The sequence below is a fragment of the Lygodium microphyllum genome, chromosome 19, assembly GCF_053477565.2.
Source record: "Lygodium microphyllum isolate KBCC chromosome 19, Lygodium_microphyllum_v1.1.10, whole genome shotgun sequence".
Taxonomy (NCBI): Eukaryota; Viridiplantae; Streptophyta; class Polypodiopsida; order Schizaeales; family Lygodiaceae; genus Lygodium; species Lygodium microphyllum.
Genome location: NC_141153.1, coordinates 4749902 through 4815000, shown reverse-complemented (window position 1 = coordinate 4815000; position 65099 = coordinate 4749902). Strand labels below are relative to the sequence as shown.

The 65099-nt window shown below is 39.9% G+C and overlaps 1 protein-coding gene across 2 annotated transcripts; it reads left to right on the top strand.

The window, feature by feature from the left end:
- Positions 1-4662: 4662 nt before the first annotated feature.
- On the top strand, positions 4663-36910 carry LOC148019511 (lysine-ketoglutarate reductase/saccharopine dehydrogenase bifunctional enzyme). 2 transcript variants are annotated; one of them, XM_087701000.1, is made up of 25 exons: positions 4666-5167; positions 5376-5462; positions 5554-5683; positions 6531-6704; positions 6954-7027; positions 7827-7946; positions 8472-8547; positions 8760-8943; positions 20264-20360; positions 24280-24446; positions 24565-24622; positions 27352-27492; positions 27572-27880; positions 28723-28803; positions 29076-29141; positions 29259-29376; positions 29464-29593; positions 31660-31739; positions 32067-32225; positions 32389-32662; positions 32740-32848; positions 35699-35881; positions 35985-36054; positions 36142-36277; positions 36463-36910. In XM_087701000.1, the coding sequence occupies exons 1-24, from the start codon at positions 4904-4906 to the stop codon at positions 36201-36203; spliced, it is 3213 nt and encodes a 1070-aa protein (XP_087557126.1). In that variant the 5' UTR covers positions 4666-4903; the 3' UTR covers positions 36204-36277; positions 36463-36910. The 2 variants fall into 2 exon arrangements, with proteins under 2 accessions (XP_087557127.1, XP_087557126.1); XM_087701001.1 differs by lacking the exons at positions 35985-36054; positions 36142-36277; positions 36463-36910 and having other exon boundaries at positions 4663-5167; positions 35667-35798.
- The last annotated feature ends 28189 nt before the right edge of the window (positions 36911-65099 follow it).

The following is a 65099-nucleotide window of genomic DNA, read 5'->3' as shown; positions in this document are numbered from 1 at the left end:
CCTTACATTGCATTGGACTCAACTTGATATAGTCACATCTTGGTGACTGTGATACTTTGTGAAATTGTTTGTGCACGTGCACATTGATTTGGGAAGAAAGAAAGCCTAATTTTGCACACCATACACTTGCCTTTCTAGAATTCACAAGTCATTAAAATACCTATTTCACATCATACTCTTGCTCTTTTGTCATGAGAAAACTTGTATAGGATCAAGAGGCGTAGGAAACACTCTATCACATAACTAAGAGCCAAGCATAGAACTTCAAGGCCTAGGTTGAAGGTCAAATATTGATTTTGGTGAGAAGTGACAATCGGATACTCACTCCCACCGAAGAGTGGAGCCCCTAACCTTGAACCAACCACTATGGCATTAAATTCTAAGTCCACTCCAATTGTGAACTCATTCCTTGAGACCACACCACTCACGGTTCTCATCGACTAAGTGATTGCCTTAGTTTAACTAGAGACATCAAACCCCAAGCCAAGTATAGAGGCATATTAAATGAAATCCAAGGATGATTGCACCTACTTCATGAATAAGGTGAATGACACTAAATCAAGAATTTGAGGAGACAAAGTTGAACAAAAAAAACTTGAAGAGATAGGGTTATGAGATCAAGGACGAATTGGCAAGTCTTGAGGTTTAAAAAGAGAAGTACACACAAGACCTCACAAGAAGAGTCAAAAGATTTCGTCTTGCTATTGAGAGCTTGACACTTTGTTGATGTGCTCAATAGCAAACTAGATTGAGAAGTCTACAAGTCCTAAAAATTGATGAGTGAAAAAAGACATAATGTTCCCATCAAAGTATCCATTGACAAGATGAATGAGCTAATGACACAAGAGCCATGAGCACAATTAGAAAACTAGATGGAGACTAACACATATCATGAGGTTGACTTAAGATGCATTGAGTGCAGCATCGCTCACTAACACATATGAGCAATGTTTGTACATGTGCATATACATGCATGCCATGTTTTCTTTATTAAAAGGGACAAGTATATTTTTAACTAGTTATCTATGATAGGCATTGTTTTGAAGTTTAGAAATCTTTTGTGCCATGTTAAGTCTCACATATTTTACATTCTAAGTGGTGCGTAGATCGGGTGCTGTACGCTCGCGTAGTGAATGCCAGAAGGTCCCCAAGAACAATAGAACTCTACTTTTTGCACAAATTACAAGGTAAAAAGCATGAACGACAAGAGCAAGAGACCAATTGGGTGCAATCTCCCCCCATGCCTTGTGTGAGTGCTCCACAAAACATGTATTTTATGTATTATTCATCTTCAAGCTCAAATAATAGCCCAAATTACAAAATAGCAAGCTTTTAGCTTTTGAGTTTGCTTTAACACAAAAATAGGAATAAAGCTAATGGACGGTGCCCAAAGAGTCTGGCACGCCCAATACAATGTCCAAGTATAAATAACATAATCGTGCGCCCATGCGCATACAAAATAATAATAAATATCCAATGCCTCAATAAATAGGCGTGACCAAATATAGGCGTGGCGCCTATCAAAATATAATCCATAAATCGAATACTCGCTATCCTCCAATGCTTTCCTCCGCCACTGCTGCTATCTCTACACATCAACTGAAGCATTCACAATCGTTAGTAAAATAATACAATTAAACCGACAAAAGTGAATACCTAGCAGTCTTCAGCTACATAAATAAATCAACTGGTTAGAAATAAATCCTAACCTTAATTTATTGCGAGTGCGCACTCTAAACTCATAAACGTTTATAGCTACATAAATAAATCAACTGGTTAGAAATAAATCCTAACCTTAATTTATTGCGAGTGCGCACTCTAAACTCATAAACGTTTATTAATATTTATTTATGTAGCTGAAGACTGCTAGGTATTCACTTTTGTCGGTTTAATTGTATTATTTTACTAACGATTGTGAATGCTTCAGTTGATGTGTAGAGATAGCAGCAGTGGCGGAGGAAAGCATTGGAGGATAGCGAGTATTCGATTTATGGATTATATTTTGATAGGCGCCACGCCTATTTATTGAGGCGTTGGATATTTATTATTATTTTGTATGCGCATGGGCGCACGATTATGTTATTTATACTTGGACATTGTATTGGGCGTGCCAGACTCTTTGGGCACCGTCCATTAGCTTTATTCCTATTTTTGTGTTAAAGCAAACTCAAAAGCTAAAAGCTTGCTATTTTGTAATTTGGGCTATTATTTGAGCTTGAAGATGAATAATACATAAAATACATGCTTTGTGGAGCGCTCACACAAGGCATGGGGGGAGATTGCACCCAATTGGTCTCTTGCTCTTGTCGTTCATGCTTTTTACCTTATAATTTGTGCAAAAAGTAGAGTTCCATTGTTCTTGGGGACCTTCCAGCATTCACTACGCGAGCGTACAGCATCCGATCTGCGCACCACTAAGATATAAAAAAAAAAGTCCAAAAAGTTGGTTTGAGTGAGATGTTAAGGTATGAGCTCAATAAACAAGAGGAGCAATACAAATTTTAAGGATGGGTGGTAAGGCAACCAACTTTATGTCATCTACCTTATGGTAGTGCATTAGCTTAGTTTATATCATAAAGGGATTTATCACAAGTTTTTCTGATGTGATGGCTTAGGAAAGCACCCAAGTATTGTGACATGGACACATGAGGAGTGTGACAAAAAAATATGACATATTTCACTAAGTTCTCACTTGGTACCCTTTATGCACTACCCCCTCTCCAGAAATTCATAGCATATAGAATGATAGAAATGTATAACACATATAAGGGAAGGTGAAAAGAGTTACTATGTCTAACATTAGGGGAGGATTTTCTATTTCTTGGATATGTTTGTGAATGGAATCTTTCTTTTTACAATATATTTGAGGACGAGGGTCTTTTTTCAAGTTGGGTCCATGGAATCTTAAAGAGATAGCTCACAATGCCATTCCTAAAAACATGTATGTTTTTTTGAAAAGGTACTTTATTCTCCTCAACTTTGAGAATAATTGTGTATAACATTAAACATTCCAAGTGTTGAGAGGGGAGTGATAAGGGAGGAGAGCACTATGGATAGGTGTGGTCATATTATAAGGATTGTTTTTGTGGGCATGACATAACAAATAACTTGAGAACATTTAAGAGGTTGCTAAGTTAGACAATTTTACAAAATAGCTTCACAAAAAGAGATGGTTGTGTTGGACATGCTCAATTGTTGGTGTGTAAGATTGTAGCTAAGGGAGGTTCCATACTTGTGCAAGATAATGAGCAAAAGTGGAAAATGGGCAAGTCTTTTCACATGAATTTGGATGAGATTGCAAATTTTTGGTGCATCGATTAGTTGGATGCATCAAGATAGGCTATTAGTTGGATGAGATAGGCTTTTTGGAAAAGAGTGGTTGCCCTCTAGTGATATGGGTGTGAATTGAAGTTTGGGCGAGGGAGCCCCCCTGGCTAGAAGTGTCAGTTGGGCAGGAATTACAAAAGCAAATAGAAAGTTTAAATGTCATGTTGCGTACACATTTGTTTTTCATGAAAGGTGTTAGTCCATGCATGTGTGTAACCAATGTAAGTATAAACACAAAGCCTAAGTATGAACGGCCAAAGTGACACTACACTAGTGTTGATTACACACCAAGAGCAATTTTCTAGGAGTTGGAAAACTAGTCACAATGTCATCAAGGCTATTTTACCTAAAGTTCGATGGTTTGGGCTTGTTATAGTAATGACATGGTTTTTGGTTTCTTATTTTACCTAATGTTCAAAGATGTGGGCCCATCATAGTTATTATGTTGTTTCCTTCATTCGAAGGACTATTGGCACTACCTCATAGTGTTGCCAATTGTGACTCTCACAAACAAGTGAAAACAATCATAGTTGGTCCCAAAATTGCATGTGTAACTGGTGAGAGGGTATAAATTGTAGTGCACAGAGAGAGAGAGAGAGAGAGAGAGAGAGAGAGAGAGAGAGAGAGAGAGAGAGAGAGAGAGAGAGAGAGAGAGAGAGAGAGAGAGAGAGAGAGAGAGAGAGAGAGAGAAGCGATGTGTGTCCTAACATGGAGTAATTTAATCGCTAAAACCAAGAGTGCATCTCAAACATTGTACTAGCATACTCTTACAGACCTAGGTCAATAGGTGAGTAGATGAAGGAGCATGATTTGATTTCAGGAAGCTTTTAGGCCCACCAACGGCCGCCTTTCTCATGACTCTTGCGAGTCAATGTAGTCCCTCTAAAAATGGAGGGACTACATCAACCACTTCAAGTAGAGCTTATGTGGTGATTATCAATTGGAGCAACAGAAGTTCCTCTCTCCTCTTGGAGTCGACCATTATGTTCTCTCCTTGTTGTAGTGCATTCCAATTTCCATGTCAATAGGAAGGCTTTGGTGTGACCTTGGTGCTTAATTGGACCTGCCACACACGCTCACCAGGGCGCATTGGAATCTCAACATGCTCTTGCAAGATTGTACGAGGAAATTTTGTGCAGCTCCAAAATTTTGTGAGCAACAGCTCCAAAGTTTTAAAATCTGAAAGTGGTTGTTTTCTTTTCGGGGATCTGGGGGATGACGTGGCACACCAATCGGTTGCTCGGAGAAAAGCGTTTCTCTAAACTTTTATACGGAGGAGGAAAAAGAGAAGCATGCCAAGTAAGCAAAAACAACTCAGCTTCGTAGCAATCAGGAGAAATAATAACTTAGAAAAAGAAACAAAGAGGAAAGCAAAGCACCACCATCGCCAACGTCCGTCCGTCTGTCTCTCTCTCTCTCTCTGCGTTTCACACATGCTGCAGCTAACTTGCCGATTTCGTTCATTAAACCGCTCGCTCTAACTACTATTGGCATAATCAGTAGATCGGTACTACTGGTAGACGTCCAGAGAAACGAAAGAAGGGGAGAACATCCAGCAGCAGCTGCAAGAAGAAGTATGTTGTTGGGCAACGGAGTTGTAGGCATCCAGAGGGAGAGCAGCAGCAAATGGGAGCGCAGAGCCCCCTTGACGCCGGCCCACTGCGCGCAGTTGCTGCATGCGGCCAGCCGCCCCCGCAGCCAAGGTGGTGGCGTGAAGCGCATCATCGTCCAGCCTTGCACCAAGCGCGTCTACCACGACGTCCAATACGAAAACGTGGGCTGCCACATCTCCGACGACTTGTCCGAGTGTGGCCTCATCCTTGGAGTCAAACAGCCCCAGGTGCCTATACATGATTGAACTTGCTTATGATCAATATCCTGTGATTCTCTCTCTCTCTCTCTCTCTCTCTCGTTACTCATGATCGTATTGTACTGGAGTAACAGGGGACATCGCAGCACAGAGCTTGAATTCGCTTTTTCTCAATTTGTCTGTATCATCTATCCACATTACCCTCATCTTGATTTTTTGTAAAATTTATTTTACACAGTCTCAAGCACTCCTTCCTGAACGAGCTTATGCTTTCTTTTCGCACACTCACAAAGCCCAGCCTGAAAACATGCCGCTACTGGACGAGGTACACCAGGACTCCGTTAACTTCTTCTTACATTCCTTAATAAAAATTGGATTCCAAAAAGCTCAATTTGTTCCCTTTTGGATCGTTGCAGGTCCTTGCCAAGAAGATTTCATTGTACGATTACGAACGGATCGTGGGGGAGAAAGGAGAGAGACTCGTAGCATTTGGAGAGTATGCAGGAAGGGCTGGAATGATCGACTTTCTTCGTGGCCTTGGAGAACGTGAGTACTGGTTTATGACGTCTGGCACATTCCTTTAAATTAGGCTTTTTGATAATATAGCTGCCCCTAATTTATAAGAGCCAATTGCTTATTCTCGAGAAGGTCGCATTAATCTCATGGCCGAGGAGTAAGAAAAATCTCGAGGACCAGTGGGAATATTCTGAGCATCATTGCATCATCATCATCATCATCATATCGCTGCCAGTCAGATCAGAAGCTCTCACGAATTAGTTGCCAGTTCCAAGTCCATTTAAATCTGAACAAAACTATTTCAAAGCTTGCATTGTCATAGGGGAGTCACAAAATTGTCAAGGACCAGCAGGAAACATCCAGCATCGCTTCGTCATGTCATCGCCAACCAGAGCAGTAGCTCCAGTTTAATTAGCCGGTTCCGCTTGCAAGTCCAAGTTTTTCGAATGTCAATGTGTGTTAGGGATCAAGCCCTGATCATAAGAAGTCTTCAAGCTATTCTGATTGAGGGATTTAGGAGCTGCAACTGTATGGCCAAGAGGACTGACACTCAAGCAGATGACCCCATAATCTCACAGATGCATGCAACATAACCGAGGCTTTGAAAATAGAATTGTATTGCCTTCAATTCCACTTGGTAGTACGGTAGATAAGCACTCATTGATGGCGGATCCAGCTTCCTGTGGTCACCTAACTGGAAAGCCTTTATTTGAGATGTATAAGCTTTGGGAATACAGCTATCAGTTAAGCGTGCATTCCTTTACATAGACTCTGGGCTGTCGAGACAGAGCTACAACTTCTTCTAATTGAACCCTTGGAACTATGTTTATGCTCCTCACATGCGAGCTTCTCATGTGGTTCAGGCTTTCCTTTTCAGGATATCTGAGTCTTGGGTATTCCACACCTTTCCTTTCAATTGGATCGTCATATATGTACTCTTCACTGAGTGCCGCCAAAGCAGCCGTTCTTGCAGCGGGGGATGAAATAAGGTCAAGTGGTTTGCCATCTCAATTAAGCCCCTTGGTCTTTGTCTTCACCGGCACTGGAAATGGTAAGAACTGCCTTGAACCTCTTTTCTCTGTTTGCTGTTGTTGCAGTTCTGTATAAATTTAAAATCTAGGAAATAAACAGAAGTGGGCCTTGCACTTTCTGTTGGCCTTGCAAGTTAAGTTCTTCCATTAGTTTACATAAACAAGTGTTATATATATCATGTTGTCTAATCTAATAAAGTGGGCCCATTAGTGCTGGGGCCCAGGAGTGTAAATTGGCTGATTGCTTAATGTGTGTGCTTTGTTTGCAGTTTCTCGTGGAGCCCAAGAAATATTTCGTCTGCTACCACATACGTTTGTTGATGCTTCTGAACTGCCAAAATTGGTAACCTCACAGTCTGAGGTGGTAGTGAAGGAATTGTTTTCATTCCATTGATCTTTTTTGACATCGAAGCTATGTGCCACTCCTGATCCCCATGTGTCACCACCCATCTAAGTTGTGCAAAGCATTCTCAAAAGTAAAAACATTAATTCCTCTCACCTAGATCAAGCAAGGGCTTGTGGCTTTCCAAAATGTAAAGATATTGTTTAGGATGCACCTGTCCTAAGCAAAGCTATTCTGAGTAGGGTAAATAGTGTGTGTCTAGTATCTTTTGTTGAGTCTCCTACTGATCATTGTTCTTATAAGCAGTTCCTAGCAAGGTGATTGGTCTCCATTGCATGATCTCCATCATTTCTCTGCTGCCTTTGGGGAAGCATCCCTAATGTGTCCGTGATCTCTTCAAAAATCACCAGCAGACTTCTCTGAAGAAAGATCTTCTGGGAATGTTCTCCTAATAAGGCTGAAGAAATGCTTGTCCAGCCCATCCTCCCCCAGGCATTGTGAATATGAGCTTGTGAATGTTGACTTGTGTTTCCCAACCGCTAGCCCAGCTATTTGCCCCTGTTGTTACTGTCCACTTCGGCAGCCAAGTGTTTACTTTCATACTGGATAATCTGTTTCATTTTGATTTGTGCAATTCCTTTCCTTTGGCAAGTTTCCTTACTAGTTGAGATATAATTGATGTCATAAGTCTCTTGGGTCTTTCTGATAAGGCAAGCATCTCAAATTCTCCAGCTAAGTCTCATTTCAAAAGGCTAATATTTATGCTGGGGTTTGTTCTTGTTATCATCTAACTATGCAGCAGGAGAAGACAAACCAGTCTTTTCTGGGATCAAAAGGAGGAACCTATCAAGTGTATGGTTGTGTGGTATCTGCAGAGCACATGGTGTCGCCAAATGATCCTGAACAGGGTTTTGACAAAGTAAGTGAAACAAAGTCCCCTATAGCATTTAGCTTGTCCTTTTTTTTTTGGGGTAAAGTCTCTAACGTGTGGGGATGTATTATAATAGGTGTGTTAAAAGTACCCGGAATATTCCCAGAGCATAACTTCTGGAACTGATTACTTTTTGAAGAAACTCAATGGCCATGCTAATGTTCTAATGTTGTCACGGAAAGTTGATTTTAGGTTGTTTGTTTGTATCTTCAACAGAAAATAAGTGATGATATCAGTTTCAGTAATCAGTCTAAATTCTTTGATTATGGATTGTCTATTTTCCAATAGCATCTTCCTTGAGAACAATTATGCCAATATAGATGCAAGAATTTGCTCCTTTCTGATGATATCAGTTTCAGTAATCAGTCTAAATTCTTTGATTATGGATTGTCTATTTTCCAATAGCATCTTCCTTGAGAACAATTATGCCAATATAGATGCAAGAATTTGCTCCTTTCTGATGAAGCTTCTGTCAAACATATTATCTTACACAGACTTCTTGTGCTTCTGCAGGCAAACTACTATGCTCATCCTGAACAATATCACTCTGTGTTTCATGAAACTATTGCGCCTTATGCTTCTGTCATTGGTAAGCAGTATTTACTTTGTAAAAGTCCCATGAAAGCTGGAACTTGCACGGATGTGTGTGGACACATGTTTGCATTGGTGTTGCTCTGCAGAACATTTCCCATCTGACATTGACACAGTGGGATAATCTTATTCTTGGTGGACTTCTAGTCATTTTTTGGTTTATGCATAGGTTGATCATCTTTCTAAAAAGTGGAGTGTCTCATTTTCCAGTGAACTGTATTTACTGGGAGACAAGATATCCTAGACTGCTCACCAATAAGCAACTTCAGAAACTATTAGCTGCAGATGGAAGTGTGCATAGCCGACTTGCTGGCTTTGCAGACATTTCATGTGATATTGGAGGGTCCATTGAATGTGTCAATTGCACAACCTCAATTGAGAAACCCTTTTACAGGTCTCGACTCATGCCTTTTTTCCTAGTTTCATACAGAAAGATGGGTTCCTAGTAGAGAATTCGACATGATAATTTTGATGCTAGTACTAACTAAGTAGAGCTAAGTGGAGAAACATAATATAAGTTCGTAGACAACATTGCCATATGCTGTACAAGTTTAATGGTAGCAGATTTATTTGACAAACTTTCATACATACTAGTGCACATGATTCCCCACAAAACACCTCAGTATCAACTTGTATAGGCTGCTTCACAATGGTGAGGACTCCGTCAGGTGACGCTAAGATCATGTCCAAGAAAAAATGCTGTTAAGATACTTCCTAAAGTATGCTTTTTACTTGTATAAAGGGTTTTTAAGTGTCAGAGATGTTTCCTAAAGTATGCTTTTTACTCATATAAAGACTTTTTGAGTATCAGAGATACATTATAAATGCTGTTAATATACTTCCTAAAGTATGCTTTTTACTCATATAAAGGCTTTTTGAGTGTCAGAGATACATTATAAATGGGTGGGTGCTGGTACAAAACAATTTTATCCTATATTGCCCCTTGTCATACACTCTTGCATAGAGAGCAAGATGTCTAGGCCTAGGCTAGATGGTGGCAAGTAGTACTAGCCCCAATCTTACCACAGTTTCTCAATCATGTTTGAGGGCCTCATGGAGGGGGATGTGAAACAAAATCTTCAATGACCTAATTTTTGTTGCAGTTTATGCACCACCCCCAAGACACTTGTTGGAACATGACATTTTAGCCTAGTGGATAACCCAAATGTTGAATTCACCAGAGCCATCCTGCATCTTGTAATCATGTAATCTTGTACTTTTTTGGTAATTAATACAATTACCTATTGCGGAAAAAAGAGAGAGACAGAGATAGAGATGGAGATGTCTATCTAGTCTCGAGTTGCCTTTTGCACTCTCGTCTTTTGTTTTGTTGAATCTGTTGTATTTGGTTCATACATGATGGCTTAGAGATACCCTGCAAGTTGTAATCTTGTCATCCTGTACTATTTTTCTTAATCAATATGATAACCCATCACAAAAAAAACAGAGAGAGAGGTGTCAACAGCAGTCCCAAGAGCAAAATGTATCTCCTCTTCCACTGGCAAGGCAATCGGGACTTAAGAAATGCTATGCAAACATTTTAGAGAAGGGCAAAGGGATCTTATTCAAGGTTCCAATCCTTTCATTTGCCCGTATCAGGTGTGGGAGGAAACAGTTCTTTTGATTCTGCCTTGAGGTTTGACTCTTGGGTAAGATTGCTTCCACTGAGGGAAACTCCTCATACTCCAGCAACAACAACTCCCTCCTTGAGTGTTGATTGCTGGTTTGTAGAGAGCCTACCTCATAGATGTTACTTGCGGTGAAATGGAGAGATTTTACACAATAAAATTGCAAATGCTAAAGGGAAAACACAGTATAGTATTCTCTTGCCAATTCTGTCATGAGGATAGCCCTATGGAATGTTAAAAGGTGTCTCATTTGGAAGCAAAATGTATAGAATGTGGAAGACTATTTTTGTTGGCAATTGGATATTTTATGTGCACTTGAGCTCAAGCAACATGCCATGACCGGTTCCACTTATGTATATAAGGTTTTTACTGTGTTTTTCAATAGTCAAACACCTAGTAGATTTGGGGTCACACTCATTATTCGCTCTTCCTAGCAACCTTTCTTGATTTGCCAGGATGCTTGAAGTATGTTTATGATTGTGGAGTTTACATATGAAGGGGAGGCACTTTGGCTGGTAGGGGTATATGCTCCCAACACAACCTTGGTTGTCACGGAGACGTGAAATTTTGAGATGCTCTAATCTTGTCGATAACATTTGATTAATATACTAATCAAATGTGCAAGGTTGTTTAGTACATGTGATACACATGGCAGTTATTTCATGGTAATAGGCCAAGGACCCCGAGAATGTAGTGGGTGTCAAAGGCAAAAGTTGTAAGAAGTTATGCCTAACAGGTACTAGGTGGTACCTAGTGTGAGATCTAGGCCTAGACCAATGTATTGGCAACTAATGTTAGTGGTTAATTGCTCAAGGATACTTGGAAGACAAATTGGCCTAGCCAATTTAATTATTGACTGGTGGGATTAATCTTTTGAGCACCAGGATAATTATTGAATTAACTTTTAGAATTGATATTCTGAAAATTAATATAATAAGCTGGAAAATGTTGGATAATGGGATTAGAAGGCTATCACTTGGCAAAAATTGCCCATGCAAGTGGGAAAAACGTTTTTAGGGGCTGGTGGAAGCCTATTCCAACCATTGTGAGAGAGAGGGAGACTACTAGGAGCAAGGACAACAGACTACTGATGTGATTTGCAGCTACCAGGGATCAGTTCTACAGCATGTGATAGCATTTTGGAGCCCTCCAAGAGTAAGTCACAACAGTCCAAAGTCCTAGTGCAGATAACAACATATAGGAGGGGGCATCAATCTTTTTGGTAGTCTTAGGATGTAGGTGACAGGAACTCTAAAATTTCTCTCTGTACAGTATTCTCTCTTATTCCCTAGCCCTCTCTCAAGTTATCTTAGCATTTTCTGGTAGTTTGAGCTATCAGAGGAAGATATTTCAGTCAATCTCTGCTATAAATCCTAATTTACAGTAGAAATTAGGTTTTAACAGCCGCCTGGGGACGCATGCTTAAATTGAGGGCCTAGGACTTGAATTCTAGCAGCTGAAATTGAGGAATTTTAGGGAGATTCAAGAGGTCAACTAGCCAATATTAGATTTGGGGCTGAAATTGTCTTTCAAGGAGCAGGGTGAAGGCCAATCCCCAAGTAAACCAAGGGGCAAATTGGGTTGGAGGTTTGTTGGTCAGTTTTGACAATAAAAGGCACTTGTATTAGTGGAGGAGATCAGAGGATCTTAGTTGTACTTCTTCTATTTGCAATAGAAGATAAAGAAATATTGCAAATTTTGGGGTCAACAGGGTGTCCAATATTCAAGATTAAAGTGAAAAATTGTGCATTTTCAATTTATGTGAATTTTATGCTTGCTATAATTAATACTTAATCAAGTTATTTACCACCCTATTCGAGGAAGGTTGGTTTCATTGGATCATCTCGGTAGCTTTGGATTGACTTGCAGTGTCTCACTTTATGTGTGCATCTACTCCATCATCCACCTTATGGAGAAACGATCTATGTGGTAGAAGGTACTGAGAACTTCTTACGCAAGGATAATATCACATAATCCTTGCTATTCTCTAGTACGTTGTTCCATTTATCAAAAGCATTATTCTAAAGAACTTGCTGACATAACTCGTGCATGCATACCATGACTCTCTTCTCCTCATTTTTATAAGCACAGCAAGGAGTACGCCACTTAGCATAACCAAGAGATCCTTGTACATCAGGTTTTACCTATAGGAGTGGCACTTGCAGGAGTGCCACCCGCGTAGATAGTTGAGCAAATCCAAGTGTAAAAAAAGGGCATGCCAAGGGTTTGTGATGGGTGATTTTAATACTTGTGAGTTTGCATAATAGGTAACTTCACATCATTCTGTGATGGATGCTCTAGATTGCTAGACATGGCATGCTTTGATAGCCTTGTTATTGAAACAAGACATGAGGTCTAGACTGCATTCTTCAGAGCCATGGTTTATGGTTTACATTTTGTTCCCTTCAATATGTTGGAATTTGGGCTAGATCGGAAAGGATGTATGTTTGTCAGAGTGATTCTTTCCTTTCACGTGTGCTTAATATGTGGGTAGAGAGACAACGTGTCCTCTCAGACCATTATCCCTATTCTTGGAAATGATTCATTACCTGGTGGATGCTTTCAAGGCCCAACTCGGGCGTATGCCCTTGAGATTCAATTAGTCCTTCCTATTGCATGATCAATTCTCTGATATGCTACAATTGATAGCTTCCTTTGGCAAACATGCTGTATTTGAGGGGTTGGATGCATGGGAAATCTTTTGGAATAATGCGCGGGCTTTATCTAGAGCTTATGGGATTCAACAAGTATCTACATTTAGCACTAAATTGCAGCATTTGCAATCCTTGTTTGAAAAATTAGTCACATTGCAGCAAGCTGGGGACCCATCTAATGAGTTGATCACTTCCTCTAAATGGTTGAAATGTAGAGTGCAGACTCTCCAAGATGAGAAATATGCAAAATATAAATTGCTGGCCTGTTTGGATGCCTTATATGACAATAATTGCCAAACTCATTAGTTTTATGCTAGGCTTCACAAAAAATATGCACGTGAGAATATTGTGCGCTTGTTAGATACACAGGATGTTGTGTTCATTGAGCCTCGCTCAATAATACAGATGTGCATCCAGTATTATAAACCTTTGTTGGGTCCATAAGAAACTCTCACTGATGTAGTTCTTGCCACTCACAATTGTGTTGTGGACATGGTGCATGACTAGGTGAAACCTGACTAGGCAGATTTTATGGAGGCCCACATCAATGAGGAGGAGATCGAGGAGATGTTGTCCCATTTTCCCCATAGGAAAAACCTAGTTGAGATGGCCTGCCTAATGAATTGTTCTCAACATATGTTGTTCAACTTAAGGATCCATTAACATGTCTTTGTCAGCAAGTTTGGTGATCGGGTTGCATGCCCTCAGATTGGAAGATTGATACGCTTTTGCTTGTTACCAAGGATTCCCTCTCCTCAAACTTTAAAGTAGTGGAGGCACATTTTTGCTATGGGATCCATGTCTAAAATTTTCTATAAGATCATTGTTAATAGATTGCAAAAGGTTTCCCCATAGGTGATTCATCCGCTACAGTATGGTTTCATCAAGGGATGTGATATCATGCATAATATTCTCAATGCTCAATTGGGGATGTTGAGAATCAAGCTTAGTGATATTGATTGACACACTATAGTATGGCTATAGCCTAGCTATTATTCATCATGTGTGACATAATAACTAAGTCGGTGTGGCTCAACCATAGTTAGCGGTGTGTGGTCAGTCAATGACCTATCTCTTATTTGTTATGTGTGACTTACTCAGTGTGTTATTCTGAATCAATTGAAGATGAAGAAATGGGGGTACACTGCCCTTTGTTGCAGATGCTCCACTTTGTGTCTATCTCTTCCCCTCTTTTTAAACATGGTATCAGAGCTGGAGTTGTGAAGCTTGGCCCAAACCCTCGGTTAGTGCAATCCCTATAGGTCAAGGTTTGTGACAGCCATGGCTCTTTGCTTTTGAGGTGAGCATTCAGTCCCAGTGTCTTTCAGGCTTGTTTGTGCTTGTTCTAGGGATTATGGAGGCTTCGTTGAGCACCCTAGAGTGAATCATTGAGCTCATATAGCTTAAGGGGATCACCATCATTCCTTGTAGCAAACAAAAAGACTATGCCTGCCCCTTAGGCTGCTCTCACAGATTGGCAAGTTGGTCTTCCACCTCATTGGCACCTTCCAAGGATTAAAGAGCTTGCATTAGGGACTATGGAGTGCCCGTTGGTGGCTATTGTATCTCAGCCCATCCAGCATAGTGTCTAGCATCATTCACGCTATTGGTGCTTGTTTCTTATAAGTCCCTAATCTGATTTGTACAGCTCATTGGCAGCATTGCTGGTGTTTTTGGCATCATTTGGCAAGCATTGGTTGAAATATCTTGACATTGCTTACCTTCCTTTCCGACATCGGTCATTGGCATTGGGCATTGGATTTGAGTTTCCCATTGACTATCAAAATAGGGAAGTCTGCTATAATACATACAAAGACAACATATACCTCATTGCTTGGAGCTCATTGGAGCTTATATTGATGTCTATTCATGCCCAAAAGATGCTTGTTGTCACGAGGATGTGAAATTTTAAGATGCTTTAATCTTGCCGATAACATTGATTAAGTTATTAATCAAATGTGCAAGGTTGTTTAGTATATGTGATGCACATGGCAGTTATTTTATGGTAACAGTCCAAGGAACTTGAGGATGTGGTGGGTGTCAAAGGCAAAAGTTGTGATAAGTTATACCACCTAGGTATTGGGGGTCAGTTGTTGGTGTCAGTTTTGACCCTAGCACAGTTGTTTGGTCAATAAATATCAGTGGTGACACTAGGGACTAGCATTAATTAATTAATGCTAGTCTAAGGGTCAATAAAGGTTAGGGATCACTCTAGTTTGCAAATGGCCTAGCCAATTCAATTCTGGATGGGCACATTTAATTTTGGGCTGGGTCAGAAGGGTTGAATTAATTTTCAGGACTATTTAATTCTGAAAATTAATTAAATGGCTGGATAATACTTAAAAATGGGTTTAAAAGGCTGCTAATTGGCAAAAATGCCTATACAAACTGAGAAAACGTTTTAGGGAGTTGGGTCTTAGCCATTCGGTTAGTTTATAGCTTGGGGGGGAGAGAGTGGGAGTTGCTAGTTCTTTTCTGATTAGAGAACATCAATTTGTTGGAAAAGGTAGCCCATTTGGGGGCCTTAGCATGGAGGGGACAGCAGGGAGACACCTTTGAGGGGCAGGCAACAACATTGCTAATTAGATGACAGCATTTTGGAGGTGCTTGGTAGTAGGTGACTGTATTATATGCAAGTTGGAGTAGGCAACAAGTAGATCTTAGGATTTTCTCACAAAGAAAATTGGATTTCTCTCTCATCTTGGCTTTCATCTCACCTTCTTTAGTAATCTCTCAAAAGATCTTAGCATTTCTCAGCCATTCTCAGCGGATCTCAATAAAATTTGGTGGACAGCAAGAGGTTTTCTGTTGTAGATCCTAAATTTTTGTAGAAATTAGGGTTTGACAGCCGCCTTGGGACTCGTGCCAACAAGAATAGGCATCGTAAACTGAAATCAGCACTTGAAATTTGTGGAAATGATAGGGATTTTAGATGCCAAGTCATCCAATGTAAATTGGGGTAGCATTTGGCCAATTGGTGGTTTCATTTGTGCAATTTTTGGGTGAAAATCAAGGGGCAATTGGCCCAACTTGCTTGTTGATTGTATGTACAACAAGGGGCTTTTGGATTAGCAAAGGAGATCATGGAATCTCAACTTGTACACTATCCATTGGCAATTAAAGATAAAAAAGTACCGAAGGGGCTGCTAGCTTTGGGGCCAATTAGGTGTCTAGTGTCCAAGATTGTTAAGGTAATTGGATCAGCAAAGGAGATCGTGGAATCTTAACTTGTATACTGTCCATTAGCAATTAAAGATAAACAAATACCGAAAGGGGCGCCGGCTTTGGGACCAATCAGGTGTCTATTGTCCAAGATTTTTAAGGTAATGTGTGCATTTTAGTTTATGCTTAGTTATTAATTGCTATAATTAAGTTTAGGTTTTACCACCCTATCCGAGGAGGAAGGCTGGTTTCACTTGGTCACTTGGGGATGTTGTATGGGATGTTTTGAGCATTGTTTGCTTAGTTTAGAGGTGGTTTATTGCTGGTTATTGTCTGTGAAGAGACTATCTTCCATGTTTACATGAGATCTATGCTACCACTGATGCCCCTATGGATATTTTTCAATTCCCAGATGATATGGCAAAGGTTTTGAGATGTCTTGTGAGGTTATGGAGCTGAAATACTTCAGTTAAGGCAGAGTTTTTACTGCTGGTTATTCCAGGGCTGAACCTATTTTGGTTGGAAAGATTTATGCCTATTGTGCTTGGCTGCATTTTAGACACCTCGGGTGATGTATTGATGTATATCAGTGCTGTTATGAGCTGCATATACACTTGAAACACTGAAGAGGTTGCAAAGTGAGCAAAAGCTGCTAAAGAGGTCCGAAATGCACTTGGTTTATGTCATTGTGAGTAGTAAATGCATACTCACTGTGGGCTGTGACTGAACTACAGCCAGCTTATCTGATCTTACATGTCTTGAGCAGTTGTTGCTTGTGAAATCCCTGCCTCTGCAGTTAGCAAATTGTGATAGGTTTTTGCAAATTGTTTGAAGGCATTGGTATTGCCTAAGTGGACAGCCATTCTACTATTCTGAATAGTAGAATACAGCATCATGGCAAATGCAAGAGGTACTGAGAATATTACTCAAATTGTGGGGGAGACATTGGACAATAAGAATTTTGCTTTATGGAAGTTTAGAATGTAGAAAATTTTGATTGGAAGAGGTTATTGGGACTTATGTACTGGAGATGAAGTTGAACCAAAAGTGCTCGATAGAAATCCTATTGCTAAGCGACATAGAGCTTATAGATAGTGGTCGGAAAGAGCCAGTAAAGTCTTATATTGGTTCTCATTATGCATCTCAAATGCTATAGCTATGCAAATCATTGATTGTTGGTCTCCAAACGATGCATGGGATACCCGTATGGAAAATTATGGAAATGTAACATATGCAAGAAAAATGTAGCTTTAGCAGTAGTTTAACAACATGGATAGAAATGACAGAAGCATATAGGCTTATGCCACTGAAAATAAAACCATTGCTGATGAGCTTGCTTTCATTGGATCGAAGATTGAGGATGATGATATGGTTGTATTTACCCTGAATGGGTTGGGCAAAGAATAGAAGGCCTTTGATACATCTATTTCTATACGATAGGAAGCCCCTGATTGGGATGAGCTGCTTGTATTGTTGCTACATGAAGAAGTCAAGCTAGGCTTGAACATAGGATCTAGTAACTCTCAAAGTAGAGATACCGTTTTCTACTCTAGTTAGAGAGCTATTGGTGGCAAGGCTCGAGGAGTCTCTTGAGGTCGTGGAGACACTTGACACAGTTATGGGCAGTAACAATAAAATTTTTGGAACAATCAAATTGCACAATGTTAGAGAGAATCTGGATTTTTCCATGGCAGGGGGAGATCGCCTAGAGGTAGAGGTACTTGGCAATCTATTGATCAGTCAAACAGAGATAAGGATTGTCATTATTGTGGTAGGTATGGTCATATTGCAAAAGACTGTCACAAGAAGCATGCTGGTATGAAAGCTAAGGGTAGATAACTTGGTCATTATGCATTGTCTAGTAATGCTAATGATGATCGGTCGGATAGATTGTTTGCCATAATACATGTATCGAAAGACATGCCTAAGCAAGGCAAAGCTGATCAGAAATGGCCTTCAAACCATATGACTCCACACGGAGAATGGTTTGATGAGATGATTTTAGAAGCTCATGGTTATGTATGTACAGGTGATGCATCATACACAGCATGACATTAAGCATACATGTATTGTATCTTTGGTCATGCATAATGGAAAGAAAAAGAGTCTCTATGATGTTTTGCATATATCGTCTATTACGAAAAATTTGTTGTCTGTTGGACAAATGACTGAGCAGAATATGCAAGTCGGATTCAATAAAGATGGATATTTCATTAGAAGAATATGGGAATGGTTGTAAGTCGATTGCAAAAGGTAAAATGGAGCGGCAGGTTATTTAGTTTGGATGCCACTATTCCTGAACCAAAGGCAACCATGTTTGCTCATGATAGTGGAGCAATCAAAGATGTTGAAATATAGCATAAGCGTGGGCATGCCAATATACAGTGGTTGAAAACTATGTAGCAGAAAGAGATTGTACTTGGTCTTCCGAAATTTTAGTAGATGGATTTAGGATATGTATGTTCAGCTTGCAAGTTTGGATGTAGTCAGGAGGATTATGCGGTATGTTAAGGGTACATTTGAGTATGGGCTGTTTTATGACTTTGGAAATTTGGAAAACCTCTTGAGCTCACAGGATACATTGATGCTGATTGGGCTAGTTGTTCATATGACAAGCGGTCAACAAGTGGATATGCTTTCAATCTTGAAAGTAGTATGATCAGTTGTAGTAGCAAAAAGCAGCCTACAGTTGCTCTCTCTAGTATAGAGGCAAAGTATAGAGGTGTAGCCTTAGTTGCATGTGAAGCACTTTGGCTCTTGAAATTGCTAAATGACTTGGGCATGCAGATGGACAGATTAGTCACATTGTATTGTGACAACACGGAGATGGTACTTGTAGGGATGATAGATTTGATTCATGTGAAGACTGAAGACCAAGTAGCAGATATCTTTATCAAATCTCTTGGTAGAGATAAGTTCATCTACTTCAGAGAGCTACTTGGAGTGTAGCGGTTGACTTAAGAGTAAGGGGGAGTGTTGAGAAATAAGTTGAGTGATCTTGATTGATACACTATAGTACAACTACAACCTAGCTATTATCTATCATGTGTGACATAATAAATGAGTTGGTGTGGCTCAATCATAGTTAGTCGTGTGTGGTCAGCTAGTGACCTATCTCTTATTTGTTATGTGTGACTTAGTTAGTATGTTATTCTAAATCAATGGAAGAATGAAGGAATGAGGGTACACTACCCTCTGTTGTTGTAGATGCTCCACTTTGTGTCTCTTTGTCCCCCTCTTTAAATAAGGGATAGATTATGCAAAAACCTCTTGCCGGCAGGTTGTTATGATTCAATTGGATATTAAAAGGTTTTTGATCATGTTAGTTGGTCATTTCTTAGACATTTAATGTCTTCCATGGGATTTGGGCCTTGAATGGCATCCCTTATTGATACTATCAGCATTGATGTAGTGGCACAAATCATGCTTAATGGGTTGTGACTGAGGAGATTGCTCTTTCTCACTCGCTTTGCTAAGGACACCCTCTTAGTCCTTTGTTGTTTGCCTTGGTGACACATCCGATGCTCTCTTTGCTGGATAAGTTGGCTATTGATGGTGAGATCATTGGATTGACTCTTCCTAATGGAGGAAAAGTTTTGGGACAATCCATTGCTAATGATCCCTTTATGTTACTAAAGGCTGAAAGATCAAATTTGGAAAGGGCAATGGCGATATGGAGCCTATTTGGTCTTGCTCCAAGCTTGCATATCAATGCCAAGAAATCTACTTGAATCAATTGTATGGAAACTGATTTGAATAACTTCGGGTGGTAGGGAGTCGTGGTTCTTTGAGGTGACATAAGTCGACACCTGGATTATCCCTATTGGAAGTCCCAAGGTTGACCTCTGCATGTGCGACTGAAAGTTGCCCAAACAATTATGATTAGTATGATTTCATATTTTTTTTCCATCGCTTTCATGGACATAAAAGTGATTGCATGAGCGGGTGCAGCCTATCCACTTTATGCTTTGGAAAAAGCAAGGGAATGGACTGGGCTAAGTGTGGATATCCTGGCAACATGTTACTATGCTGAAACAGTTGGGTGATGCTTCCCTGCTTGTTTCTTGTGGAATGGTACTTGATAGACTTTTAGAGTCCTTTTGTTACTGTAGAATGCTCTTCTGATAGCTTTTTGGCTTCATGTTTGTTGTGGCTTGGTTGGCCTGAAGGCCTGATGTAAATATTTAGAGAAGGTGGGCATACAGAGGGAGGGAGGGAGGTTTACTTTGAGAGTTCAGCATCTTATGTTCATGTAAACTGAATCTGACAGGTATGATCCAGTATCTGACCTGTACTTCGACGATATGGATGGCAAAGGAATAATAATTCTAGCTACGGATAACCTTCCTACAGAACTTGCAAAGGAGGTAACTTATGCAAACCCTGTATATCTTATTATGCTGTTCTCTGTCTATGGGCCTTTTGAAGAACTGCAAAGTTACAAACTGACATGTACTTCAATGATCTCAATTACACTGTTTTTTTCATATATAGACAAGAATGGCCGGATGGAAACGACTGAGGTTTTTAGTTGTGTATAACTCTCTTATGCATGGTTTCTCAAGAATGGCTATAGGCAGGACCTATGCTTCATTTCTTTCCTCTAGTTTTGCTTCATTTTCATCCTCTGTGAGAAGACCCTGATGGTGTAAATAAATGCATCTTTGTTCTAGTGTTGAAGATACTCTTTTGTGGTTGTGTGGAGACTGAGTAAATAGAGTGAATGGTCTTGTAGTTTGTCCTATGTGGTCTGGAGGAGCTTGATCCATTTGAAGTTCATGTCTAGTGAACCATTAGTATACCCACACATTGGGTATCCCATTCTTTCCTAGCTGTTGCAAGGACTTAGGGGCAGAGTATTCTAAGGGGTTGACAGGGTGAAGGTAGGCACTTTTCTGCAAGAGGATATGAACCACCATTTCAGATCATACAATGCCATCAAGGAACTTTAATTCCAGCTTCAAGTCCAGGGATCCTTAGTATCTCCCTCAGTTTGGATGCAGTTCAGGCATTCTCACTTATTCGAGATTTGATAATCATTTTGACGAAGCTATCCCCTCCTGCATTGATCGATTTTATGCTGATGATTGGGCATTTCACAGAGGATTGGTGGGTATTTCCCCTGGTACTTCTTTTTCCGATCAAGCACTTCATTGTCAGATTGGATTTTGTTGATCCTTCTCCACTCCGACAGCCTCACTTTTTGCATTGCTGATAGTCACTGGAGATCTGACATAGATAGCAAGTGGAACAATACAAGATTCCTTGGATTTTCAGCCTGGGCAGATGGCATCAATAGTGGCAGATGCGCTTCAGATCATGAGCAAGCTGCTGAGAATATCAGTCCAGACACAATTGAAAACACTTCACTAGAAGATGGATTTATGGTCTATTTTAATCTCTACTCACCATCAACATGAACTAAAAGATGCAAGGATTTTTGCTTCCATCCTGCCTGCTTCTTTTTGGTATCAGAAAGCTGACCAATGTACTGCTACCTTCTTTCACGCAGTAGGACCTAGGAAACCCCACAGTTCCTTGAGCTGTCTTTATAGAGCTGATGGCATTAATACAGATTAGGCATCAGAGTTCCAAGGCATATGCATTGAGTATTTCAGCAACCTATTGGCAACCTCTTTGCCATGATCTGGATTAGAGACTGCTGGATGGGCAGGTTGATCAGTAGTTAATCCAGTGATATATTCATCTTGACAACCTCCTTACGGACCTCATTCACAGATACTGAACTTTTTAGTTTCCTGGGAGTGGTGCCACACCATAAATGTTTGGGAGTTTCACTTTTTTGCTTCATGTGCTATTGGGAACTCATCTAGTTGCTCTTTGAGGTCATTCCAAAAAATTATTGACACAGAAAATATGGCTTCTAGTTTATCTACATGCCCGATTTATCTCATTCCCCAAGATGGAAGAGATCCTCTTGGACATAACAAAGTAGGAACTGTTACTTTCTGATACACCTTTGTTTTGAGGCTTCAACGCTTTTGCCAGATATATACAGGGAGGTTTCCTCAAGGACAGGAGTATGAAGGACAACCTTTTGACTTTTTGGGAAGCTAACTCTGGGGCTAGGCTTTGTTAGGTTTTGAAAATACATATGATTGAGTGGTTTGGCGATTTCTGGAGGGCACTCTGGCTCTCTAAAATGCATATTGAGAGGCTGTTTGGAATGCCAAGTAGGCATCAATACTTTAAATTTCAGCACAGCACCAGATGGTTGCATTGATTTACAATATCTGTCTAAAAGTGCCTCATTCGAGCTCTCTTTGTCTTGGTGTGTGTAAATTACTGATCAATTTTTTCTTGCTGCTGAATGCTATATCATTTCCACTTGGACTTTTCTTGCTTCCACTTGGAACAGCTTAAGCACCTTATTTGCAATTCTTTTATGGTCTAGTTGTGACAGGGCATTATTGATCCCAGACTTCAAAGTCAAGCTCTTTTGGCCAAGTTTGTGTTATAGTTTGTAATTTGCTACTAGTAAGTGACTTGTGGAAAAACCTGTGGAAAGCTAGGCAGCCCTTGGCATCCATGATTACGTTTCTGCTATATACACCCTTTCATCCAACATTCACATTTCTCTTCCTCTTCGTGCCCCTGAAATGTTGGTGGACATCCATGATGCTATCCTTGCTGTAGATGTGGCCTTTTGCCTGAGGTGGTATCTTTTCTCCCTTGCAAGTACTTTCGGAGTTTGGACTCTTGCTTCTTCATCCAAATCTGCTATATTCATATAGAGAATGAGAGATTTGTCACTTTGATCTTGACAGAGTACCGCAGTTGCACTATTGAAATTTTCAGGTGTGTTGCTGCACATCAGAAATCGTGGTATACTGGTCCTCATCCTAGCAAAGTTCTCTCAAATGATTCTTGACATTGTCACAATCTTAAGAATTCACCACTATGTCACCTGCAGTCGAATCCTGAAGAATCAATTTGGCATGTTTTGGCACCCTGCTATTTCGTATTCATACTGTATTTCATGTTTTGGCACATTTTCTGGCCCATCAGGTAGTGCCCCTACAGCACTATCCCATCACTGGTCTGAGCACCTTTTTGCTGATTTTACAAGACACTGTGGAAACTTTGGGACAGCTACTGACCTTGTAACTAGGTTGGTGGCTCATTGCAGCTTTGCAGTTGGTACTTGGCTTACATGAACATGGCGTTCCCAGTTTGCCAGCTTCATGGTGATCCATTGGAGACATTGCATGAGTGTTAATGGGATTGTTCCCTTGCCCAACAGTTGCATCTTTCAAGTATTATCCTTTCACATGCAATGTGTTTGCACCTCACATGATTGGCCCACAGACACTAGACCTGACATTGGCTATGAGGGCACATCATGTTGAGCTAAAATAAGCATTATGTGCTGAATTAGCCTCTTAAACAGCCCCAAGAATGCTTAATTTATGAAAACCCTAAAATGGTGCGCAGTGCGGGAGAGTTTAAAATGGTGCATGGTACAAGGTCCTGAAACTTTCTATAAATAGGTAGGCTGTCCTCCATTCAGCCGAATCTCATATTTACAGGTTTCAGGTGATCTAGCTTTGCTGCCCACACCCTATTTGCAGAGGACATCTCAGCCAAGGCTGCCTGACATTGTCTACATCCATCAGGCACCTGTTTCCAGCTTACTGCATCTGCTGCGTTATCTACAGCTGGCGACTTGTTCTACTGCTGCATTTGTGATCTATGGCTGCTGTACATACCGCCATGTCATCATACCTGCATTTTTACTGCTGGCAGCCTGAATTTAGGGTTTGAATTATACTTTAAAAAATTAGGGCCACTTATGGTTCAGCCCCAACCTCTGACTTACACGTTTACTGCATCTGCTGCATCATCTACAGCTGGCGACTTGTTCTACTGCTGCATTTGTGATCTATGACTGCTGTACATACTGCCATGTCATCATACCTACATTTTTACTGCTGGCAGCCTGAATTTAGGGTTTGAATTATACTTTAAAAAATTAGGGCCACTTATGGTTCAGCCCCAACCTCTGACTTACACACATATCGCACTTTCATACTTGTCTGCATTTGCCAATGGAAATCTGGAAAATTCAATGGTTCCGGTGCCTTGCATTGTATATCTTTACTGATAGAAGGAATCTTTTTTGGCGAACGATGACTGTAATTTAGTTTGATTAAATAAGTTATAAACACTACATTCTTTTTTGAAAACTTTAAAATTATATCCTGTAAAGGGGCAGCCTGAAAAGAGTTTTTGCTGGTACGTTTGACAAACATTATGTCCTTGCAGTCAACAAATCATTTTGGAGATGTACTGCTTCCGTTTATTACAAATATGGCCAATGCTAGCTCAATATCAGGCTTGATGCTGCCAGTACAACAGGCATGCATTGCCCATGGGGGTCAGTTAGCTTCTCTCTATGAGTACATCCATCGAATGCGACTCTCCAATGATAGGTATAAAGGCATCTTTTGTCAAGATGATCTGTGGGAATTTTGGATTTTGAGACTTCAGCTTGCACGATTTGGGTGCTCATATTCAGAATTAATGGACAAACATTCCATTACTTTACAGATTACCCCTCTTGGAAGAAAATGTTCAAGGAATGGGTGGCAATGGGTTCAAAACTATGGTATGTGTTCCTTGCTAATTGGTTAAAAGGCCAAATTTCAATTTAACTGCTCAATCATATCAATGTTTTACCTTTCTTGAGGAGTTGCCCATTCTAACCAATCAATGCTGTGAGGGACGTTAAACTAGGGAGGTTTCAAAGTCTATGGTCTATTATTGAAGATTTCTATTTTGTTCTTTGGGAGTACTATTTTCCGTGATGGTTGTTCCATCCCATTTCTTTCATACCCTTTGGGCTCTTCCATGTATCCTGGTTGACATGCTTGATTGTTCATCCTACTACTAGCTTCCAACTAATAGGAGGAATTACGTGGGGTAAAAGAAGACAGTATGAATGCATCAAATTTTCAATTGTTGCTATGTTATGACTTTATCCAGATCATAGTCCTATGTGAGCAAAGGCAATACTATGTTAAACCTGATTTCCACTTCATTTACTGGTGTATTCAACTTTCACTCTACATAAATGCTCTGTTGTGCTGAACTATCAACCAAATGTCACAGTCAATTTCAGGACTTGATAGAGCAAGTCCATAGATGTGTGGATATTAAGAAAGGCATTCAAGGGCTTGTTAATTAGAGGCTAAGATGTGAATCGAACTTTTTGTTGTGCTAATTTTCTTCATCCTGTCCTTTCTAGATTAGTATCTAACAGATTCTTCCGGTGCTGCTCTGATTTGAAGGCAGTATGGTCATTCCAAACTTACGGGAGATTACAGATCAAGAGGAGAATTAAGTTTATAATAATGTTTGGAACTCAGGATAGTATTGGCCATTACAAAATTACGGGAGCTTTAAAGGATCAAGAAGAGTGTGCGGATTGCAAGAAAGAGATGTGACATAAGATCTTGACCCTTTTACAAGTAGATTAGCTTAGATGTGCCTGTAACAGGGTGGCCCCCAAAAGAAGATCAACACATCCCCTAGTTGAAGATCACTTTTTCTCCATTTCTAAGTCCTTTTTTCAGCTGCTAGCCAATCAGAGGATGGAATGCTTGCTTGTGATTGTTCTTTTGCCTTGCTCTTCTACTCCCCCTACACCGACTTCTATCTGGCACAATGGAGATTGGAAGCTATACATCATCTTTTCGATAGTTGATTGGATCAAAATAATTATTTTAAAGAGGAAAAACGCATGATTATTGAGGGCAAGAAAAATGTTACACTTTCACAGGTCTCTGCATCAAAAACTCACAAAAAGCAAAGTGCCCTTTTACTGGCACAGTTACCCTAGTGACTGCTGTTATAATCAGGAATGAAAAGCACACATAAAACCATGTTGATTTGGAGATTACTTCAATGTCCAACACAGCTATGCCTTGGAGCAATTGCATGCCCATCAACACAGCACCTTTGGCATCACCACCAGAGGAATTAGTCTGGTCTGGACTGCCCTGACTGCGCTGACCAAGAAGAGCCCTCGGTTCTTGAACCACACGTGCACATCAAAATAGCTACTAGCCAGGACTGCCACACCACTCACTTTGGCTGGAAGCAATAGACAACAGACTCTCCTTCTAATCCGATTTCTTTTGCAAGCCTTACAAGGACAAGAAGAAACATAACAGGATGGACATTGAGCTCACCTCCTAGCGATAGAGCCAAACCAGCTCACCTCTGAGCCTGGGATTCAGCAGCATGTCAGTCAAGCTCCCATCACAAGGACTGATGTCCCATACCACTGGCCCACACAATCCTACTGTGTGAATGGAGCCACCTAGGGTCTGGACTCCGAGAGCCATTGCAGGGAAGAGTTATACACCCAGGTACCAAGTTCTATTTACAAAACTTGTCCCCAAACCCTAAAGTTTCCTGAATGCATTCACACTACATGACCTTTTAGCCTACCCTAAAGGGCCTTGACTGTGTCCACACCTGGTGATCCCTAATTGCTAAAGCTGCAGGCATCCATCCATGATGTCCAAGGATAGAAACTAAATTTTCACTTTTGTGTAAGTGATGCACCCTTTCTTTTGTCACTGTTGTAACATTTTAACATAGGTGGTCGTAATTGATTGAACATGGTAGACAAACGAAGGCTGAAGCCAAGCCAATGGCCAGATACATGTCGGATTCTTCTCTTGTTCCAAGCTCTAAATTACATGTCATACTGTATCCTGATAGATCTCATGAGATGGATAAGTTCCTTAAAACCTTAATTGATTTAAATGCTTTTAACTATTCATTACTCGACTTTAGAACCAATACATTTGGATTTGTTGTTTTAGGAAGTGAATGAAAACAAGTGCATGACAGTTTTGCTTCTCTCCATTCTTTAACACAAAGAAAGAATAACCTACCTGTTCAGGTTGTCAGATTCATGATAACTGGGTAGAAATAGAAGCCTCAAATTTTTTCTTGGGGACGGTCAATGTGAATTCAACCAGTTTTCACCTTGGGAGGATCAATTTGACATGAGGCTTTTGGCCTGATAATTTATACTGATCCAATGCCTTCCGCATCGTGTTTTGGTCAGCACATTTATTGGAATTTTTCTTTGTTAACTTTGGAATTATCATCAATTAGAGTCTCAATGTTTCTGCTGCAACAGCAAATGTCATATTTATCTCTAAGAGAACAGTAAAATCTATTTTTTCAGGAAGAGAATGGTAGTGTTTCACCTATGAAGTGTTATATGAACGTGTTAGAATCTGAGCATTTGCCCAAGAATGTCTTCTCTCCTTTCCAATATTGAAATGGTACTACATATGGCTGTGTTGGTTGGTGTAGGTTTCTCTGGACGGTCACTTGTTTGATCAACGTCTGATAAACGAAGCGCTTGATGTGATAGAGAGGGCTGGTGGTCAGTTCCATTTGGCCACTTGTGAACTTGGTCAAACAGTACATGCAACATCTCATGCAGAGCTTGAGGTACTCTTAAATCTTTGGCTTTATCAATATACTCTGCTATATGTACATGAAGATCACATAACCCTTTTTGTTTGGATAGGTTACAGCGACCTCACAGGAAGCTCTTTCCAATATTATTGACATGCTGGCAGCCATTGCTGAGCGATCTCAACAGAGGATGGAAATACTTAACCAGAAAATTCAAGAAAAGCAAACACTACCAAAGGGCATCGTGAAAAATAGAATTTCAGAAGATGGTTCGAATGATTTTGATATACTGAGGGTTCTTATTATTGGAGCAGGTAGAATGTGTGAGCCTGCAGTGAAATATCTAGCTCAGCATGGTCTTGGGGATGGCTCGCCTGTATCAGTAATAGTTGCCTCTTTGTTTCTTGAGGATGCTGTTAAGGTAAGACCTAGAAGCTCAAGCTTTCTCTAATCACAAACAACTTTTTTGTAACATTTTTGGTCACTGTTTCCTAAATTTTAGTTGGTTTGTAACATGCATGGGTTAAACAATTGCAATCATACCACTTAAACACAGTTCTTTACGTAACCAGTGTGCTGGTTGAGGTACTGTACACAAGGAATGTGTTGGCAACATTGAGTGAATACATAGGATGGAAAACACACACATACCGTTTTGGTTGTAAAACCATCGTTTGATCACTTTAATGTGAGGAAATCCTTTCATAACAGATATAGCACACCAAAAACATATGAAATCTCTGTTAATTTTGATATGCCAATCTATGGCAATTATAAAGCAGTTGACAGGGAGATCGACAAAACTTTGAATACTAGAGAATCTGAGTGGACTTACATGTTGTGCAATGTCGAGAATGGTCAGAATCATAGATCCAATCAAGTATCCCTTCAAATATGTGAAAGTACTTGATGAAAGGAGTTCCTGGAAAATCTTTCAGGGGTCTTTCAATCAGCAGTGTCCAATAATCTGTTCAAGAAAGCCCTTCTCTCCAAGCAATTCCACAGTAATCTAGGCACTATCTCATTTTTGACTTGGATTGAACATAAGAGGGGGAAAGTATTCTTCTTTGGCCAAGAGTTCACTAGCAGGCGAGTTGCTCATTCTTCAGAGTGTGTTTGAATGTTCAGCAATTCAAGGCTGGGAGGATAATACAGATTATTGGGGCATAATCCACCATCAGGAAGTTCTGAGTTAACTAAAGAGTTGTTCTGTTTTTTTTTTCTTCTCAACTTACCTCGATATTTTTGTCATGACCTGTTCAGGTTATTGAAGGTGTCCCTAATACGTCAGCTATACAGCTGGATGTATCAGACAAAGCTCAGTTGTATGATATAGTGACAAAGGTTTTCTCACATATCCTTATTCTTTGATTGTATCTCAAAATAGCTTTAGCAATGTCCTGTTTGTATTTTGAACATTATACATAAGAGGGGAGAAAGTGACAAAATCCCTAGAGAGCTTGCTTTGCTGATAGTATCAATGTAGTATATACTGGATGTTTCAAAATCAAAAAGTTCAGCTACATCCAGCAAAGACCCTGGATTTTCAACTTTCACCCCAAGTTTACCTTTTATGTTCAACTCACAACATCCATTCTTCATACTTGTGTTAGCAGGTATCAATAGTTCTAAGCTTGCTGCCTCCAGCTTATCATACAATGGTAGCAAATTGTTGTATTGAGGTAAGCTTCTCCAGTTTTTAAAGATTTGCTGAGGTTTTGGGAGCTTTTATTTGTGACACAGACCTTCCTGTAAACAGTTTTTTTAGTGGTTCTGATTTTGAACCATTGGAAATTTAGGCAGGTAAGCATCTTGTCACAGCCAGCTATGTCAGTAAGGAGATGTCTGCACTTGATAGCAAAGCGAAGAGGGCAAATATCACCTTACTATGCGAAATGGGTTTGGATCCTGGAATTGGTATAACATGCTTTATGCTCACAATTTTTGGATTTCTTCAAGGATGGATGGTTTTGAGCTACAACTTATAAATAATGCTGTTGTTAGATCATATGATGGCCATGAAAATGATTAATACTGCACGCTTAAATGGTGGTTCCGTTCGATCCTTTACATCGTATTGTGGTGGGCTTCCCTCTCCTTCCTGTGCAAACAACCCATTGGGCTATAAGTTCAGGTTAGTGATTCTTTTGTATTGGTAACATGTCAAGTTATCGTGCATTGGCATTATATACTCACAAACAGGTTATACAGCATGTCCACACATAAAACTCAAATTTATCTGGGTTAATGGTACATTATTAGCCAAAGCTCAAACAGGTCATAAGGAATCTTTTATAGATAAGAGTTAGCAGTACAAATGCTACATTGTTATTGAAACTCATAGAGTCTGTCCAACAATTGCATATCACCAATCCATATGTTGGGTTATTACCTTTGGATTTTTTACTTTGCATTCACTCTGTCAGATACTTGATTCTCTTCCAACGAGGGAACTCAAGAATTAAAGCACTTAACGGATGTGGTCACTTGAGAATGGGCAGTGTTGCATATAGAGACCTCAAAACTTATTTTGGCATTTGTTAACATGAGATACCTGTCTTGAAAGTTTGATAATGACCTTTATTTGCTTTGATGCTTATGACAGTTTGAAACTTACACAGAATTAAGGTTCAGAACATTCATTGCCCTAGAAAGAGTGCACCCAACTCTAGTTCCAGGAGCCAAGGGTGAAGCTATGTATTTTTAATACGTGAGTCAACTCCACCTTGATCTATACTGCCTTATAGAGGACTTGATCTTCAAAATGGATGTTGCAGGATGGACTGGTCACTAGCTATGATGATTGCCAGGATGATATAGAGCAAACCAGCTGTACCACATGACATCAAACTGAGCTAGCTGCTACCATAGTTGAGGATCTTTTCTAGAGATTGTCAGATGCATTCATCGACTATAGGAGCTTCCAGTTGAGAGTGCACTTCTCACAGTATCCTGGAACAAGAAGAGGCACATGTTGATTTGCAGAGACTCGTGCATGGCTGAGGGAAATGGTCTCTAGATGGATACATTATCAGAGCCTAGACATCCCTACCATGCAGCTCAGCATTGCAGAAGCTCAAGCTAAACAGTGTCATGATGATGGAATCGCCCCGATAGATAGACATTGAGATTAGGATACAACGATGTGCATATGTTTGGGATGAGATGTGCTATCAACCAGATGTAGGTATTTTGGAGAGAGGCATGAGAGGTCGGCTTACAAAAGAGATGCCCAAGGGAAAAGGTGGAGACAAAGGAGGCAGATGCCCTACCTATTATGGGATATGAAGGTGTTACCTTTGGCTTCATCTTGAGGTGTTTGGTACCTCATGGATAAGCCAAAGGTGCTGCCCTTGACTTTGTAAGAGGAATTCGTTACCTTGTGTTGGGTTGTGGCATTCCTTGACCAAAGATGCCTGGGACTCTGCCTTCACAAGACCTGCAGACGTGATGTTTCATTAGTCCAGCCCCAAGCAGTAGCAGCTGGTCACATGAATTGGATCCATGGGACTATCTTGGTATCCATGCTATCATCTCTCATCACTATTGGAGTTTCTCGAGAAGGTTTTTCTTCTGCAAATAGTATCAGATATGTGCCAAGATCTGCTTGATCCCTGCAACGTAACCCTATGCTAAGTCTTTTAGGATAGTACGAGAGCTAGATGCTCTTGTACATATACATGGCATTACCTTTTAGTTTTCTTTCTTTGGTCATCCAACATGAGATAGATATACCATGCATCAGTTATATTCATCAATTTAGTCCCATAGGTTTTTTTGGCATTCATAGATGCACACTATATCTCTGTCAATGCCACATTGACGTTTCATCAATTTAGTCCCATAGGTTTTTTTGGCATTCATAGATGCACACTATATCTCTGTCAATGCCACATTGACGTTTCATCAATGCTATCATATTCAATCATGTCACATTGATGAAAGCATAGCGAGATCATAGATCTAATTTCAATTCAAGAGAGAATTAAGTAGACGATGATTGTAAAAATGATTTTTTATTTTCTGGCCTGCATCTGTCATCAACAAGTTTTATCTTCTGAAACTTTTAAGTATAATTTTTCAACATCTATGCTCTTACCATTTTTTGCTGCTGCGATATTTTGGTTTGAACATCAAGCTCGTAGTGCTACATATTATATATGATTTACACAAGGGTGGCATTTGTTCTCTTTGTAACAGTTGGAATCCCGCTGGGGCGCTGAGAGCAGGACTGAATGCTGCTACATACAAGCAATCTGGAACTGTTGTTTCCGTTCCTGGTAAACATCTCCAACTGCACTGTGAAACAAAGGGTGATTATAAGGAAAGTTGTGTATTTTTTGAATCATACAGAGGCTTAATCTTGAAAGAAAGGCCTATTAGGAAGCACATGGAAATGCAATAATGCTGTTTAAATCTCTTACAAGAAAGTCTTCTGTTCCTGGAACAATGTCATTTGTTGCATATGAGATGTTATATTTGACAGGTTATGTAGATATGCATCAGCTACATTGTGTGGACATTTGTAATTTCAAGCTTAACAACGAAATAGCAAGCACGTGATGCTTATGTATCTGAATAGTTAGTATAATTTTTTATTTGTATAGGTAACGCTCTCTTCAGCTCAGCAGTTCCAGTGCGCTTTCCAGACTTTCCAGCCTTCGCATTAGAGAGACTTCCAAACCGTGACTCACTAGAATATGGTGAACTATATGATATATCTGAAGAAGCGTCAACAATATTTAGAGCAACTTTACGTTATGAAGGTAAAAGGTCTTGTTAGGATGATGTGGGCCAAACCAGCCAGCTTCATGGACTGTTTATTTATGACTCGTGAGCTGATATTGTTTGGAAAAGTTGTCGTTGGTAATGCAAAAATGTTTAAGATGCACATATGTTTCTGACGGTAAACCATGCTGCTTCTTCCAGGTTTTAGTGAGATCATGAATTCTCTGGCAAAGCTTGGATTTTTCAACTCTGAACCTTCTCAGCTTTTGCAACAAATGAAATTATCTGAGTCGCCCAGACCATCTTATGTATTACTGTTAAAAGACCTCATGCTACAGTTATCCAAAGCTATAAACAGTGCCAAGGATCAGGAAGCATGTAGTGCATTTCCTTTGCACATTGATGATGAAACGCTTATTAAACTTGGGTGTTGTAAAGGTCAAAAAGTTGCAAGTAGAACATTGGCTTGTATCAGGTAATGAGCTTTTTATTTGTTAGAAGCATAACCTGTTGTCCTCGGTTCAGTTTCTAACATTTTATTATATTGTCAAGGTACTTGGGACTTGATACTGAAGATGAGATGCCAAATACATGCGAAAGCCCCTTTGATGCCCTTTGTTCTAGAATGGAAAAGAAACTGTCATATTCTCCTGATGAGCAGGCATGTGCGTTGAAAAACTATCTATACAGGCTCTTCTAATCTTTTTTTTTTCTTTTTTCGTAAAAGGTAATTGTATTAATTACGAAAAAAGTGCAAGATTACATGATTACAAGATACAGGATGGCTCTAGGCCATCATGCATAAAATCCGAGGCATCACACTCAAAGTACAAAGGAAGTAGAGTGACTAGAGGAGGGCAGAAGAAACTGCAGCATGCCAAGCAAGCAAATCCTATCCAGGGAGAATAGCTTTAACTCAATCAAGTTGAGCTGCCAATGAAGAAGTCCTTTCGAATGGACTATATGGCTCTGCACTCCTGATGAAGCATCAAAGATGAATGCATTCCTCATGGTCCATACATGCAATCTCTCTCTCTCTCTCTCTCTCTCTCTCTCTCTCTCTCTCTGTGCCTCCCTACAGTTTTGTGATAGGCCTCATTAGCAAACCGTTTCAAAAAACCTCAGAGTTCATGAAAGCCCAATCAAATCATGGAAACAAATCCTCAAATCCTGGCTGTGAAGGTACTTTAGAAGGAATAAAACCCTAGGCTGACATGAACCACAACATTGTCCACTATTGTCAAACGAATCTTGCCACTATCCCTGATCACCTGAGTCCCAGCTACACCTAAGGAGAGTTTTGGACATGGTAGTCGCTCAATCCTTGCCATAGGTAGGAATGCAAGATCCAGAATCAAAATATAGGGGCTCCTTGAGGCCCCAATCTCTCGTACTAGTAATAGCTCCTGTTCATTACACACTAGAGGCAGTGAGCAAGGAAAGGTTCTTTGTAGTCTTTATGCACACATTCTTGTCAACCAAATGTGTGAGAAGCCTAAGCTTTGGAGGATTTGAAAGTGGCTACAATGCTTTTCTTTGAATGCACTCCTAGGTATCCTTCCAAAGGAGCTAGTCATTAGTCTTGGAATAGTGTTGAGTAATTGCTTGCCAAACTGCTAAAAGATAGTCCATATCTTATGGACTACAAGGGAAAAGATTTGAATAGTTGCAAAATAGTCTCCACAGAATACAAAGTGTCAGTTAGTCTTCCTTTTGTTTGGTTGATCCCCTACTGGAAGTCCGCCCACTAAAAGTTGCGTGTTGTGGCAGCTTATGGTGGACTAAGTAGTTAGTTGTGTATGGAGGCCTACTTGGTGTGGAGTTCTTCCTCAAAGATGTTTTGGCAAGTAGGACCGAGCCTAGGTTGCACTACTTTGAGGTGCTTTCTACTAGCAGTCAGTCAGTTGAGGCCATTACCTACTCTACAAGACACAGATATAGGACAATATCTTCATCATTAAGGCTAGCTCCTATGCGTCATAGGCCTTGAGGCCTTCCTCACCTACTAGGTACTAGAGCCTTTTGCATCTAGGTTAGAGGTTTGAGATCTCATTGGGTGTCTTACAAGATGGCCCATCCAGAGGCATGCTGTGAGCTAGTCTTCAAGGAGTAAGCCCCACCAGCCTATGCTAACCTAGTGGATATTTGGTCTTCCATCATCCACTTGCTTTGAGGTGGCACTACACGTAGCTCAGGGGGGACTCCTACCCACTGACAAGGGCTTCGGCAGTAGTTTCTTCACACATGGGTCACCATGACCTATTTTTCACATTGAAGTATAGCCACTCTAATGTGGCTATACCACCCTAGCACCCCTCCTTGGCTTCTCTCTCCTATCCCTTCCACACCACCTTGAGAGGTGTAGACATCTTTTGATATAAGGCTGGTTATAACCCAAATGACGAATGCCCAGTTTGTAAGCTTTAACCAATCGAAACACTTATTTAAGGGTTGGGCGTCCTCAATCTTTTACACGTTGCAGAGGACATGACCTGTTGTTTACTTGCTAAACATGTGAACTTCCCTGCCCACTTTTGGACGGTGAGTCTCAGCCGCCCATGTTGTAAAGTGGTAGACAAGGGTGAACCAATCAAAAAATTCACAAGGTTATTATTTTTTACTTTTTTGCAAATTGTGTCCATTTGGTGTGTAAAGGTATTGTGCCCGCAGCCCATATCTATGCCTAGTTTCAAAAAGTGCATGCCCACACTCTAGGCAGGGGTGTGTCCATTACTCAGTGTGTAACCAGCCTAACTCTTTATCTTCAGCTTGGCTGTTGAGCCTGGGTACTTTTTAATTTTGAGCAATGAGAAATAATCTGACGCAACTTTTTATACAAAAAGGAGCCTTCATATTATACTTCTTTGTTTCCTACGTAACTAGGCCAACACTTTTCTTGGGCCAAACCAGCATATGATAAGTAGAGCATTTACAGAGCAAGTAATAAGGTCATCCATATAACATCCAAATTTCCCCTACCGATTAAGATGCATCACATCTGGCTAGACCTTATCCACACTACCAGGGGCCACTTGGAGTGACTGATGGGGAAGTTAGACTGCAGCAACAGACTATATTCCCTTGGTCACCTAAGGTTTGAGAGAGCAACACCATAGCGCAGCCAGCCAAGGCCCTTTTGCATTATAAACCAGCATATGATAAGTAGAGCATTTACAGAGCAAGTAATAAGGTCATCCATATAACATCCAAATTTCCCCTACCGATTAAGATGCATCACATCTGGCTAGACCTTATCCACACTACCAGGGGCCACTTGGAGTGACTGATGGGGAAGTTAGACTGCAGCAACAGACTATATTCCCTTGGTCACCTAAGGTTTGAGAGAGCAACACCATAGCGCAGCCAGCCAAGGCCCTTTTGCATTATCAAAATTTGTATGATCTTTTAAGATTTTAACTAGCAGAAGGATAGATTATATTGGAAAACTTTAAACCTGATGACATTTATATAACAATCAGGATCATTAGAAGGGTATTTCTGGCATATACAGGATATGGTGCTGCTTCATCATGAAATGGAGATAGTGTACAAAGATGGACGACCTTCTGAGAAGCATGTGGCAACATTGATGGAGTATGGAGATACAGCTCATTCCTCTACCACGATCCCTTATAGACAACCACAAAGTGCTATGGCTCGCACTGTAGGCATACCAGCTGCTATTGCAGCCCAAGTGAGTCACAACTGGCACAAGTCATTCTTTCTACCAGAAATGGTGTGAGAATCATTGATTAAGACTCTGCTGAATACTAAATAAATCGTGGCTCTGATTGCAGTTGCTGCTTCAAGGAAAGATAAAGTCAAGGGGAGTGATTCGACCTTTGGATCCGGAAATCTATGTACCCGGTAAAGTTTGCACTACAAATGTACATATTGTACACATGAGTGCCCTATTTGCTTCTGAACTAGACTGTTGATGCTGTCATATGCCAGCTTTGGAAATCCTTGAAACCACAGGCATACATATGGAGGAGCATGTACAGAGATTAGGATGACACACACTAATTCGAGAATGTGAAGGCTAAATATATGAATGCTGTCAAGATAATTGTCCCCCCAAATGTGTCAGGTGACTTTCTAAAAGTTTCTGGTCTTTCACGCAGTAATTGTTTGCATCTCAGTAAGGATTGCCCTTGTGCAATGCTACAAAGAAGTGAAAAGGAAGCTAAGCCGACAGATGGAATACATTGATCATTCATTTCTGGTACAAATCATGTTTGATAGTTTCACTAATGGCTGACCCCTTTGCTGTAGGTATACTCGATACTCATTGAGGCTTCATGGGAAAGAGAAGTTTTTGCTCTCATTAAATCCCATCCCTCTACCAACATGAACCCGCATGGGTGACCGCAGGTGCTCTGCTTTCTACGCAAGAAGGTTACAAGCATCCAAGATCTAGGCTTGCTGCTACTGTCCTTTCCTCTTTTTTCATGTATAAAGCCTTCCATTGATGGATGTAAATATCTATTGGTTTAATTGGTGCACACTATGCAATCAAAATGCGTTTGTTGTTTGCATTGCTCATAAGGACATGCTATTGTACTCTTGGTTGGAGCAACTGTAACTATATTCAAAGTTAAAACTCAAGTCCATTGAGATATGGGCCGTTTATACTTCCCTCCCTCTCTTCATATCCATTTTCACGACACTATCTTTCTTTTTTGTTGTTGAGTTCGAAATAGTGATATGTACAAAGGTCCTTGGTATGAAAAGCCACATCAAATGAAAGCCAAAAATATTGTTGTATCCATGGAGCAACAATCTCTTCAAGGATGATACTCACATAAACCATAGAACCCACTTGCTACCATCAATATCACAAGGGATGCCTAAAGCTGAATGAGGTGCAAAATTTCATGCCTTCCAAACATGCCAAAGATCACCTCAACACACCAAGTGAAAATGATGAGAATATTTTGGGCTACACCTCTTTCTCTCTCTCTCTAACTATCTAGAGAGAGAGAGAGAGAGAGAGAGAGAGAGAGAGAGAGCCTATCTCAGTCCTAGTTCATAGTCCAAGGCCCTCATCACCTCCCCCTATGATGCAAGCAAAGTACAGTAACACCTAGAGGAAAGTTTAGGTTTGAGCTCTTGCCCTAGCTTGAATATGTACCCAAAGACTTTCCCACAATCTTGGTACCATCAACCAAGACAACTTGAGAGACAAGCCCATGGGAGGAATATCTATGCAAATGGGTCTCCACTCTAAGAAAAAGACGACTTTAAAAGACTCGCCTACCATGAAGCAAGTGCACTTGGTTAAGCTAGAGATACCGTTTGTAATTGAGGTGGCAACAACTACTAAACACATTGAAGATGGTGTCAAGGAGTTGACCAAAGGAGTGCAAGAGTAGTCAATGCAACTACATTATCAAAGTATCAAATCACATGCATGATTAGGAGTCCTATTGATAGGTGGTGTAAAGAAACACATGGGGAATTAGATGATGAAGACCACCAATTGTGTTTGTAATCATATACACTAGTGACCAAAATAAAAGCATTACTAGAAACATAGGAGCTTAACTAGATGACATTATTAGAAACATACGTGGTTAACTACATGACATAGTGCCAATAATCCATCTAACATGTTTGTTGTCAAAATAGTGATGTGAGTTTTGACCAAAAAAGAATGTATATATTGCCAACATTAAGCTTATAAAATTATGTCACCACTTTGACAATATAGAAGTATAGTATCTTAGTAGAAGCTTATATGGTAAGTTGTAAGTGTACTTAGACGCATTAGCATGTAGAAACATCTCTTGAATAATTTGTTAAGACCTTGACTATAAATGACTTGGAGCCTTAAAAATAGTGATGTGAGTTTTGACCAAAAAAGAATGTATATATTGCCAACATTAAGCTTATAAAATTATGTTACCACTTTGACAATATAGAAGTATAGTATCTTAGTAGAAGCTTATATGGTAAGTTGTAAGTGTACTTAGATGCATTAGCATGTAGAAACCTCTCTTGAATAATTTGTTAAGACCTTGACTATAAATGACTTGGAGCCTTAAAGCTCAATGGAGGCTTCAATGTGAATACCATATATTCCACAAGATGCTATTGAGTCAAGTTGACTCTTCCATACACTTACAATTTTGAGTCGCTGCTGCTATTGATGGGATCTTAATTTGTGCTCCTTTGCAAAGGACATTGTAATGGGTCAACCTCGACTAGTTTGCTCGTTCAATCCAAGCCCTTGTCCTTGGGGGTAGCCACCAAGTTCCATGCAATCGCATGCCACAATAGCTTCTGAAGTCCTTTTCAAGTTCATTCCAATTGGCTAGGTTGAATGCAAACATAGAGACAATCGGCTTCATTGAGAGTATTACTATCTTGCTTGCCAATAAATAACATTTATCCTTCCATTTTTGAAATTATTGGTCATCGTTTGAGGTGTTGCTTCTCTATGCCTATGGGACATCCCAAGCATGACCAAGGCAGAGGAGATCCGAGCCTTGACTTGGTAATATGGACCTTTGTTGGAGCCTTTGAGAACGGTCACATATATGAAAGAGAAATTGAACAAGGCTAAATGTACATAGGAGATAAGTTGAACTACTCTTGCAAATGTAGTAAACCTTTTTATCAATGGTGAGCATGACATAAATAAATATTTTGGTTGTTCCTTAGGTAAGGCTATCCATGGAAATCAAACATTTTTGTTTCTAATTGGAACATAATTAAGATCCATACTTGATTCGTCGGCTCTTATGATTCGTGAGGATAAGAAATGGCATGTGATCTCTTGCAAATATGAGTGTTATGATGATGCCAATGGAAAATGGCCACAAAAGAGAGATAGTAAACATTGAGCAAATATTTCTATTTTTATACTATGGGACTATCTCGTGGTTGGTGTTGTTGTAATGATGTGGGGTCTTGGATTCATAAACCTAGCTTTCATTCCTAGATAGCTAGCAATATATGGTAATACATAAGATATTAATTTATCTTCACATTTATAAAATAATGTAATATTCTCTACCTTATACCTTGATGCGCTAGTGTGCTTTCTCAAAAGTATCTTCTTTTTTGAATCCTCATATCAAATTTAGATTAATCTTGATATTCTAAACATTTCTAATCTCATTTAGGAAAAAATCATTACTTAGGTCTAGTTCAGTGCCATATGTATGAGCTTGAGCTCCAACATCTACAAAGTAAATATAGTTCCTTATGAAGTCTTGTTTAGAGTTATACACATTATAAAACTCAATACTATGAACAATGTCTATGAGAACACAACAACAAACAACAAAATATTCATTTTGCTTTGCTCTTATTTTTTACATACAAATCTTGTTGCATGTTCTATGAATGATCATCATGATTTGTATCATGATTTTTTGCATCCTATCAATTTAAGTATATAGTTTCTAATACTTAGTTTATGTATAATGAATTGTCTCTATCATTGTGTGTGTGTGTGTGTGTGTGTGTGTGTGTGTGTGTGTGTGTGTGTGTGTGTGTGTGTGTGTGTGTGTGTGTGTGTGTGTGTGTCTGTGTGTGTGTGTGTGCGTGCGCGCGCGCGCGCGCGCGTGCGCACGTGATGTGTATATACGTGTGTATGCATACACATGCATGCATGCATGCAACTATTGATTTACATTATGTATGTTACAAAAATTGTTAATGCACTCTACACATGTACTCTTTTTAATTTACAATACATGCACATACTCTTGTTAGTGTTGTCATTGCATTGTATGATATATTGAAAAATGTTTAGTTATCTTATAATAAGACAATTCATAATTTGGAACCTATTTTAGAATATCATTTGTATTTGAGATGGTGACAAGGATGTATGATTGTGTGAACATAGTCATAGTCAAACTATGTTGGAATCCATAATTTATGATATTGCACAATTGTTGGTTATGATAGTGATCATAAGCATATGATATTTTAGCACTTACTTTTTTCATGATAGTGTTCATGTGCATAATGCTTTGATAATACTTATTCTATACTTAGTATATTATTTAGATGGACTATTTGTTTGATAGGACAATTTCATCTCAATTTTGTGAAGTACCAAGCCTTTGAAAAAGAGAAGGCTTGGTATTTCATTATATTGCAAGACTAGGAAAATATTATATGTTTACAGAAGGAGCTTCAATAGAAGCTAAGTCTAGAGGGAAGTTATGAGCATTCCATCCATGCACAACTTCCAAACCTAAGTTAGCATGGTTGATAATATTAGTCCATGTGTTAATTACACGACCTTAACTATCAACCACGGAATGATTTGTGAGAGGTGAGAGAATCCACGGAGATCGAAGCTTAGCTGAGAGTACAACTGATAGTGAAGAGAGAGTGTGAGAGTGAAGTCACGCCTCCCAATATAATAATGTGAAGAGTGTAAGATACAAGTACAAAGTACAACCTTTAAACCTTAGGGTTGCTAGATAGGGTTGCTAGAGTGTTTTCACACTTGAAAGGTTTTAAACATGATAAGTACCCAAACTATGTAACACAAGAAATAAAAATAAAAGAGAATAAATCTAGGGGAAAAAACCTCTTGTAAGGAGAGTAAAAAGTGCCCCAGTGTCCGAGGATCACTGACACTCCTCTTTGTGAGCGTAGGTGTGAGTCAAACCCAACAAACCCCCTAGCGTGAAGAGTCATCAATATACAAGGGTCATCCACCAAAGGATATCACATTTAAAGCATTGTGGAATGCTTCAAATGTGTCACAAGGAAGAGCTTTGGTGAAGATTTCTACCACATTACTGGTGGTAGAATAGTAGACAAGACTGATATCACTTGCATGTAGCCTCTCTCAGATAAAGTGATAGGGAATCTCGATGTGTTTTGTGTGTGCATGAAACACTAGGTCATGTGCCATTGCAATGGCACTCTGACTGTCAATGAACAAAGGAGCAGGCTCCGTGACAAATATATCTAAATCAACCAACAAACACCTTAGTCATACACATTCAACTGTAGTAGTGAAAGTTGCCTTGTATTCATCTTCACATGATGATGTGGCAACAATGGATTGTTTCTTGCTAAGCTAAGAGATGCAAGATGAGCCAAGAAAGAAACAATTACCACTAGTGGAGTGATGTGAATCAAAGTTATTAGGCCAATCTGAATCACTGTAAACATGTAGTTGCAGTGGTCCCCCTTGGCATAAAGCAATCCAAGAGTCCTAGTACCCTGCAACAAGTAACGAAAAACACGCTTGATAGCTTATCAATGTGAAACACATGGTTGGTGCATATATCTTCTCAGGGCTAAAACTGCAAATTGAATGTATGGCCTTGTGTTGCATAAGTAAATAAGACATCCAATTGTTGGAAAATATGTATGGATATCAAACAAATCACTATCATCATGCAAGGACAGCTTGAGTCTAGGTTCCATTGGTGTACAAATTGGCTTGCAAACCTATAAGCCAAACTTCTCAAGAAGTTTACCATTGTATCTAGACTATAACAATCCAATGCCTCTAGCATCGTGAATGAGCTAAATGCCCCAATAATAGTGCAAAGGCCCCAAATCTGACATCGCAAAAGTTTGATGGTATTTTGTTTGAACGCTGAAATTTGATCAACATGTGTCCTTGTAAGCAAAAGATCAACAACATAAAGACATATAACCAGCAAAGGATCCCCCCTCTTTACGTATGTAAAGTGTAGACTTTGATGAGTTGTTTATGAAACCCTGGCTAAGCAAAAAGGCATCAATCTTTGCATACCAAGCTTGGGAAGCTTGCTTCAAACCATACAAAGCCTTTTTTAGCTTGCACACGAAGTGTTCGGATCCCACAACTGCAAAACCAATGGGCTACTATACATACACTTCTTCTTGAAGTTCCCCATGTAAAAATGCAGTGTTTATATCAAGCTTGTGCATAGTCCATCCACAATGGGCTAGACTGAATGGTAGTCATGCACCATGTAGGAGAAAATGTCTCCCCATAATCAATGCCTTTCTTCTGTGTGTAGTCTTTGGCCACAAGCATGGCCTCATATCTGTCAATGGATCCATCTACATTCCTTTTTAGCTTATAGACCCACTTTGTACCAATGGCTTTCTTCCCAATAGGCAAGGACACTAAATCCCATGTTTGATTTTTTATGATAGAATCAAACTTAGCTTGCATTGTTGCCATCCAATGCACACTATGTTGTGCATCCTTGAAACATTCATCCTCCTCATCATCAAGTGTGTTTGCTACCATAACAAACTCCATTGTATATGCACCATCATGCATATGAGCTTGCCTTCTAGTATGACCAGCAATAGGAGTATCCTAATGACTATCTTTGATAGTCTGCAAATACCATCTAGGCATTTGCCTAGCTTCCTAAATGTGTATAAGCTCTTGCTAAACTTCAAATTCAACATTTTGCTAATTATTTAGATCAGCCATAGGATAATTTTCTGCATTACCCAATGGAGCAACTGGCTGAATATTAAGTTCCCTTGTTGAAGCTCTGGCTGTAACACCAAAATAAGAGGCTGAACATTAAGTTCCCTTGTTAAAGCTCTAGCTGTAACACCAAAATAAATGGGCACTAGCCCTTTAAATACATAATTGGCAGCTTGATATATATCAAAACTAGCAAGGGATAATTCTGAATTTTCATCAAAATCCACATCCCTACTGACAAATAGCTTCTTAGAGACAGGATCATATAATCTATATCCTTTGATCTCACTGATGTACCCCACAAAAATGCATTTAACAACATTGTTATCCAACTTCTTTCTTAGTACCTTGGGAATGTGCACATATGCAAGACACCCAAAAGTAGGAAAATGTTTGACATAAGGTTTTCAGCTATTCTAAGCCTCAAAAGGAGTGACATTCTTTAATGCCTTGCTAGGGCACTTGTTAAAAAGATGGCAAGCACACATGATGTGGCAAGCTCTTTGCTTTCAACATACATCTAGCCATCTCTATGAGTGATCGATTCTTCCTCTCTATAAACCCACTGTGCTGTGGAGTATAAGTAGTAGTATACTGATGGACGATGCCTTTCTGCCTCAAAAAAGAATTCAACATAGAAGACATGTATTTCCCCCCTCGGTTCAAACAGAGAGTCTTAATCTTATAGCAAGATTGATTTTTAGCAAGTGCTACAAAAGCCAAAAATGCATCATACACCTCTGACTTTTGCACCAAAGAGTAGACCCAATTTAAAAAAAAAGGGTCATCAATGAAAGTGGCAAAATAGTAACAACTACCCAATGACTTTATTTGCATAGGGCCACATACATCTGAATGCACAATTTGTAATCTGGTGGTTGCTCTAAAAGCAACATCACGAGGAAACAAAAAATGATGTATTTTTTCCAAAATGCATCCCTCACATATATGCTCAAGAGGTCTTTCCAAGAGAGGTAAACTATTAAGTATCTATGTACATTGCATAAGCATCAAGCTACCATAGTTTGCACACCCCATGTGAGCATGCCATAACTCTAGCTGTGACATAGCAAGAGTGAGAGTAGATGTTAGATAGATTGACTAATCAACTAAATAAGCATCCAACTCATATAGCCCATGACATAAAGTACCAGTCAAAACCAAAGTCATGTGTTCTTTATTGCTGACCATACATCTGTCATCATCAAAGCTGACTTGCAAACCACACTTTGCCAAAGAAGAAGTAGACCACAATTTTCTTTATGCTTGGCACAAATAATGCATCTAGCAACAACCGGAATAGAGCCATCAATGGTTGTCAACACAATCTCCCCACTACCTCTAATAGGGTATGATGCATTGTTGGCACACTGTGTATAGACTTGCCAATAGGGCCTGCAATAACGGAAGAAAACAAATCCCTATGGGATGTGGTATGCCTAAAAGCATCATTGTCAAAGAACCTTGTGCTCGCATCCTCAATAAAGCTAAATGCTCTATCAGTCCAAGAAGATTCACAACTACATGTATAAAAACAATAGTCTTGGTCTGCAACAAAAGACGTGGACTCAATAGCAGTAGAAGGTGCATCAGAAACAAACATCTCTGACTCCTTCTTCTTCTCCTTGTCTATGCACTTCCTACATTCAGTGATGTAGTGACCTAGCTTCTTGCAATAATGGCACTTGCCCTTCTTGGCTTGTGTGCCCTTGTTTCTTGATGCTCTGTGAAGTACCTGAAGTCCGAGAGCTTTGTGGAGCATTTTTAGCTTAGCTACCCTTACCCTTACCCCACTGGTCTTTCTTGTTTGCTCCTCCTCCTCTCCTCCTCTAAGAGCAAACTGACCAACTAAAGGAAGATAAGTGGCTATAGGGAAATCCTCATGGTGAGGTTCAAGGTTGTATGAAAGGCCAAATATGAGGGCGGCAATAAATTCAAAGTAGTAGAGATCAATTACGCATTTGAGTAATACTCATCTACATTCATAAGCTACTCATGCAAGTCTTGAATTTTATTTAGATGATCTTGCATAGAATGAACTTCATCCATCTTCACAGTCTCAAGCTCTTTCTTCAAGAAAGAGATTTGTGACTTATTTTTTCTAGCAAACATTTGCTCTAAGCTTAGCCATGCTTCTCATGAAGTAGCTATAGACCAAATGTGGGGGATGATAAACTACTGAACTACCAATGCAATCTGCGATAATGCTAGAGATCCCATGTGCCCCATGCCTTTTGTGTTTCTGATCTCTTGGGAAGTGGCTGAGCTAGATTGGGTTGAACAGGCTAAGTAAGCCGAGTTGCCCTTTGTCCACATCCTCTTAGAGGTGTAGCAGGAGCCACAACTCCAGGCCAAACTTCTTCACCACTGACATAATCCAAAAGATTATTTGCAATCAGCACATTTTTCATCATAAAAGATCATAGAGAATAGTTGTTGCCATCCAACATATCCTCCTTGGACACATATGTAAATACATCACCTCCCTAATTGGCCATGGTAAATGTCATTGATCAAGGAGAAAAAGAGCAATACTTCAAGGTGAACCAACTTGGAAATCTCAGAATTTCCAAAAATTACAGTAGACACTTTGATATAATTAGCAAATATAATCACACTATCAAAAATTTTTAAAGTACACAGTGTCCAAGGTGCAAACAGTGCTCAATTGCACAAAAAAAGCAAAAACCCCAAATTTCTTGTCCCGAAATGCACAAATTCAGTCTATATAGACTGTCATCATTTTGTACATTTGACAATCCCTGAGTTGACATCAAAAGCCCCAAATTTTTTATTTGAAATGCACAAAATCTCTACAAGAAATGTGTTCTAAAGACTTGCAAGAATATAGATATGTTGCTCGGGAAAAAGCCCCTTTTTGAAGATCAAATTTGAATAAAGTTTTGATAAATTTTTTTCTTTTACCTCCTTGAATTGAGTTGTGTTGGTGGACTTGGCAATGCAGGTGGCAGTTTGGTTGGCTGACTGGTAAAGGTCGTAGCTAGAGGTTGAGTTGGAGTGGCGGGTGACTATTGGTCAGGGAGCAAGGGGCACAAGCAAGAACAAGTGGACTAGCAAGCAAGCAACACATAGGACTAGGTGGGTGGCATTTCAGGTGGTAGGTGTAGGGAGGAGACCAGAGGGCGAGTGCCTGTAGCATTGGCGACACAGGTAGGAACAAGAGAGGCATTTGTTGGTGGTGACTTAGCCTGGCGGTGGGCCAACTTTAGTGACACAAGTGGTACAGGTAGTGGGGTGGCGTAGGCAGACTAGCGATGCCTGCTGGAAGATTGAGCTAGAGGCAGCTCGGCTGGTGCTGGCGGTGTATGCTAGCTAATTGGGTGGATGAGCTAGAGCTAATATAGTAGCGGATTGCAAGGTGGCACCTGGGGCAGCAGCTTTGCATAGGGAGCTTGAGTTGCGAGCTAGCAGGCAAAAGTTGAGGAGGCCACTTGTGATTGAGTTGAGAGTTGAGGGCCAGCTCTGATACTAAATGTGAGAGGTGAGAGAATCCACAGAGATTGAAGCTCAGCTGAGAGTACAGTTGACAGTGAAGAGAGTGTGTGAGAGTGAAGGCACAACTCACAATGCAATAATGTGAAGAGTGTAAGATGCAAGTACAAAGTATAACCCTTAAACCTTAGGGTTGCTAGTGTGTGTTCACACTCGAAAGGTGTAAAACACAATAAGTGCCCAAATTGTGTAACACAAGCACATCAAAATAAAAGAGAATAAATTTGGGGGGAAAAACCTCTTTTAAGGAAAGTAAAAAGTGCCCATATGTCCTACATTGAGGATCATCGACACTCCTTTGTGAGCATAGACGCGAGTCAAACCCAACATGATTAAAGTTGACACTATTTGAAATAGATGCAAGGGAGGTTTTGGGAGTAAAAATAGTTCAACACTTGAATTGGGAGCCATGCAGATTAAGAACTTCATGCACAATTTTGAATGAGCAAGAAGATCGAGAAGAAGTATGTTGTGCTTTAAGGCAAAGGACATCATGCTTAGAAATAAAAAAATATTTTATTATTTTGAGGTGAATCTAAAATATTTGGTATATCTTGTTGTTTAAAACAACCTATTATTGATGATCCTTTTATTAAAAAGGACCTTTGTATGAAAACTAGTAAGTTTATGCTCTTTTTTGGAGTTCGAAAGGCAAATAAACCCATTAGTATACTTGTAGTGCTCTTGAGTAGATTCATTTTAATTGGTATTTTTATTATGGAAGACTAGTTGTGCTGTATAGACCTCTTTGGATTTTTCTAGAAAAAGACTAGGTCTAAATTTTTGTATGTTAAGAATCTTCTTCTGGAACTAAGGATGATCACTTGTTGTGAATCTGCCTTAACATTTAAATTGACCAACAATGTATTATTCAAATTTCTTGGCCTACAAGTACATAGGGGATGCATTTATACACTTTCTTACTTAAATTCTTGGAGAGAAAAATCTATAAACAAACAACCTTTCATAAACAAGGTCTTTTATACATGAGGGATAGTAATAATTACCTTAAAAGAGTATAGAAGGGGTTGGTATACCGAATTTGAATGCATGTGATATAGCTAGTTTCTTAATAGTTATTGCCTAAAGATTTCAAATCCTATAGTGGTTCTTGAAAACAAGGCAAGTTTGGATTTTGAACCATGTGGTCTTATTTACTAGAAAATTATGAATGCTTTATGATTAGGAAGTCCAATGTTACATGTTATTAGCTAGCATTCCTTTTGATCTAAAGATTCCGATTGTTTTTGGCATGGAAATTCACGTTTAAAATAAGAGAGGCATATCAACAACCTTTCAAAAATCACTGTGACTCTAATGGACTAAAGATGTCTTATATACAAATATATTGGACTTACACCACCCCCTATTTATGGACATTACTAGACTAACATGACCCCTTATCTAAGCATTGTGTGATACTCCACATTCTGTTACCTACATGCAACACTCCTTGAAAAATCAACATCTCTAAACTTTATTGGATTGATAGGATGTCCCATGTACAAACTTTATTGGACTTATAGGACTCCATATTTATGGATTGTACTAGACTAATATGACTCCTTGTTTAAGCATGATGTGATGCTCCATTTTCTCCATATCAGTCACTTGAGAAGTGAGTAGATGCATGTGGTGAAGAGCCATACATTTTTGTAGCTTTTGAATTTCAAAATATAACAAGAAATAATTATTGGTTTTGTACAATCAAACTTGAAATATAATATGATAGTTAAACTAAGTTTTGAACAACTCAAAAGTAACCTTCTTATGACTTTGCATTCTCTTTTCCCTCTTCCCCTTTCCCCCTTAAAAGGGAGATGATGGCCATGCAAATGAAGTAATTGGAGGAAAAGACACATGACTAGTGATGGAATGGAGTTCAACTATGTTGCTATGGTTTGATCATGTCAATTAGACATGGAGTTTATTGAGAGATCCATTCATGAAAATCTATGGCTCTCCAAGGACAATAGGTGAAGAGCAAAGTCTTCAAAGCACTAATGACAATGTCAGGGCTAGTCATGCTAGCTACACTCTTATAGGTTTATTATCTTATTTTATGGGAAGGATTCTTAGTGAACTTAAGTTTATAAGGTGGTTCAATGAGTCCTATTAGGTGCATGCTATACTTTCATCATTACCATTTTATGGGGCATGGATTTTTATTTTCTTTGTTGGGTTTTCCAATAGGAGTGGACTTTAGTAGTGTGGTTGGAGATGAAGGGGACCGTGTTTAAGGTTCCAACCAACTTTTGCATTCATGAAATTCTTTAGAAAGAGTGATCCATCTTGATTACATTTGCTTGAGAGAGTGTGGGTTTTAAAGGTGTGGTTGGGTACAAGGAGAACCTTATATAAAGTCCTTTGGTCAAGCAACTTTTTCCTTAGTGAATGCTTCAATATGAGTGCCCCATCTAGACTGCAATTCCTTGAGAGAATGTGAGTTTGTTAGAAGATGCGGATCTAGAGCATGACAAAAGCTATGGCAGATGAAAGGTGAAGACCAAACTCATGATGCCATGGACAAATCAAGAAAAAACTAGTCAACTTGTTGAAACCCTACTGTGGTAGCCATAGCCACAAGCTCCAAAGCATCAAAGAAGCACCATCAGTCTCCTCTAAAGATCTACACTCTCTCTAAGTTGAATCCCAGCTCAATTTCCAGCAAGATTCACCACTCAAATCATCTAGGAGATTTATTGGAAGATTTGAAGATCTCAAGATCAAGCATCCAACACCAAGCTTCAAGATATTATCTTTTTGATACTCATTCAGTGTTGATACCATGAGCTCCCACAAACTCAACTTTGACACCAATCAAGAGGATTACAATAAAGGAGTGGGAAGAGTGATAATGGAAGAGTGCAAGAGGATGAGAGAGATAGAGAGCCTATATGAGGGTTTTAGTGGTTACAAAACAAATTGGCAACCTTACCCTCTCTTACCTTCAATTACATATGATTGTACATGGTGTATGTATACATGGGGTGCCCACTTAGCCTTTGGCCATTGGCCTTTACCCCAACATTATTCTTATTGTTATTTTGCAATTTTGATACCTGAAAATTATTCTTATTTTTTATTTACAATTTTGATGTTGTTCTTGCTATAGTGCTTTGTATAGAGTGTCCTATAAGAATAATTTTGATACCCCAAAATTATTCTTATTTTTTATTTACAATTTTGATGTTGTCCTTGCTATAGTGCTCTGTATAGAGTGTCCTATAGTGTCATGCTTATAAATGTGTTTGTCAATGTAGCTATATTACCATTAGTTGCATTGATGTATGCACTTCATGTTCAAGGGTATAAATGTTAGTTTACAATAATTTTACTATTTCTTAATTATATTTTACTATATTTTTAATTTACTATTATGTTAATTTAGGGTAATTTTAGACTTAGTCTATGTAACTTAGTGTAATGCTAGTTGAGTGTAATTTTCTATTTATCTTACTAATAATGTATTGTATTTCTAATTTATTGTAATCTTAGTTTTGTGTCATCTTACCTTGATGGTAGTGGAAGCATCTTCTTCTTCATTCATGAATTGACTTTGGTGGTGGTCATTCTACATCTGCTATGCTCTTTTCTTGTGAAAACATTCACTGGCAATATGGCTAGTCTTACCACAATAATGACATGTCAACTTCTATTATCGATGTTGAATCCTCGACCTCTTCCCTTGGGTCGAGTAGCTCCTTTGGTGTATAAAAGATTTTCCCTTGAGCTGGTCTCTTTTACATCTTTGCTTTTAAATTTATTTTCTCCATCAACCAGTGAGTGCTCAATGTCTTTGAGTGAGAGACTGGGAAGATTACTTAGGGTGGACACAAGGTTCTCATATGATCCTTATTTACACTTGCAATCAGTACGACTATTGCTTCATCTTCATCAATATTCTTCTTAAGGGTTGCAAGCTGGGTTTTTAGGCTCTTGAACTTGTTAATGTGTGTGGTCATAGAAGCATTGTCTTTGATATCTAGTTTATAAAATTGCATGAGTAATTTTATCTTTGAATTCTTTGCTTGGGTACCAAACATCCTATCTAGTTCCTCCCAAGCAATTCTAGCATCTCTAATGCTAGAGATATGATGTAGCACATCATCACTTAGTCCCTAGGCAATGATGCCTAGTGCCTTGTTATTCATCTTCTTCCATTCTTTGGTTTTGAGTTGGTCTCCTTCAATGAACCCATCTTCATCATCTTCCTTCTTGCTATCTGCATCATCTTCAAACAGGTCCCATAAGTCCTTTTGTAGAAGGTGATACATGGTCTTCTCCTTCCATGCTTGAAAGCCTTCACCATTAAAATTTGCTATCTATTCCACTTCAGTCATCTTAGTAGGAGGTCTTACCACGAGAACTCTCGGGTAGTGTTACAAGAAGATTGAGATTTATATGGGATTTCATCAATGTGACTTTAAATCATCACATAGATTGAGAGTAATCTTCCAAGTAAACTGAAGACTCAAGTGCCACGAAACACTGTTTGAGTATCGATAAATACTATGTCTTGAATGTTGATGCTTAGGCTTCTCAAACCTTCCTCTTGCTGAAGTCTTTGTTGCTTGCTCCAAGTCTTTCAAGTCTACAAGATCCTCCTTACTGATTTTTTGGTCTGATTAGGCAGTGTACTTGAGCTCTAGTGAGCTTGAGAAAGTGTAAGAGATGAAATTTGGAGCTTTGGTTGTGGAGTATATTAGGGTTTGAGGTGTAGATGGTTGATTTTTCTGATGATTTAGCAACTACGGTGGATAACTCCGTCGCATATGTGATGGAGATGAAGCTTAGAAGTCCTTCTTCAAATGCCTTATGAGCAGAGGCAGAATCACAGCGTGCAGACAGAGATCAAGCTGTACAAATTGATACAGGTGCATAATTTCTAGCGACCACAAATTTTTGTAATGCTGCACCATATGATGACCAATGTCATGCTGTTATGTAATACCTAGTAGCACCCAAAGCGAAGGAGCAATCTCCTAGAAGAAAGCAAGTGAAGTTATGCTCTATAGGTGGAGATCAAGAAGCTCAATTAGAGGTAGGTATAGCTTTGGCTATGGTAGAATAGAGCCTGAGAAAATTGATAATGTTGAGCTTGTGGCAGGGAAATGCTGATGTTTCAAGTGATATAAAGAAGCTTCAGTAGTAGGGGAACACTTCTCCAAAAGGAATCTCGGTAAGATTTGGCTGGCAGAGAGAGATATGAGACCTTCAAGTAGGTAGGGTACTACTGGCTATGGCTGCCACAAGGTTGAGTGGAGAAGAAGGAGTGGGATATGAGGTCCTGGACTTGTCCTGAGCTAAGCTGAGCTAGATGAGAGAAAAATGGAGATGTGCCATGCTCAACTGTGCTCTGATACCATGTTAGAAGATGCGGATCTAGAGCATGACAAAAGCTATGGCAGATGAAAGATGAAGATCAAACTCATGATGACATGGACAAGTAGAGACAAACTGTTACACAAGTGAATTAGGTTCCAAGATGGAAGCTTGGACTCATAAACACAATCTTGTGTAGTACTGACAACGATAAGACACTTAACTGAAAGTACAAAGCATCATGACATTGTATTCATTCATTCATATAAAAGTGATAGTCAAGTACATTACTTTATAGAAGTTGGGTTGTTCCACTCTCCTCATGTGCATATGGGATTCAATACAACTCTTTGTGGAGCATACATCATTTGTCTATTTCTCAACAAGTTTAAGGGAACCTTATACATACATATTATATATATATATATATATATATATATATATATATATATATATATATATATATATATATATATATATATATATATATATATATATATATATATATATATACCATTTGATTAGCTAGTTTTTTCCTTTAGGAAATGCTTCAATATAAGTGCCCCATGTGGATTTGCATTTACTTTATCGAATTGATATGATTGACAAATAGGTGTGGCTAGAGTAGAGAAATCATCTTGCATTTTTCAATCATCAAAGGAGATATTTTACTTCATTGAGGTTTATGATGCTAGTGGATGCCACATGCTTGCTAAAGTGTGCTTCTTGCCATTCCTAGTCCCTTACAAAATATGTAGACAAATGCACTCACATGAAGATAGGGTGAGGAGAAGGTGGAGTATAAGATGCATATTGATTATGGTGGGAAAGTGTTGGAAAGGGCAAGAAGTGATGGATTTGTTAGGCTTGAAAGGAAGGTGCAAAATCATCTAAAGAAGAAGCCTCTTGAAGGAAAGACGAAGGTTCAAGGGAGAAGGCTAGGGCAATTCTTTGTGCGGGGCACAACATTTTGGCAATAAGGAAAATGTTTCTCATGCAAGAAGGGAGTCCAAGGAGTAGAAGTTGAAGGGATGCTAAAATTATCATTCACGAAAGTGTCTTGTAGCTCTTCTAGGATACTAAATTTTCTCTTTGGTACATCAAATGACTTTACTCAAAGAAGTGATTGGCATGTGTTGCATTGCATGAGGTTGAAACTAGTGTGCAAGGATTAGATGGTTGCATGTTGGATTAGTATATTTTTTTCTAAATTCTACAAGGTGGGGGTAGAAAAGGTAGCCTTTTGTTGATCTAGAATGATTTGAAGCCATGGTTTGCATGGGTGGATGGGATATGGAATATTTACTTTGCATGCTATTTTGGATAGTCACTTTCCATGCAATCCTATTTGGGGATTGGAACATGACCTAGGAAGGATCTAGTAGGTTGCATATGTCTCAATGTATGATTTAGAAAAAAAATGAGAATGTGGAATTTTCTTAACCTTGAACATCAACTAGTTGACGTTGTTGTGAATGTGGAACATGCCTCAATGTATGATTACAGAAAAAAGGGCAAATTGGTATTTTCTTTACATTAAACATCAACTAGTTAATGTTGTGAATATGGCATCAAGATGCATGGTGGATCATGGAAGTGCTTATAGGGTGATTGAATACATGTTGGATCTTGACGATATCTTGGTTCTATTCTCATTGATAGAAGCTAGTAGGAATTTGGCTTCCTCCTCCCATCTCTTTCTTAAAACAACAATATTAGGCTCATTAAAGAAGAGTAGAAGAAGAATAGAGAGTTGGAGAAATGTGTTAAGGTTGTTATTGAGGCTTCCAAGATATTTGGCATGGCTACGTTTAGACATAGAAGGGAAATGGGAGTCTTTGCTACAAAGATTAGAGTTTTTGATAGCTTTCTTGTTTCTTAGTGGTTTGGTTTTACCTTGAGTCTTGCGAAGTCTAGAGATTAACATAAAGGATTAAGACATATATGGAAATCGGGGTATTTATGGTGATTTCTCCTTCACGGCTCTATTCAAATACTAAGCCACTTTGTAGTAGCTTTGTGTGGTACCATGAAGTAGCATTGCAAGGGAGACACATATTGCATGACAACTGCACCTCCCTCCCTCCCTCCCTCCCTCCCCCCCCTCCCCCCTCTCTCTCTCTCTCTCTCTCTCTCTCTCTCTCTCTCTCTCTCTCTCTCTCTCTCTCTCTCTCTCTCTCTCTCTCTCTCTCTCTCTCTCTCTCTCTCTCTCTCTCTCTCTCTCTCTCTCTCTCTCTCTCTCTCTCTCTCTCTCTCTCTCTCTCTCCCCATTTTAACTCCCCTCTCTTTTTTCTCTTCTCTATATCTCTCTCTTTATTTATTTCTCCTCTTTCTATCTCTTCTTTTTTGTATCATCTCTCCTCCTCCTCCTCCTCCTCTCTCAAGAATGGTAGTATGAAATGATATCATGCATAAATTTTGCTTAAACATTAGGTGCATATGTGTTGGACCTTATCATGTTGTAATACCATTCTTTGAGTTCAAGGAAAAGAAAGCTTTCTATTTTTTACTAGAAAACATAGATAAATGTCGTGACTAACCTTCCATGGCCAAAACCATTTACATTTTAAAAATGAAGATGTTTTTGGATGTAAATACTATTAAATATGCCACCAAGGGTGAACTGCTCAAGGTTGACCCATGCAGCCATGAAACTCAATCTATATTCATCGTCACAAAATATTTGAGTCACAACCCATTGTCCATTTTACAACAAGTGTTCAAGTTGTATGTCACTTTTATATGTAGCATAAAAATAGTATTTTGTTATTTGATTATGTACAAATCAGTTCTACATTTCAGTATTGTCACTTGACTTAGGATTTTGTTTTGGAGAGATCCTATTTAGAGACTTCTTTTAATTTTCTAGAGGCTTTTTGGCTTTGAGCAAAATTTTAGGTGGAGTTTGGACCTGATCTACAAGAGAATGACCCAACCTAGAGAACGAGCCGATCTAGAAGAGAATGACCCAACCTAGAGAACGAGCCAATCTACAAGAGAATGACCCAACCTAGAGAACAACTCAATCTACAAGAGAATGACCCAACCTAGAGAACAACTCAATCTACAAGAGAATGACCCAACCTAGAGAATTTTTGGGATGGCATGTCTCAAGAATATCTTCTTCCACCACCCCAAATCATCTCTAGATCTTGCAATGTAGATCTTTTTCCCTTCCCTTTTTATTTGGAGCTAATAAAAAGTGGATCTCTTACTTTCCTTGAGCAACCATTGTCACATCAATAATTTGGAGCTAATAAAAAGTATGACATTTTTGTGTACTTCTGGCTATCATGTGTGTACTTCTTTCTCTCTCTCTAGTTCGCTCCACACTACAAGGACCACATCACCCACACTTTTCTCAATCTAACCACCTCACTCTAGTCTTCTCCCTCCTCTTTCCTTGAGATTTCTCATCTTTTTCCTTAGAAATTTTTATATCCATACTTCTATGTCTCCAAACTTCTCGTCTCTTTATTCTAGACTTCTCTGTCTTAGCACCTTCTCTCTTCTTCTCTCTAGATTATTTCTATTCTCTCAGCTATTTGCTCCAGACTTCTCTATCTCTCTCCTCTTTTCTCTAGACTTCCTTGTTTGTGGCACTTTCACTTCTCTCCTTTGCAAACCTCTCTCTATACTTCTATGTCTCTCTAGCACTCTCTATCTTTGTTTCCTTAAGATTCCTCTTCCATCTTCTTTCCATACTTTCCTTACCCTCCCTAGCCTTATCTCTCCTCTTTTCCCCAAACTTTTCCGTTCTAGCCCTCATAGTTGTTTGATGTGCCATCCAATACCATCAATACATGGACCACATATATGATGTGGTGATGTGCTCCACCTGTTTGACACTATAGAGACCAAATGTGTTGCATATTCTCACAATCAATTGTCCTTATATGCAGTTCTTGAATCTACCATCTTGCATTAAGAGATGATGGAATTAGATGGTATTCATGTGCATGCATGTGCTAAGACCTTTCCATGATGATATGTTGAAAAATTGTGTGGGGTCCTCTCTTGAGAAATAAAGCATAGGATAAGTTATAACCCATGTATGCACAAATAAAGCAGAATGGGTGTGAAGAGTCCTAAAAAGGCCAAAATATATCTATCTCTTTAGAGGATACTTGTGGTGTAATCAGTTGAGGATGAAGGAAGAAGAAGATTGAAGAAGAAGAAGAAGAAAAACTCTTGAGCCTCCATTTCTTTGTCTTTGCTTCCTCCATTGCACATCCTTTTTTATTCTTATCATTTAATATCAGAGTGGGAGTGTAGGATCGAAAGCTTGAATTGAGGAGCACGTCAAATCAAGGTCTAGATTGAGCTGAAAGCTTGCTATCCGCCATGATATCACGTACTAATCTTTAACTAATCCACTTGAATAGGTACATTGGATTGTAGAGCCATTGGAGCTTAGATTTGAGGCATTGGTGCTTGTCTTTGAATGCATTGGGAAGATAAAGGAGGTTGGAAATGATGTATAGAAGCAAGGTTAATGGGTTTTCAGGTTTGGATTGGCTCATGTTTTGATTTCCGTAAGAAAAGGGGTTGCTTTAGCTCAAGCCTAGGTTAATCATGGGGCTTGCTTGTTATAGAGAAGCTCAGGGCTTGCTTATGAAAGAACCATAGGGTCTACTTATCAAAGAAAGCAAGGCGCTTTGACAGAGATAGAGCAGAGAAGAGAGAGTTGGTTATTTTTTTTAAATGCTTGTCATTGGTCATAGAAGAAAGGCTTAAAACTTCAATTTGATCATCGTGTACAAGAGGATGTTGATGACCGAATCATTGTAGTCAGCACCGTAGAAGAGTTGTGTCATTTATGACCATTCAAAATGGTGGCTATTGCAATATATTATCCACATTAATATTTTTTAAAAAGAGCTTACTCTAAAGGGTTAATAATTCCCAAACCAAATCTCATTTCACATTGCTATTTGAGTGAACTGGCTCATATATATGTTCACACTAGGAAGAAGTGAACTAGCTATTTGGAAGCTCTATGTTCACACTACAAGGGATTAAAGTTATTTTTTGTAAAATTGGTTTACGAATTGACTTGTTCACACTATAGATAGTGAACTAGCTTGGTTTAAGACTTAAATGCCACTTTTATGTAATTTTTAGGTGCCGATTTGGAAGGAACAAATATAAAAAAAATTCCAAGAAAATGATTGTGGATTGAGCTTATTTGGGACTTCATTCTTCGCATGAAAAACTACAAAAAATAGCATGAAAATGGGTCATTTTTAGACTTGTGTTTTGATGCTTTCTAGGTCATACATGTCACTCAAGCCTTGTTTTCATAGTTTCTTGCTAGATAGCCAATGGTTGACATATGGGCATGGCGCATGGGTACATGTGATAGTAGTTGGACACATGTATGACATTTATTATAGTGGAACTCAATGCATATGCATTTGCTTGGGGATTTTGAAAGCTTTATGGTCTCGATTTTGACGAGTTGATACTCAATTTTAATCACATGCTTGGATACTGATTTGACACATGACATACAACTAGTTTTGTTAAGTTTGTAGTTGTCATAATGTTGGAAAATGCATAGATTACACAAATTGTGGGTGACAAGTTGACTAAGGATGACTAAGGACAACTACAATGTATGGTCCTACAGTATGGAGAATTTCTTGATGCGAAGAAGTCTTTGGGACCTTATTACAAGTGAAGATACATTCCAAGAACTACCTGATGAGACCATTGAAGATCAAGAAAAGGCTTTCAAGGATTGGACAGGCAAAAACAAGAAAGTATTGTATTGGATATCTATATGTATATCAGAGACATTGATTCTACACATTAAAAAGGCAAATAATTACAAGGATGCTTGGGACATCATTGAAAATATGTATGGCATATTGATGGAGGTTAGGAAAGTATAGTTAAAGTAGAGACTACATGGTATATGGAGAGGAAATAGAAGCATGAGCAATTATGTGGCAGAATTTAAACAGGTTGCAGAAGATCTTGCTTCAATAAATGCACCAATTGATGATGATGATTTGGTATTTGTCACTCTAAAGAGACTTGGACCAACATATAAGACCCTTGATACCTCCATTTCACATTCTGTGGTGAGGGGAGGTTCTATGTCTGATTTTGAAGAGTTGATTCTTTTGCTTCTTACAGAAGAGATTAAGTTGACTTCAATGCATCTAGCAGTGGAAAGAATGCAAATCAAGATAGTGTGTTTTATCATCAATGAGGCCGTGGTAGCTCATCTACATTTACATGAGGCCAAAGTACCTTTGGGCATAGTGATTTTATGCCTAGAGGTAGGGGAAGATCCTACTCTAGAGGCAAAGAACTCGCTAGTCCACAAAGAGACGGTGCATGTCATTATTGTGGGTAGCTTAACCACTTTCAGAGAGAGTACTTTCATAAGAAAAATGTTATGTTTAGGGGTTAAGGAAGAACCCATTTTGGACACTATGTAGGTGGATATAGTGGTGGTGGCTATGGTTCTAGAGGTGGTTCCATTACCTAGAGGTCATCTCTTTGCCATGGAGCATATACTTGGTAGTATGACTGGTTTATGAATTCAAGTGCTAAAAACCATATGACTCACCATACAAAATGGTTTGATAGAAAGCAAAAAATGCAAACTAAAGAGTGTGTGGCTACAGGAGAGGGCATATTGCATAAAATAGCTCATATTGAGAGTGTGTGAGCTTTCACTCAACCGCCAAGACCCACGGACCATTTATTGCTTCAAGCGTTCCAAGCCAAGCACTAATGGCTACCTCTCACATAGCCGACGCGCCATCCATATCTACGGGTGTAGTGAGCTTACCTCCATGCCGATCGAGTTACCTCCTCTCTCACGCACTCCGGTAGCTCCACGATCCAAGTGCAATATCCAAGCAAGCTCCATGCTCAAGCTCCACGCTCCAAGCTCCATTGCCACGAGCAAGAGAAGAGAAGAGAAGAGAAGAGAAGAGAAGAGAAGAGAAGAGGAGAAGATGGATAGCTTCTCCTCCCTGGTCCCTCACCCTCATGCACTCACTCCCTCATACTCCCTCACTCAAGCACAAGCTTAAGCAAGCAAGCAAGAAGAAGAAGAAGAAGAAGAAGAGGAGAACCACTTTTGGCCACACACAAGAATGAGCTTCTCATTCACTTTTCAACTTTATATACAAAACCAGTCATACTACCAAGTATATGCTCCATAAACCAGTCATACTACCATGATGCGCTTGCGCTCTTTAAATTAAACCATGATGGTTTAATTTAAAGAGCTTTTGCACATGATGATTCTTGGCAGGCTTGCAAGATGATAAGGGATAAGAATTCAGAGTTGAGTGTCGATGAAGAGTGAACAACACTTTCGTTGGAGTCTTCAATACCTGCAATTGAAAACCTCTCATATGTGGTCTCTCCCTAGGGGTAGTGCGAGTCTTCTTTATCATGCACAAGACGTAGTTCAATTAGTTTGGGAGACAAGTCAAACTCTAAGCAAGCTGAGAGTATTGTCCTACACTTGAGGACCCAAACTGTGTATATATTTTGGTGCAGATATTATGTGAGTGATCATGCATACGTAGATATTACGTAGTTAGAAGACCGCGGGCTGGTTTCTTGTAGGAACGTGTGGATGAAGAAAAGTTGTCCATGTTGAGAAGAAGTACATGTGAAGGTGTATGAGACATCCTTTGCATTGTGATTGCACGACGTAGCATAATTGAACATAGGGACACGCACTTTCGGTAGCTGGTAGCTATTGGACTTGCGTGATGAGGACGATGTACTTTTCATGGCCATTCATGTGGTGCTTACCACGATTGATTGCAATGGTATTAAGGCAGAGTGCAAGAGGGAATCATGCGAATGGGTCAGGGTGACAGGTCTAACCATAGGCGAGACAAGCTCCCTAGGTATGTCCTGCCCTTGATGTGCCTTGAACAATTGTGGGTGATGCAAAAGGGCGAGGGGACTAGGGACGGAGCCAGCCGACCAAGGTCACTGGACGTACCTAATTTGAGGACCCCTAGGTGTTGTGTTGTGATCATGGGTGCTTCTTATCTTTTCATCTCTTTTCTTTTCTTTTCTTTTCTTTTTTCCTTTTTCATTGTCTTTTTTTTAAAAAAACTTACCTGAGTACAACTATTGCAATATGTTGAGGCTATCAGCCTTTCAATGGGTTGGGAAATGTGGGCTCAAGAAATGGATATTACAGCGATGATTGTGCCCTAGCCTCGTTGTTAGAGAAGCAGTTGTTGAGATGGGGAGATACACGAGATTTTGCAACCCTCTTTGGAACGTGCGATGTTGGTACAATTGAGGTAACAACTACTGTTAGTGCCCGGTGTAGAGTGTAACCCAAAAAGAGAAAGTGGTTATGATCATGCTTTGGGCCATGCGATGTGGGTGATCTGCAAGGGTGATTTTTGCTTTCGGCAGTGTGACTTTGTCGCAGCTCTTTGTGAAGTTGGTGGTCTTGCGGTGACTTGGGCATTGAACACTTTTGCACAAAGACCTACGTCGTCCTGCATCCACTTGTCACTTCATGAGAGTATGTGCAAGTCACATGCATCAAGTACAACGAACAGATGCAATCACGTCAAGATATTACTTTATCAAAATCCTATGATACTGACTGTGATGCATATTTCGATGGTTGTTAAAGACGTGGCATATATTAGTAGTAGGTAAGGAAATTGTATATAGGTGGGAAGCCTGCCCCTTTAACCATTTAAAGACAAAAAGTTATGGAAGGATGGCCTTTGTTAAGTAGCTTATATATCATAGGGGCTACTCTATTTGTATGAGACGGGGTGAGTCTAGGTGGTCTGGTGACTGGGGCTGTGCCAGTGAGGGGCTCCTGTGAGTCTGGGTGGGGAAGTTATCAATCATGACTTGAATGGTGTAGTCCCTAGCTGCAACTATTTCCAGAATGCTTTTGAACAATGCATCAAATTCCTGCTTGTCTCGAGCTGCCCTCTCCTTTTTCAAGCACCTGGTGCATGCGCGTCTGGTGGAAGCCTGGCTTAGGGGGTTTTTGGCCTGCGTCTTGGGTGGTGTTATTTGGGGCCTCTTTTTGGTGCGTACTTATTTAGAGTAGGCACGTAGCGTTCTGGTGGGGGAGCTAGTACCTTATGCTCTCTATGATAGTGGAGAGTCTCCCTACATGCTAGCTGCACTATGCGGTTCATGACTGCTACCGTAGGGGAACCTGTAAAATGCAAACCAAGGGTTAGGCTCTGAGGCAGGATAAAACTATTCTCATGGAAGGGATTATACAATGGGTTATCAAGTGCATATGGTGAGGAGTGGAGAGGTGAGGCATGCAGTGTTTTTTGTAAAGGGACGGCCCCCGTGATGATGTTCGTTTTGCCTCCATCCATTAGCAGATCTTGGCTTATGCTAAGCTGCGTGGACTAGTTGTCATGGAATGGAGTAGGGCTCATCCCTGAAAGGATAGAACGGAAAGGAGAAAGGTGTATAGAAAGGGACATTGCCCCGTCTACACATCAGAGATGTTGGTCAGGGCTTTCTATGGCAGTAATAAGGGTTGCATGCCCTCCTCCTGGAGGTAGGAATGGTCACCCGACTTCTAAATGTGTGGTGAGAGGAGGACCTGAGGAGCTCAGCCTGTCAAACCCAACTCTTCTCATCCCTGTGCTTGACTATCATTGCTTGTGTGTGTTGATATTATCTATACAGGGTCACAAAATTTGTTGTTCATTTATGTACATATTTACGAATCCATGTCACTTCACGAGGATAAAAACCGATTGTGGAACTCTGAATTGTACTGGAGTGTGGCACACGTATCTAGTACTCGAGGCAGCTTACTCAATAATGATAGATATTTTGCAACATTGACTAGTATGGCACATTTTCCGAGTCTACTGGCAACATGTAACTCCTCCTCAGTGAGAACCTTATCAGCCAGAGTTTTCTCTTGCCTAGTTTCAGCTAAGTCCGTACCCCGAATGGCAGTTAGAACTCGAAAGGAAGTTGGTGCCACATAGGTTGGGTCTCTTTGAGATTGCCATTTGGCCAATCGCTCCTCTGAGATTGTCATAATTTGGCCTCCTAGTTCAGTCATTGCAACATAATTTTCAACCCAATGTTTTTCAAATTGACTTCGACCTTCTTATTGTCGCTTTAGTTTCTCTATCTCTGATAGATTTGGTTGGCAGAGCACATCACTGAATGTTACATTTAAGTGTAGTTCGTTGGCTTCCTCGTCAAAGGTGAGTTACATGTGTTCATGCATGAGCCTGTCATAGTCCTTGTCAAGATGTTCTTGCTCTTCCCAGGATAGGGGAAACGGCAAGTATTCTTCAAGCTGCTCCTTAGGGAATGCACCCATGTCCGCAAGGACGTAGACACATGTGAATACTTTGAGTTTAGCTTCCAACTTAGTTAAGCATTCTGCAACACTTCTATGTTCAACGAGGGCTTGCTTGGTTGCTATCTCATGCAAGGTTCTAGGAGTTTCCCTAGGCTTTAGCATAGCTAGGGGCTCAGGCCTAGATGAGAAAGATTGGTCAACACTAGGATTGCTTATGCTCTCAGGGTTTCCATGTTTCTCCTGAGGCCTTGCTACTATTGTGTCATAGTTCTCCTTGGATGTGACCAGTATAGTCTTGTCACCCTGTTGTGATAGTGTTGTATCCACTCTTGATTGGTCAATGTGAGTTCTATTGTTGATGGATTGAGTGTTGCAAGCAACCATTGATGGTAATGGTTGCTTTGATTTTTCAAAGCACATGGATGTATCTGAGGTTTCACCGCTGATAGGAGAGACATCAATGGGTCCATTGGTGGATGGGCTTGATGTTTTATTCCTCAGCTCTTCAATGTTCTTGGTCTCGATCTTATCGGCGTCTACCACCACTTGCAACTTCCGTTGTCTCCGTTGTTTTGCCCTCTTTTTCTTGGGCAATTGCGGTGTCTCCTTTAAGGACTCGGGACCTTGAACTAGGTCAATCATTGATGTGCTGGGCTAGGCCTTAGCACTCTCTTTCTCTGGTGTGCTCTCATGGGACTTAGCTGTGACCTGCTGAAGCCTTGCTAGGTTGATTGGTCGGATGTGTGATCTCCTTGGCCACATCTTTGAGAGGTTTCTCCTCAAGCCTAGGCTTTAGGTGCTTTGGAAGTACTAGAGTTGTCAAGGATGCTGGTTGTGGCACCTCCTCCACAAGTAAATAGCTAAGGACACATTTCGTATGGGGCATTGTCACGGCCAAGGGCTGTGATTGCTGTGATCCCTGATTGGAAGTAGTAGCAGCCATTTCAGTGGATTGGCTATTGTTAATAGATTGCGGTGTTAGGTCCTCAGGCAGTTCGGGGAAGTGGGTGTGTCTTTTGTTGCCCTTTGAGCATTCACTTGTGTAGATCGAGCCTCAATTGATCTAGTCACATTAGATTGCTTCCTTCCTGAGCCTCAATTGATCTAGTCACATTAAATCTCTATCTCTTATATTTGTAAGTCCAAAGTTTGTCCTTGGCATTGGCTCCTGACCTTCTTGTTTCAAGCATGGCCTTACTCACTGGTCCTCTCTGTTCAACATGTGCTTGTAGCAACTCTTTCAACAGCTCCTTGCTCTCATTACTAGGCTTGCCTGTTATGTCAGCACCTTCCTTGCCTTTCCCCTGAGATTTGATAAGGTCACCCTTGCTAAAGGTTGTGACTATCCGCACACCCGGTAGTGTAAAGTGTATCCTCTGTGCTATATAGTCGGCCTCACACTTGGTCGCCCTTTTGAAGGCTCTTCCTAGGAGGGTTTCCTTTTCGCAATTAGCACTATTTGGAGGAACATGAAATAGGATAGGCAAGCTCTCAGTTTCAATTGTCATGAGGATTTTGCACTTCCCTATAAGTGCTTGTGGGTGTCCCCCATAAGGACTAAGAGTTGCATTAGTCGGTGTGAGCTCTGATTGGCCTACTAGGGTCCATGCCTCATAGGTCAAGATATTAAAATCTACTCCTTCATTGATCAGAGCATCCATAGTGTGCTCTCTTTTCGTGGTGAGTTTGACCCTAAGATAAGCAGGTGGTACTATGTCTTCGTCTTCCGGGTCGTGGCTTGTAAATTTAAGCCTTTTAACAAATGCCCTTGAGTCCCCAACTCCACGACCAGATGTGGATTCTCCACTGATGTCTTGGATCATCTATGCAATGCTATTCAAGGAGCATCTATCGTCAAGACTGTCATACCTAGTCATCCTCGCAATTGTAGCTTGATGTTGTTGATTTTCACTTTGACTAGATGCAGTTCGAATCCAACACATACGTGTTTTTGCAGTGTGGCCTTTTCGCCCTTGTTGGCTAGATTGGACCATCAAGGTTCTAGGGTCTCTGTTTGTCTTTGTTCGGGTACGGGCTTTTAGTTGCTCTCTTGCAGGTGCGAGTCCATGCTTGTGTAAAGCTATTACTACACTAGGATCTAATTTGGAGGACCTGTCACGGCACGCATTTTCTCTCCAACCTACTTGCGGGAGGTGCGGAAGGGGCAGAGGCCTCTCTGTGGGGGTTCGCGGGGGGGGGGGGGGGGGGGGGGGAAGTCCCCTTAGGCCCGCAAGGCCATTACGGTAAATGCCATGCACGATTTGAGGGACCGTCGTTTGTAGCCAACTTTTGAACTACTTGCTCTAGATTTCAGCCCGGTGATCGATCTATGATATGGTTTCCGCTCTATATGGTCTCTCGGTCAGTTTCAAGGTCTACATATTAAAATTTGAAAAAAGTCAAATTCGGCCCAATAGGTCCGAATTGCAGGGGCCGAATGTCCGATTCAGCCCGTCCAAGGGCCAAGGGCCAAATGAGAAAGGGCTGAATGTAATTGGTCCAAATGTCGAATTCGGCCAGTCCGAGTGTGGTTGTGCGAGGGCCGAGTGGCCAAGTTAGGTGGGCTGAGTCAAGTGGACTGAGGGTAGATCCGAGTGGGGGTGGGCCGAATCGGTAGGGCCGAGGGCTGAATTTCACCGTGTCTGAGTCGAGTGGTCCAAATGCTTTACTTGGACGGGCCGAGTGAAAGGTGTTGGCATCAGTTGGTCAAATGGTTGATCAAGGATTGCAAGTGAGGTTTAACAAATATAGATGTTTCATTGGTGAGGAGTTTAGGAATGGAAGACTTGGCAGACCTATTGCTCATGGTCAAAAGAAAGGCAGGTTATTTTCTTTGGATGTGGTAACTCCCACCATTCAAAGCTCTATGTGTGTTGAGATAGGCATGGCCAAGATAAAGATGTAGAACTATGGCATAGAAGGATTGGACATGTGAATTTGCAAAGACTTAAATAAATGTAGTCTAGACATGTGGTTTGTGAGCTTTTGTACTTTGGATATGTAAATTATGATCATTATGTGAGGCTTGTCAGTTTAGCAAGTGGTCTAGATTCCCATTTCCAAAGAGGGGGAGAATGAGCAGCTATCCTTTGGGAATGATACATTGTGATATTTGGGATCCATATCAGAATGTCTCTTTGAGTGGGAAATGCAGGTTCTATATCACTTTCATTGATGACTTTAGTAGGATGACATGGGTGTATTTTTCACAACACAAAAGTGAAGCATTTGAAAAAAATTTAGAGGGGTAGAAAAGCAACTTGGAGGCTACATTAAATGCTTGATATTGGCTACATTAAATGCTTGAGGTTGGATAATGGTGGAGAATATATGTCAAAT

What these genes read in the sequence shown, in the direction of transcription:
- LOC148019511 (XM_087701000.1), top strand. Translation starts at nt 4,904, where the DNA reads ATGTTGTTGGGCAACGGAGTTGTAGGCATCCAGAGGGAGAGCAGCAGC. An exon ending in CTACAGAACTTGCAAAGGAG is followed by an intron (nt 20,361 to 24,279) that starts GTAACTTATGCA and finishes ATGTCCTTGCAG; the next exon opens with TCAACAAATCATTTTGGAGA. An exon ending in CCATTGGGCTATAAGTTCAG is followed by an intron (nt 29,594 to 31,659) that starts GTTAGTGATTCT and finishes TCTTTGTAACAG; the next exon opens with TTGGAATCCCGCTGGGGCGC.